Source organism: Amia ocellicauda, chromosome 8 (assembly GCF_036373705.1).
Source record: "Amia ocellicauda isolate fAmiCal2 chromosome 8, fAmiCal2.hap1, whole genome shotgun sequence".
NCBI classification, from domain to species: Eukaryota; Metazoa; Chordata; class Actinopteri; order Amiiformes; family Amiidae; genus Amia; species Amia ocellicauda.
This window is the reverse complement of record NC_089857.1, coordinates 5,063,413-5,135,501: the sequence shown is the minus strand read 5'-3', so window position 1 is coordinate 5,135,501 and position 72,089 is coordinate 5,063,413. Positions and strand designations below refer to the sequence as shown.

The 72,089-nt window shown below is 37.7% G+C and overlaps 2 protein-coding genes across 4 annotated transcripts; one reads left to right on the top strand and one right to left on the bottom strand.

Moving 5' to 3' along the window:
• Positions 1–17,389: 17,389 nt before the first annotated feature.
• LOC136755358 (ras GTPase-activating protein 1) lies at positions 17,390–60,509 on the top strand. Of its 2 annotated transcripts, XM_066711879.1 has the most exons (26): positions 17,390–18,542; positions 40,978–41,130; positions 42,360–42,495; positions 42,891–42,961; positions 44,323–44,440; positions 44,667–44,698; positions 46,568–46,620; positions 46,949–47,099; positions 47,316–47,394; positions 47,663–47,786; positions 47,911–48,067; positions 49,203–49,290; positions 49,536–49,616; positions 49,948–50,105; positions 50,189–50,265; positions 50,368–50,540; positions 50,709–50,868; positions 52,073–52,215; positions 52,681–52,796; positions 53,366–53,452; positions 53,897–53,964; positions 54,108–54,196; positions 54,372–54,449; positions 54,909–55,043; positions 55,363–55,442; positions 59,291–60,509. In XM_066711879.1, the coding sequence occupies exons 1-26, from the start codon at positions 18,016–18,018 to the stop codon at positions 59,337–59,339; spliced, it is 3,183 nt and encodes a 1,060-aa protein (XP_066567976.1). In that variant the 5' UTR covers positions 17,390–18,015; the 3' UTR covers positions 59,340–60,509. The 2 variants fall into 2 exon arrangements, with proteins under 2 accessions (XP_066567976.1, XP_066567978.1); XM_066711881.1 differs by lacking the exon at positions 59,291–60,509 and having other exon boundaries at positions 55,363–56,338.
• On the bottom strand, positions 57,509–65,951 carry ccnh (cyclin H). 2 transcript variants are annotated; one of them, XM_066711882.1, is made up of 10 exons: positions 65,739–65,951; positions 65,021–65,141; positions 64,631–64,753; positions 64,250–64,323; positions 63,803–64,013; positions 63,184–63,347; positions 62,980–63,047; positions 60,737–60,842; positions 57,998–58,058; positions 57,509–57,891 (listed from the first exon to the last, which is right to left on the bottom strand). In XM_066711882.1, exons 2-10 carry the CDS (start codon positions 65,135–65,137, stop codon positions 57,853–57,855), a joined length of 963 nt encoding a protein of 320 aa, XP_066567979.1. In that variant the 5' UTR covers positions 65,138–65,141; positions 65,739–65,951; the 3' UTR covers positions 57,509–57,852. The 2 variants fall into 2 exon arrangements, with proteins under 2 accessions (XP_066567979.1, XP_066567980.1); XM_066711883.1 differs by lacking the exon at positions 60,737–60,842.
• Between the last annotated feature and the right edge of the window lie 6,138 nt (positions 65,952–72,089).

Genomic DNA, 72,089 nt, shown 5'->3' with positions numbered 1-72,089 from the left:
CTTGATTCAAGTCTTTAAAATCATGAAAGGCATCGACCACATTAAACCAGAGGAGCTTTTCCAGATCTGCAGGGACACACGCACCCGGGGACACAAATGAAAATTGGGCTTCAAGGCATTCAAAATGGAAAACAGGAGACAATTCTTCACACAGAGAGGCGTCACAATCTGAACAAACTCCCCAGCGATGTGGCTGAAGAGACAATTTGGGAACATTCAAAAACAGACTGGATAGGATCCTTGGATCACTTATTTATTAATGGACACCAAACGAGCATGATGGATCGAATGGCCTCCTCTCGTTTGTAAACTTTCATATGTTCTTATGTTCTTATGTGTTTGGAGTTGTTTCTAGTATTTCTCCACCATGGAAGCTAGTACTTTAATTTAACTTTCTTATTTATACTAATCGTCATTTAAAGCATTATATTACATCCAGTATAATAAAGCATTTCCAATAACAATAACCATAACAGTTTACATTGCAACTGAGAAAAAATCTAATTGAATCAAATGCCTCAATATAATTTAATTTCTGCAAAATCCCCAACTGTATATTTTACAGGATAACACCAGGAAATGAGCAAAATTACACCTGTCAGACATAGTCTTTAAATGATCAGTAGCAGACACAGGAAGAACATAACCTGGTAGTAACTCATTAATTCAGGTTATCAAGACATTTTTCTTATTGTTGTTGTTATGTATGTGTGTGTGTGTGTGTGTGGGTGGGTGTGTGTTTGTGAAAACTGCAGACAGATGAAAGAAAGCAGAATGCTGTTTCATGAATTTCGTGATTCCTGAAGTCATGCACAGGGTACAGTTTCAGTTCCCAGTATGCGATTATACTACAATAAAAATGCATACATGACATTAAGAAATCTAACCGATCTGTTTATGTTTTTATACTTTATAAATACAAATGCATTTTATTTTCCACATCCACAATGTGATTCAGTTCCAAGGCAGTTCAGAATAAATTAAATGAAATGTTTTTATATCCTTTGAGGGACATAATGGAATTTTGTTTTGACACTTGATTGCTGTGCATGCTATATTTATTTATTATCATAATTGCTAAGAAAGAAATATATATTTTTAATAATCTTTCAAGATAAATATGAAATGTTCTCAAATGATGAGTAACTCTCAGGCTGCCACAGACTACAGGAATAGTCCTCATATTTCAACAGTGGCAAATCCATTTTCACTTGGAGGGTGCAGCTTCCCCTCATCCAAGATAAGACTTAGAGGCCACATTTAGCTTTATCTCTGATATACCTTAAGGCTTTCAATTAAAAAAATGATTACTTTCAATGTTTGGTTTTTGTAAGTTTTTTTTATATATGTATCTACTGCACCTACTTTGGGAGCACAAATCTTTGTGAAGGAAAAATGTGCTCTTCTTTCATCTATTTCAGCTCCTTACAAACCCAGTGTCACAGGGCTGACAGCATAAGGGTAGCCAAAATAGACTTGTAGCATACAAAAGTCCCTACTGTTAGCAAACTAACATGAGCCTTTGTTAGTCTCCCAAGTTAAAAATAATCAAAACAAGGAGTGCGAGCTAAAATAGTAATAAAACAAATTAGTTCAGTTTTGGGCTAGATCAAATCCAAAGTTTGACCCACCCGCAGATTGTGAGGAAATAGTAGAAAGAGGCTTCTAACATTAAATTAAACCATGATAGGGTACAGATTTTTACTTTGTGATTCATCAGTGGGTCAAACTTTGGATTTGGTCTAGCCCTTTGTGTAACTCCAACTGCCTACATGACTAAAGTAATAATTTAACAGGAACAAACTATTTCCAGATTTTCCTGAATCAAATGTTTTTGGTGAGCTGTACGGATTATTTATTGGACCAGCTGTTTTCTGTTTAACAATGCCTATAGAAAGTTTACGCCTTACACACTGGGATTAAAATGCATTAAACTAGTTGTTCTTTTCTCATTTATATAATTTATTTAACTTCCAAGTAAAAACAATCTTCTAGAAATGTGTACAAAATGTATCAAAAATAGAAACTGAAATAGCTTGGTTAGATAAGTGTCCACTTCCCTTGTAAGAGCACACATTACTCCACTGCTCCACTCCCTCCACTGGCTCCCAATCTTGGCTTGCATTCAGTTCAAGACACTGACCCTCACCTACCTTTGTCATGACCAGACTGCACCGATTTACCTTCAGACCCTGACCTCTCCAAACATCCCCTCCAGACCTCTCTGGTCTTCCGGTGCTAGAAGACTAACTCTGCCTCCTCTCCACTCCCCTTCCTTCAGAGCCGCTCCTTCTCATCCCTGGCCCCTAAGTGGTGGAACGACCTTCCGACTGAAGTCAAAACAGCAATTACTCAAGACACATCTTTCCAGACTGCACCTGTAATTTAGTAGTTTATTTCCCTGTGTGGCTCAGCTCTCCTGTAAAATTGCACTTACATAACGTTTTTGTCAAACTTCTTGCTTTTACATTGCTAGTACTTGTGTTGTTTATTTTTATTTCCCCCATGCCCCCTTCCCCTGATCTCTTCACAATGACTTTACACCTTGTCTGCACATATTAGCTATTACAATCTAGGATGTAGGACTTGTATTTACTGTATATTTTCCTATACACTTGTGTAATTTTGAACTTGTAATTGTATTATGTTTTGATCTGTACCATATTATTGCACTTTTGTAATGCTCTTATATTTTGTAAGCCGCCCTGGATAAGGGTATTTGCTAATAAATAAATACATAAATACATAAATAAATAAATAAATAAATAATAATTGAGGCCAATGGCAGTTTTGTAAGAGCTATAGGCTTTTATGGCAAAGACTGGTCAAAATGTGTCCCAAGCACTCCACAAATCTACTAGCCTGTATGGTACTCAAGAAAGACCACCTTCAATCCCAATCAATGGAGCTAAGTACGTAAAAATCCGTGACAAAAACCTGCAGCCCTCTCCAAGAAATCTGAAACTGGGACAGAAGTTCACATTTCAGCATGACAATGACCTGAAGCACATGACAATGACCTTGAGTGTCCCAGTCAGAGCCCTAACCCAAATCCAATCTACAATTCATTACAAAACTTGAAGATTGCTGTCCATCAATGCTCCCCAAGGAAATTCAAAGAGCTTGAACAGTTTTGTAAAGAAGAATGGACAGGGGGCTGGAGACTTATCAAATTATCATATTTCAGTTTTGTATTTTTAATATATCTTTTCACAATAAATTCTTTTTTTGTGAAATATGGTGTGTAGATAAGTGTATGAATTCCTTTCTTAAATACCTGAAGCTCTGAAGCACTGACCCAACAAAATGAATAAAAAGTTCAAGGGGGTGAAGACTTTCTATAGACACTGTATTTGAGTCACAGTACTGAACTGAACAGTACGAGAATAACATAAGAACATATAAGAAAGTTTACAAACGAGAGGGGGCCATTCGACCCATCGTGCTCGTTTGGTGTTTATTAATATCTAAGTGATCCAAGGATCCTATCCAGACTATTTTGAAATGTTCCCAAACTTTCAGCTTCAACCACATCACTGGGTAGTTTATTCCAGATTGTGACTACTCTCTGTGTAAAGAAGTGTCTCCTGTTTTCCGTTTTTAATGCCTTGAAGCCCAATTTCCATTTGTGTCCCCGGGTGCGTGTGTCCCTGCTGATCTGGAAAAGCTCCTCTGGTTTGATGTGGTTCGATGCCTTTCATGATTTTGAAGACTTGGATCAAGTCCCCACGTAGTCTCCTGTTCCAGGGTGAAAAGGTTCAGTTCCCTCAGTCTCTCCGAGTAGGACTTTCCCTTCAGACCTGGAATAAGTCTGGTTGCTCTCCTCTGAACTGCCTCTAAAGCAGCGATATCTTTCTTGAAGTGTGGAGCCCAGAACTGTACACAGTATTCACAGTATAACACCTGAATAACTTCTAGGTTCAGCTGTGCAAAACTGGCCATCAGCACTTTCTGGTAACTCCCTGATAATATCTTCTGCCTCCCACTGAGAGCATCATGATATTCCTTCATGCGAATGATAAAGAAATATAAATCAGCATGTTTGGGCCACACTCCTTGCTGTTGTCATCCTCTCACGCTAGATTTCAAATTATCCGTCTATTAGGCATGATTAAAGCACTGTACATTCATCTCAGTACTGTGACAACTCTCTATTTAGAGGAACAATTCTCTGAACACTATGCTAATGTAGAGGGTCTTATGCAGATCAGTCTGGCACTTGGGATAAATTAGATTATCACAGTAATCTTGTTTATCTCAGTTCTCAATAGGGATTTCCATGTCAGTCTCAGTTTTGCACTCCTAAATGAAGACAGGGCCAATTTGATACAAATGGCAGGGAGGTAAGCCTTGATCATAATGTATCTTAGGCTGTACTGAAGAGTCTTTAGACAAGTTAAACAATACTGCAAAGCAATACTGCAAAATCAACAACAGCAAAATCTCAGATGTCTTCCACGTAGGGATTTTAGCTTCATCTTTCTCTGCAAACTATGGCAGAGTAAATAAATAAGTAAGATTTTACTTGTGAGTAATCTTTCATCTGATGTATTTACTACTCATGATTTCCATAACATGAGAGTAGATGTTAATACTGACTTGAACTGACCTGAAAGATAATTCATATTTACCTTTATAGAAAGCTAATGTGATCCATCTGCATTTGATTACTAAATCTGTGTCTCCATCCTTGTACATTTCCTTCCATATGATGATGTAGATATCCTTCTTCCTGATGGCTGAAGTGTAAAGCTGGCTTTGGTGAACAGCTTATTTTGACTCCCCAGTACATCAGCACACATTGCGTCTAAGATGCTGGCTCCAGGGTTCAACAATTGTGTGGTCTCCCCAACGCATCAGCATGACACCTGCTGGATTGAGCTATGCAGGAAACATCTCTGGGGTCTGCAAGTCCACCACACCTCAAAAAGGTTCAGCTGTGAATCTGACATCCCAGAACCACCCCCTCTGTCCGTCACTCAGCTCAGCCCTACTTACCTGTACATCAGCTTTACTTTCTTTCATATTGTTCTTGACGGCCCCAACAAGATCTGTTTCATTACAACCACAGCCAGTTGCTGCTCCTCTCTGCTGCTTCAGATAAGCTCTCCGCTGTGCAGTGCAAGGGGTACATACCAAATGTCACTTTTGCAAAATACATATTAAGAAAAAGATTAATTTCAGGCATAGTGTTTTTTCAACAAATATCCTCGCAAATAGCAAGAACAGCAGTAACAACATTCTACCTATTATCTGAAATAATTGTCAGAGGTTTTTAAAATTTTCTGGCTTTTTGGTTCCTGAGTTTTGACATTGGTTTTCTGTCCTTTTCAAAGAGTTGAAGTACATTTTGAAAGTTATTTTCGGACTTTTCTGAACAAAGAAAATCTGTGCTCAACGCCTCTTTCCTCACAGCCATTTTCACATTTGAAAGCACAAACTCGATCCTTTCCTTCTTGGTAATCTTCATGCGTACTCCATGTTTTGATGGGTAGATTCAGAAGTGATCAGTCTGTATCTACTACCAGGAAAAATAAGCATTAGTCTACATCAATCAAACGTGTGAGAGTTCTGACTTCTGACTCTATCTAGGTGAATTTCAGCTTTCCATGCCCTGTTCCGAATTATTTCTGTGGTAGGATAGTATAACTTTCCGGCTGTAGTTCAAGATGCTTCCTTAGCGATAGCTTCCTTGTCAGTGGATAGGAACATATCTGAGAATAAATGGATTGGAACCATTTAAGAGGTAAAATACCAGAGATAACGTTTGAAGGCATTTAGATCACTAGCTGCTACAGAAGGTTTTATCTTCTCATAATCCACCAACTGTTCATACAGATCAATGTGATTGAATGTCAATGTCCATTGGTGACGCCGATTTCACCCACCAGGGAATGCAGACCTGTGTAATGAAATTCACAAAAGCCTAAACAAGTATCAATGTCTTTCTGAGATCTTATTCCTCTGTAGCTGACTTTGTCTGTGCACGCTCTGAGCTTGGGAATTCCTTACTTTGCATTTCTGTCAGCCAATCTGATGATTTTGTCCTCTGCCTTTTTATTTGTGATGATTGATATGTTTGCTTTGCCACACTTTCTCCAAATAAATGTTTGCACAGTCCCTCTAACTTAGATATTTTGTCAGTGGATTTTTTTGGATCAAAATAAATGCACCATAGCATTTGCCTGCAAGCAGGTAGTCGAATACCCATAATTTCCGAGTCGTCCTCAGTGATGGTGGGATGAAGGACGTATATACCTTTGCGTTGTTGGGAAGACCTAACACTGTCTGACACTGCCCTCCACCTGCTTTAATTTCAATGCAAATCAACAGATTCTTATTTTTGCCCTATTTGGTCACATTCTAGCCGCAATTCACCCACGTGATCTTGCCAAAAAAATCTTCACCATATATGGTAAACTTTTGATCACACAAAAGAGAAAAGTGCAAGAATATTGCTGAAGAATAAGGTCTGACATAATTCTCCAAATCAAGAAAACAAAAAACAAAAACTTAACAGATCAATCCCATTTTTTGCCTGAATTATATATGTACTAAAAGGAACACAAAAAGCATAGTCTTAAGTTGATCAGAGATCATGAGATGTCTGTGTGCACCCTGCACACTGAATCCGACATCTCTGAGAAACAGAGTTGTAGTGTGTGCAATGAATCCTTGACAGCCCACTTCCACTGGATAAACCCGCTCTTGTTGTTTCACTTCAGCAGTTAGTTGCGCATACCGACGTCTCTTACTCTCGTATGCTTCATCAACAGTATTCTCCCATGGCAATACCAGGTGTGCTGATCCAGTCCACAAGATAATGTCCGGTCAAAGGTTAGTGTTGGCAATTTCAGGAGGCAATATAATCCATTGACCAAAATCCACCTGCATTTTCCAATATCTAGCAACTTCTAGTTGTACTAAAAATGGCTTAGTTTTGTCTTGTTACCGTTCTTTGGAGGTTGCTCCCCTGGATGTAGAAATGTTCTTTGTGTCATGTTTTAGTGAGACCAGTGGCAGTTTATTGATCAATTTACACTTTCCTTCTAATGCTAAGGCCAAATATTGCAGTACTTGGCTTTACATCCTGTCAAAATGTGCCTTAAAGTTGCAGGTGATGAACACAATGGGCTTTCAGTATGAAATGTGTTTGCAAGTTAACTGTACTGGAATAAGAAAATTACTCTCTGTTTTGTCTTTTGTCTGTTTTGTAGCATAACTGTCTAGCCACTGCACCACCTTCTGAAAATCACACACTGTAACATACATTACTGTGCATTAGCATATTCATACAAACCAGAATAGGTGAGGGGGGATGATTAAAGTTATCAAATGTTAGAATCCACTACAACCAAAGAGATTGCTGCACATATTTTGTCACTTTTTGGAATATGGATTGTTTACCCTGCACACTAATCTCCTCTGTTGTTGGAAAGTAAAAAGTAATAACTTCACTGCTTTTCCCACAGCTGTGGACACAGCAATACTTAATGTTGTTTATGGAAACTAGAACTACTATTAAGAAGTAAGGAATTGAAACACTAACACTCAACTGACTTGATAATAATGACTCCAGTTGCTGTGTGGAGACAACAACAAAGTGTTTATGTAGTTTTTCCGCTAGGCAGGAAGTTATGACACAAAACACCCTGAAACCCTGAAGGAGCATACATGCTAACATTTGATATCCACCATTAGTTGATAAGTTTTACATTTTAAAGTTTTAAAAGTTGCTTAAATGATAGAATTGATAAGGAATAGTGCTGTAAACCTTACTTATATACTTTAGCAACACATAAAGATGCATAAAACTATCATTTTATGAGCTGTGCATGTTCTCCTCCAAGTGCGGCTGTTGATCAAGGGTTCAGCTGCAGTTCTGAGCGAAGGAGAATGTCTTGTGTGCTTTCTCTTAATAAATACTGAACCAGATGTACTCTGTTGGACTCATTTCAATTGGGGAAAACAGCAGGGATCCTTTCCTATGCTTCTCTTTTCACTGTGTTACTTAGCAAACCATGTGTGCCAGGGTACCATCATCCATATGTAGCATGAGGGGGCTGCTGCTGTCTACTAAATATACAGGCAAAAACAATGCTGTAAAGAACCCTTTTTTAATTTAGAAATGACAGACTGCATGGCTTCTCATGCTCGGAATTGACCACCTTGCTTTACAAGTAGTAGTATTTAAGGAAAGCTCTTTTAAGACTCTGTTAGATTCATATGGGCTACCCCCCAGGTTTTTCAACAGCATAGACTTGGCACTGACACAAAAAGTATGGATCAGTTAAGGATCCTTTGTCAGTTATCATAGTAAAATAATGACCTAAATAATGACAGGTGAACTCCATGTAAAGGAGTTTAATTAATTATAATTTAAAATGCTGAGGATAAATTCAGTCATACATGTAAAATAACATTCTTTATTGAATGTTGTCCGTTGCTAGTGATAATAACATTGGGGAATAAAATGTATTTATAAGATAAATGAAACTATTTGGATAGTAAGTTAATAGTTTTACTATTTAGTTATCATTATGCAACACTGGGATAAAGCCTACTGTTATTTTGCAATGTTTTCTAACTTATATATTCAGTATCCCTGTGTGACATTTTGTGATAGCCATTCCAGATCATTTGTTTCCTCTTTGCTGGATACTTAATTTGCCTAGTTTTTGACAGAATGCTGAAACCCCACTGGACATGAAGTTGTCCTGGTCATTCAAAGGCATCTGCAATGGAAAGTCAGTCAATCATTTGGATTTCGAAGAACTGCTTCAACTTTCATGACGTTCACTCATTTTCAGGATTGAAAATTCATACATTATCCATTTTTCAGTGGTGGCCGCGTGAATGTGGTGAGTTTTCAGGTTCCACAGGGGACAGTAATGATGTAAAATCAGTTTTTTTCCGAAACCCATGCCAGGCATAATCAGTCAGTCAGTCGAGTTAAATTTTAATGCTAATGCAGTGAATGATTTATCATCTTGAGAAGAACATTATTATTAATTTCAAGACGCATGGGATCTTGGGAAAGAATGGCTGAATATATAGTCCAGTACATGTTTGCCCAGGTCTGAGTCACTGTCACAGGCACAGTTGGTTGGTTATTTACGGCTAATTGGCAGCAGAAAAAAAAATGTTTAAATAAACATTATAAAAGTACTAAATTGAAATCTATCACTACTTCTGCTAAAAAATATTATTAGTAATAGTAGGAGTTGTAGCATTTGCAGCAGCAGTAATAATAATAATAATATAAACAAGGATTTTGTTTTAAGTAGTACTAATAGTACTAAAATAGTACTATCAGTAGTGACAGGAATTGTGGTTTTGCCTCTTTATATCAATGACAGCAGCATGTATTTCATAATTAATGGCATGAAAACACGTTAACGCTTAATTTAAGAAAAATGAAATGTTTCGTAGATTCAAATGAAGGGACTGCACTAAGTAGTCTTGAAACAATAGGACACTGAATATGGATGAGAACACGTCTCCCCTCAGTCAGCCTCGTCTGACTTGCAGGCAACTGTTCCTCCGTGATTGTGACAGAGCAGCGAATTAATAGCTTCTGCACTCAACTGGACCATATCCCCGCTTCCCCCTCTCGTTCTCTCTCTCAATATCTCTGTCGCAGCTGAGAACACAAGTCGTCCTTTAACAGTTTTAGCAGCCAAGAGAAAAGGAAAGAGTTTTTTATATTCCCCCCCGCCCCCCATGGCCTGCCTTCCCGCCAGTTTACCGTCTGGCTTGATTAGCCATATCTTCACTGGCTTCTTGGCTTGAATGTTATTATTTCCAGCTTGGGAGATGAGGTGAGAGATATCAAGAAATGGTAACAAAGATGGTTCTGTCTCACTGATTATATTTTGACACCTAAGCCCCAGTGTACACTAATATCACCAGAGCCATCATTTCATGCACAAAACATGATTTATCGCAACATTAAAGCTTGTAAGATCGGCATTATGTAATTTTTTGTAGTCTTCTTAAGTTGACTGTAGAGATTAGGAGATAAATAAATTGTCGGCTCTGCTGATTTACTCCAAATAGGCTGCGTTAATCAAATGGAAAGGGTAACTGTCTCTTCGTATGTGTCTGAGAAAAATATTAACAGTTATTCAAGCAAATGCACATGTGATGGTTTACAACCAGTTACCAGTATTTTGTCATAAGGTTTAAGGAATACTTTTTTCTCATGTTTGTGTAATGAATCCAGGTGTTGTTTTTTGTAATCAAAAGTCAGACTTTAGAGACATGGGTATTGATACTAAGTACTCTACTACATTTTCAGATATCATCTTTTAACAAGGTTCAGTGTTTTCTGTTATTTTATCACCCTTTCTAAAACAATATTTTAAGTATTAAATTGTGCATTTGTGTTTGGGAAATGGGTAAAAAAAATAACACATAGAATTGTGAAATAATGCATGTATTGCTTGCATTAAACTTACTATTATTGCAATTTTTAAGTTGTATCATTTGCTCTTCACTGATAGGACATCCCTTGCTTGGGATCAATAGATGTCTTTTATTAATTGGCAGCAGAAAATTATTCATAAAGAGACTGACAAAAACAAAAGAATCCAATACATGATTGGATGAATATCTATGGTCATTGACAGCATTATCGAGGCAAATTCCCAAATCACTCACTAAGGGTTTAACAAGCACAAAAAGCTTTGACAATGCTGCCAAAATCATGTCTAAGCTTCCATGACAGTCTCAGTGCAGGCGAAGAATGAGTAGCATGTGTCGGTGATGACAATTTAATAGGCCCGGAACAAATCAGAACTTCAAGCCACCTGCCAGTCGCAAATTAAAAGCACAGCGCTTGGTAGGTTTGCATCAGGTAAGAGAAGAAATCTTCTGCCTGACAAAAGATAGCATCCAGTATGGGAGCTGTAATTTGCAATTTGCGTTGAGGGATTTGATTTGACATTTCATTTGGAACCATGACAGTATAATAAACATCCTTTCAGAATGTCACAACGATGGAAAAAGTGGAAAAAGTTATTTTCCGAAGTAGATAATGCAGGTAGCATTGAATTTTTTAGTTCAATTAATTCTGTTAAGGCAGCGGGAAGCCTAGAACTCCTTTATCTCTATCAATAACTAGACATTACTTCCTAAAGGTAAATATATATATTCATTTTGTGCATAAAAATGATGGCTTGATGTCACATGAAATCAGTGTTGTGTGTGTGAAATCGAGCATGGTCCTTACTGTTTGTCCACTTGACATAGCTCGGTAGTTGTACATACCAGTAAGACTCTGCATTAAAGTTTGCCAATCAATATGTGCACTTTAATTTAGGGTTAGTAGACTTTCTTTATGATAGCTCTGTGCTATAAATGCAACTTTTAATTGTTGCCTTGCCAAGAGAACTGGGACCCATGGCTTTTGGGTGGTGCCTTTGCTTTTAGCAAGTGCATTTGCCTCTAGACAGGATGCACAATTCAGGCTCAGGCTTGAACAATTCATAGTGATAGTAATTTTGCAGTCGAAACGTGGCTGAAGAGGAGGGTCACATTAGATCAGCAAACCAGCACAAGATGCTTCGGGGCGCAAGCTCGACACAGACAAAGATAGCAGACGACAGCAGATGTCAAGAAGCACTCGATTGCCATGCATAGCAACAGATACTCCTTAAGTGATTTGAAATGAATTCCAATAGAACGAGTCAGGGTTGCATCAGATATATACAGGGAAAGTGAGCGGCACCGTATCAGCATGTCAGGTGGTGCGGGAAACAGAGAGGCATTAAACTGGAAGAAATACAGGCTGCGAAGAGGTGTCAACCACAGGATAGCAAGACAAGTAGATGGCCAAGGTGAGATGTTAATGGCAGCAGCCACGAAGAAAGGAGGCGAGGCTGCCTGCCCTGAGAGGGAAAGATCAGTGTTGATTGAGCTGGAGGAAAGCTCTCTGCTGTCAATGCTGTGTGGTTCAGGAGCTGAGTTACTCTGTGTGTGTGCTACTGTTAGAAACCCATTTATCTGTTTGTTTGTTTGACTATACAGACCACATTTATATCACATTTATATCATAAAAGCATGCTTTTCTAGTTTGTTTATATGACAAATATTGCGTTCTTTTAAAATGTCTAATTTCAAAGAAGATATTCTCCAGAAATCCTTTGGCACCTTACATGGGCCTCACTTGGATGTATCAAGGGACAGGTGAAGTAGATTCAAGAAATGTTTGACTTGATGCAGAACGTGTTGTGACAGGAAGAACTCCCATGGCACAGAGCTGACTTTCAGGTGACCCTATCTGGGGAGTCTTGGTTCACTGATTGCCCTACATGGGAACATAGAAAATGTCTGTTTCATGTATGGTTGGCCAATTAACCAATTATCCATCTGGACAGGCACCACACCCTTTTTAAGAAGTGCTGTTGGAAAGCACACTGAGAAATGCTGAGAGCTGGATATGTTGACATTATTGTGGTATATTTCTTTCAGGACCCATGTGCTATTGGTTTTGGTTTAAAAAAGAAAAACAGCTTTGTCTCCTGCCTCCTAAGTTCCAGCTCCCAATGTGTAGCTTACCGAATACACATGTTTATGTTAAAACTGCTGTTTTGAAATTTTGTAAAACTTAAGTTGCAGCAATTGAAACCAACATTTGTGTACATTTGCCTGGGGGAAAACCTACTCCTTCATTCTCTCTCTCAAATTCAAAATTCAAATTGAGCTTTATTGGCATGACCTCTGTCTTTGGCATGTATGATATACATTAAAAAAAAAAAAAAATCAAGAACATATATATTTATAGATAAAAAAATTAAACATTACAATAATAATGTATTTATTAGGTGCGTAGGTAAAGTACACAGTTAATACAAAATACAAGTCCTACATCCTAGATTGTTAAGCTAACAAGTGCAGACAAGTTGTGAAGACATACTTAAGAGCCATGTGGAAGGGGGCATAGGGGAAATCAGGAATAAACAATTAATTAAATAATAAAAAAACAATAATAATCATTCTGTCATTTTTTTTATGTCCGTGTTTTTTCTATTAGGACAGCAGGAAATGCGTCTGTGTTTTGATCTCCCCCTGTTCACAGTGGCCGCACAGCCGCTGCTCTCTGGCAAGGACCGTCTGTGTCAGCCCTTTTCAATTGCCAGGCTGTGGTCACTGACTCTGTACCTTGTCAATATTTGCCTTTCTTTGGGGTTTTGGTTTTTAGGTATTCTACAAATGTAATATTCCTATTTAGGGCCTGATAACATTCAAGTTTATCTATTCATTTTAATGGATTTTATGAATTTTCCAATCCTCTCTCTCTCTAAAAAATTGTGCCTGAAATTAAAATATTTACAGGGGAGAATTTTAAACCAAAATACATTTTTAAATGTTCATGATTTGCAATATGTTGTATCCTTTTCTCCTCCACTCTGGCTATGAGTCCTGATGGCAGGGTTACACACATACACAGACCAGATCTTCTCTATTGTCCTACCCAGTTTTTAAGTTAGGATGAAGGGCACAATCCTTGAACAAATTACATTTAACATGTTAGTGGACTGATGTATAGAAATAGAAAATGTTATGTAACGTGTTGTTTGAAATTACTACTAGTCTTGCTGTATTATAAAGACATTTAATTTCTGTGTCTCTCTTACATATAACCATATTAACCTACTTAAAAGCATTTCTGTTTTTATTTCTGTTTCAACTAAGTTGGCTCATTGATGACAGAGAGGAAAACGCACAATTTTTACAGCACAAGCTGTAAAAATGTATTTTGAAAATATAATAAATTAATTGTTGAAGAGCATCAGGTAAAGGTCACATATAGAATTGCTTTACTTTATTTCAAATCTCCTGACTTCCAGTCTAGACTGGAGAATATGAAATGAAATACCAGCAATAACAGACTTAAAAAAAAACAAAATGTCCACTAACTAACACAAATGTTGACCTCAGTTTCTTTTTAATAAAACTAAGAAAATACACCAAAATATGTACCGTTAACCATGAAGATGTTTTTCAGTTTTGTAGAAGAGAGCTCAAATTTATGAAAATTCTTGTTTTACACTCGTCAAAATCAATGTTAAAGTTAGACATTTAAAAACAATAATTTAGTTATTTTATTAAAAGTAAGTGTGTGAATGATTTAATCTGAACTCTAGTGCAGCAATTGTCAATAAGGATGAATGATGCCAACCACAATAATCCATTCATACTGTTGTGGATGACAGTTTGCATAGCCTTTCAAAACAATACGAAAAACGCCCTGGGAAACAATATTATGAATGTCAAAAAATGACACCAACACAACGATGCTAAACTAATGATTTTGTTTGATAGCTGTCAAACTACTGATGCTGCAGAAAGATCATTTAAAAATTAATTTCCCATTCTATTACATTTCATTTGGATTAAATTAATATATTAGTGTACCATATACATTTGTAATCTAGATCAGTTTTAGCGGATGAACTAAAGTGGAACTTTTTTGCAGTAAAACTAAGATTATGTCTATTAATAGATGTATGTGTTTGCAGTTTTGCAGTTTGCTTGTGGTTGTCTTTAAATGTGCTTGCCTCAGTTTATGTGTCAAAAGCAATACAACTATTAGAACTGTGACATCTTCCATCATCCTCAGTATGGTATTGTTTCAACTAACAATACTTATTTTAGACAACTTGTTAATATGCTGCAAGGAACACTGAAAAAACATTAAGCACAATAATTGAATGCCATGTCATAATATAATATGTTTTAAAATAATTAAGATCAACTTCACTAGGATTGGACATCATTAACATGGAGGAAAAAACACTGCTCTATTAAGTTAACAAGCACAGGTCAGCTACCTAGCAACTCCACAGTAGGTGTGTGGGTGGACTAACAAGCTCAGTTTAAAACAGGAAATGAAGGGCCAACATTTATGTTGTGTCTATTTAGATTAGATAACAATATTTCATTTCAGGAGTGCATGTTCTTTTTCCGAAATGTCCAAATCCGCTTTGGTCAAAGATGAAAGTATAAGAGACTTTTTGGGCTCCAAACCTAAACCTTAAAACAAGTGCCTCATAAACATTACCTGCAAGAGCAGTGGAGAGCTGTCAGCAGATAGGAAGTGGTCAGTACAACAACTGAAACATCACACATTGAATATATACAGTATACTTATAACACCAAGACCCCGAATGCACACATACTTAATGTCCTTTTAATATCTTTAACTTCTGAGTTTTCTGAACATACACCGATCAGCCATAACATTATGACCACCTGTCTAATATTGTGTAGGTTCCCCCTTTTGCCGCCAAAACAGCCCTGACCCGTCGAGGCATGGACTCCACTAGACCTCTGAAGGTGTGCTGTGGTATCTGGCATCAAAACGTTAGCAGCAGATCCTTTAAATCCTGTAAGTTGCGAGGTGGGTCCTCCACGGATCGGACTTGTTTGTCCAGCACATCCCACAGATGCTCGATTGGATTGAGATCTGGGGAATTTGCAGGCCAAGTCAACACCTTGAACTCGTGATTCATCAGACCAGGCCACCTTCTTCCATTGCTCCGTGGTCCAGTTCTGATGCTCACGTGCCCATTGCAGGCGCTTTCGGCAGTGGACAGGGGTCAGCATGGGCACCCTGACTGGTCTGCGGCTACGCAGCTTCATACGCAACAAACTGCGATGCACTGTGTGTTCTGACACCTTTCTATCAGAACCAGCATTCACTTTTTCATCAATTTGAGCTACAGTAGCTCGTCTGTTGGATCGGACCACAAGGGCCAGCCTTCGCTCCCCACGTGCATCAATGAGCCTTGGCCGTCCATGACCCTGTCGCCGGTTCACCACTTTTCCTTCCTTGGACCACTTTTGATAGGTACTGACCACTGCAGACCGGGAACACCCCACAAGAGCTGCAGTTTTGGAGATGCTCTGACCCAGTTGTCTAGCCATCACAATTTGGCCCTTGTCAAAGTCGCTCAGATCCTTACGCTTGCCCATTTTTCCTGCTTCTAACACATCAACTTTGAGGACAAAACGTTCACTTGCTGCCTAATATATCCCACCCACTGACAGGTGCCATGATAACGAGATTATCAGCCATTCCACTTTTATGTTTTATATTAGGTTATTTTAAAGAAATCATATTCAGGATTGTAGGATTCCTGTGTGGGATTTGGAGATATAGACTGTCCTTCTGTCATTGGGCATTCCATTTTGTCATGCGTTTTAGTCTGTCCACTGTATTTTACAAAAACAACTCTTTTCAAAATGTTACAAAGTATCCCAGGATGTTACTCAGTCACTTATGTTCTGTCATAAATGCTCATGCTCTCAAATTGAACCCCTTAAACTGTATTTATTATTATTATAAAGACATTAACAGGTGCTTAAATTTAGGCCAGAAAATACAGTAGCTCTCAAAAGTATTCACCGCCCTTGGACTTTTCCACATTTCATTGAGTTACAACACGACATCAGAATGGATTTAATCAGGAATGTTTGCCACTGATCAACACAGAACATTTCTATAATGTCAAAGTGAAAAATATAATTGGGACTTAGGAGAAGATTCATCTTCCAGCAGGACAATGACCCCAAACATACAGCCAAAACCACACTGGAGTGGCTTAAAAACAAAAAGGTCAATGCCCTGGAGTGGCCCAGTCAAAGCCCGGACCTCAATCCAATTGAGAATATGTGGACAGAGTTGAACATTGCTGCTCACCAAAGGTCCCCATCCAACTTGATGGAGCTTGAGCAGTTTTACAAAGAAGAATGGGCAAAAATTGCTGTGTCCAGATATGCACAGCGGGTAGAGACGTATCCACATAGACTCATGGCTGTAATTGCTGCCAAAGGTGACTCTACCAAATATTGACCGAAGGGGTGATTATGTATGCATTCAATTATTTTCTGTTTTGTATTTTTAATTAATTTAGAACAATCTGCAGAGTATATTTTTCACTTTGACATTATGGCCATTTTCTGTGTTTCTCCTGATTAAATCCAGTCTGTTTTCATGTTGTAACACAACGAAAGTCAAAGGGGGGTGAATACTTTTGAGAGCCACTGTAAGTGGATAGCAGCCTGGGATCAAATACGTTGTTCGGAATGTATGGAAAAGTTGTATGTGTATTATTCATGTTCAAAACACAAGTTATACTTATGCCATAATCAAATAATAAGCGCATGCACACACACACTGTTTCTATGTAGTATTCATTATTGCAAGACTAGGGTGTCACTTGTCCCATTACAAGCCCCCTCTAAGTGAGCTGACAGCCAGGGCTTGGATGACAGATGTCACTGATCACAGGCTCGGCTCGGCACATTTTGGGCAGCGGCAGCTCGGCGCTCGCTTGGCCGGGCCTGCCTCCCGACCGGAGGAGGAGGAGGAGGAGGAGGAGGGGAGAGACACACAGAGAGAGTGAGCGGCGGCAGCAGCAGCCAGCAGCCGTAGTGTAATTGAGAAAGAAAAGATAACTTACGCAAGAGACAAACATTGTTGTTTTCCCAGCCGGCAGGCGAAGCGCAGAGCAGCGGAGATCCGCAGAGACGGAGCGGAGGAGCAACAGACAGCCGCCGCGCTGCTGCAAACCAGCACCCGCACAACACGACCAGGGGCTCGGCGACAATAAACAACACTCCCCGAGCAGTGGACCCTGCGCCGCCGGAGAGGAACTGACAGAAACAGAGAGACGGGGAGCAGAAACACGTTATCTACTTCACATCCGAAGGGCTTTCAAATTCAGGATTTGCAACAGCTCACTTTCTTAAACTTATAAACCCCGCGCTGCAGGATGAAGACTTGAAACTGTTTCACATCAAACTGACTTTCTTCCAGCTTTGCTTTCTGAGGACGGTGGCGGAGTAACGTGTTGAAAGTTTGGCAGCTTTTTTCCCCCCCCTCTTTCTTCCCAAAGAGAGTGGGAGAGCGTCCACGCCAGGAGGGGAAGGGAAGCTTCCCTTCTTCACCCCCCTCTCTTTTCCCTATTGTTCTTTTTATTATAATTATTAACCAAACAAAACACCATGATGGCGGCGGAGGTCGGCAGTGAGGAGACGGGGTCGGTTGCGACGGGGGCTGGGGTGGCTGGCGGAGGAGCGGGAGGCCCAGAGACGGGCCGTTTTGCCTTTTTCCCCCAGCCGATGTTGCGGATGACTGAGTCGGGCCCGGGTGCGGCGCAGCCCCTCCGCCACCATCCCAGCGCCTCCCCCGACTCCCTTTCTGAAGTCATACTGAGCCCCATAGCCGGCGGGGATGTGTCGGGATCCGCTCAGCCCGGCTCTGGGAGTGGCGCTGGGCTCGCGTACGGGACACCTTCAGGGGCGGGGAGCGGAGCACCGTGCTCCCCCACTGCGGAGATACAGGGCAGCCGGATGTCGCCAACATCTGGGGTTCCGGACGGGCCTGCGGGCTTCCCCCCGCTGCCACCCCCGCCGCCGCCGCCCCCTGTGTGCGGGGGTCTGGGCACGGTGGACGAGAGCGACACGCTGGACGGGCCGGAGTACGAAGAGGAGGAGGTGGCGTTCCCCCTCACCGCGCCGCCCACGAACCAGTGAGTCCCGGGCTGCTGCTGTTTTTCACAAACGTGCGGCGGTCCGTCTCCGTTGTGTAACTTGTGCAAAAACCCCGCAGGTTGTCAGAAAGTTCAGCTGCAATGTCGGACACAAGTTGCCCTGCAGTCCGAATTAGGCGTCGAGTCTCAGCAGGGCTTTCACAACTTGTTGACTCCAGCTAATGTCCCGAATTGAAAATGAATGCACCGCTGCACAGAAGTGCACTGTAAACGTATTACAACTGTTTTAGGTTTTGACAGTATACGTGAGAATGAATCTTTGGTGACAATATCCACTTTTATTTTCAAATGACAATGTAGTAAAGTGAAGTCTGCAGCAGCTATAGCTGTAGTGAAATAGCATGGCTTTAAACCTTAAGCTTGCAGATCATGTAACTACAATCTCTTAACATCAGCTGCGTCTGTTAAAGATAGATTGCCTTCAAGATGGACAGACTCAGCTCTACAGAATAAAGGAGCATATCTATTATTATTTGGCTGTGTATTATATAATGTATAATGCAAACGTCTCGACCCTTGTCAGATATTACATGGCAATAATGCACAGAATGATTTCAATGTGACAACTGAAGGAAAACGGAACCGAAATGGAGGTTTTGCTGAGTTGCATGTTTTGGAAAGAAACCCATCATTACCTAGATGAACAATGAACACACACTTATTACTTTTATTACTTGCACAATAAAAAGAGCTTGCTTTCCATGGCAGAAAGCCACCTGTTAAAAGCAACATGGGTGTTTACAGTCCTTTTATGTCTACTTTTATGTAACCTAGCCTGTTGAGATAAGTATAGATTAATTAGTAAAACAATGGCATTTAGCCCATGCCATACATGATAAGTATGAAGGCCTTTTATATTTGAATGTTTGCATTTGCTAATGAAGATAAAAACCCATGAAGTTGAGATGGACATACAAAAGAAAGTACTCTTAAGAGAAAATCATTTAAAACATATACAGTTGGGGGAAGCTATTTTGCACCTTTGTTTGTGTGCTGTATATCGGCTTAAAATAATCAGTCAGTTCTCACACACACACCATATGGGCTCCAGACTGACCAAATAATAGTATTTATTAAGAGATTATTTCTTCTTCAGCCTGGTGGTTTTACACCTTTTCAGCTCCGTTTCAAAGGAAGTAAGTAGCTGTGGCCCTTGAGGTGTTTTTTTTTTTTTTTGGTCCCTCAGCTTTTGCTTCCATTTTAAGTATTGCCATTAGTCTCAAAAGCAATGCATTGAGCTCAACAGTTGCTGTACTAATTTGGTGCACGAGTAATGACAAGTGCATCTAAAATGGAGACCTGTTTCATTGCATTTGTGCAAAGTGGTCAATGTGTATGAATATTATGGAGCTTAAATATATGGGATTATTGATTTAATTTAACCAGATTTAGATATAAAAATATATATATATATATTGCTTTTTGTATTCATCACTATTAAGACATCATGTTTACAACCCCCACATCTTCTAAGTAGTTATTTCTGATCTGTTAAGTAGCAAGATGTTGTAGATTAAATCGTAGGTGGATTAGTCAGAACTTCCATTAATGCAATAACCCGGGTTCAGAGATGTTGTTTCGTTTGTGATGCCTGGGAAGTGTCATGTGTTCCTGAGAGTCAGTGTCTCAGCTTGAATAAGAGATTTCAATTCCTACACAGTTACATTGGCTCAAGACGTGTCAGGCAGGTGTTGATGTCTTTAAAGACTTTAGTTCTGATTTTTCAGTGAATGTCAGAATACACTCTAGTAGTCAAGATTTGGCCAGACCGATCTATATTATTTCAAGCTGAAGTTTATTTTTGCCTTTTCATGCATTAAAATACCCCAAATATATATCTCAAACTGTTGTAAATAATAAATAACCTCATTATTGTGCAGGAAAAAACAACAATTTTAATAGTCTTTATGCAAATTCACGTAGTATGTTGTTATCTATGTATTTAGTAACTTCAGTAGAAAAGATTGTGGATTAAATTTCCACAAGCTTCCATCAGAAGTATCACTGGATGGACCTGCTTTTGGAAACAGTGGCAAACCAGCCTGAGCTACTGGGGATGGCAGCCTTCTATCACAAGTGTGTGCTCTGAGCACTAAGTAGTTTCTGATTTTTGGACTTCGTCTGCCTGGCAAGAGAGCAATGAACTATCCGAACAAACGAGCAAAGCTCTTTTCATGGGCTGTTTCGCCATCCTAAATCACAAACCCATGCACGAGTGTCTAGCACAGTGATGATCTTGATGGTTAGGCCATCCAAAAAAAATCAGATGTCAGTGAATGTGTTAGCAAAGACCTAAATTAAGATGTATTTCCAACAAGTGAAGTGAAGTGAGACTCTGTGAAGGTGGCGTCTGTATTATCCCAAGGGGACCTGGAACTGTGGCAACTTTACACACAACAAAATAAAATGTATAAAAAAGGATCTGACTGTACAGTGCCTATAGAAAGTCTACACCCCTCTCCAAATGTACCTTTTGTTGCCCTGAAATTAAAATGCAGTAAAATGTTTTTTATTTTTTAATTTGTGAAAAATATATTCAAAAATCTGTAGAAAATGTATTTAAAATGAGAACTGAAATTGCAGTAGCAATCCTCAATTAGATCAGGTGTAAGCCTTCAAAGTCGCACACCAAATTAAGTGGCCTCCACCTGCGTTAAATTATAGTGATTCACATGATTTCTGGACGCTGCCCAAGGAACATGACAGAGCTTGAACAGTTTTGTTAAGGAGAATGGACAAATATTGATAAATCTATGTGTGCCAAGTTGGTCGAGTCCTATCTCAACAGACTCACAGATGTAATTGATGCCAAAGGTGCTTCCACCAAGTATTAAGTCAGGTGGAGATTTATCCAATTATGATATCTCAGTTTTGTATTTAATTTCCCCCCCCCCCCCCCCCACAAACCTTTTCCCCTTAACAGTGTGAAGTATGGTGTGTAGATAAGTTGGAAAGAAATCCCAAAAGAAAGTCCATGAAATTCTTAAGGCACTGACCGCAAACTGAAAAATGTTTGAGGGGGTGTAGACGTTCTGTAGACTGTATATCTGTCAGCCTTTCTGTGTACATATGTTGTGTTGAAGTAGTAAGTATTTTAACTGTTGACTTCTTCAACAGTGTTCAAAGTACTTGCATATGCATATCAATGTTCCCTGTTTTATCAGTACCACGTCTGGATAATTGTATGAAGAAGAACTGTTTTATTGATCTATTTACTTATTTAACTGTACAATTTACTAGTTATTTTCTACAGTGGAAACTGTACTTGGGAGAGAAAATAGGGCCACACTTAAAATAAATAAACAGACAAGCCTATCTATATTGATCTGTTTATTGTTTTCTGATGTGTGAAGTTTTATCAAGTTGTAGGCATTCAAATAAGTGCTCATATTTGTACTTTTTGATTTCTAGACCGTTACTGTTAATTTCAATGCATTTCAATACTTCTACTTCTGTGTCCAAATATGGGATTGTCTGCTACTAGATTTCTGAGAGTATGATGTCACAAGAAGTCATTAATGTAAATCTGTATTCGGCCTTACCTTTAAAGTGTACCATCCACAAATAGCAGGAAGTTGTGGTTTGTGCATTAGGTTTATGTTTATTATTTTTATTACAATATTAGCACAGCACAAGCAGATTTGAAATGAGCTTTAAAAAATGTTTTTTAATGGTACACAACGGACACAGGTTTGTAATGAAAGTGTCAAAAGATGCCTACAAACTGGTTTAAGTTTTTCCTGTGTTTAAGCACTTGAGTCCGAGCTGTTAATTGGGCTGCAGCCTCCAGCAGAGCACTGTTTTTCAATTTCAGTTCTCAAGGTGTCATCTGCCCAAGTCTTCTAGATCTCTTCGTATCATCACATGGGTTAGACTAGAGTAATTGTTTCTGTTAAGCAAATAATTAATTCAATTAACTTTGGACCAGAAGTGCTCTGCTTCTCGAAGTCCAGATTGGGGAAAAACACTGCAACATGCCATAGACTTGGCCTGCACCCTATCAGATATTGGATGCACACATGAAAACTTCATAAACCCCCTGAAAGATTGCATCCTAAGCCAGTACTTCTGATCATAAATCATGCACAGCTTTTATTTTATTTTTGCAGATGTGCAAGGAGGCCCACAATTTCCACATTTTGCCCCAATGAAAAGTTGTCTATCAATCTAATTTACTTTAGTGTATCTAAACAAAGTTGCTACTGCAAGTTGGATGTCTGGTTGTTTAATAATATCAGTTTTAATGACCTGAAGGTTTTTGTTAGGAAAGTCTAGCATGCCCAACACATTACTGATTTATGGTTGCAAAAATGCATCTACTGTCATACGAAATTAATCGAATTGTTCATAGAGGCAGATATTATATACTTTGTTATTATGGGTAGCATTAAATGCAGTTATCCATTCTGATTGAGCTGGAAACGACTTATGAATCAAATTAGCTTAACTACAAGCACATTGAAATAACACAAGTTTAACTGCCACTTACTGCTTGATCAAATGATTACAGTCTATAAAAAGATCTGTAAAGTGAAATATAAATTTGAAAATGTTAGGTTCTGTACCCTGGAGTGAAGCTCAGGAAGTAACTGAATTGAGCTACACTTGTGTATGGTTATTTTTAAAGAAGAACAAGAACAAGAACAAGAAAAAAAACACTTTAGAAGCAACTTATTTAAAGTATTGTTAATGATACATTATTTATAATGAAGGAGTATGGGACCAAAACAAAATCTTAAAACAGCTGAAACAATCAACCTCACTTTTTAAATATAAAAATATGACAGTGATTTTATTTCCCTCCTTTCAGTTCACTTTAATAGTGGTACTCAGTTGGCCATCATGCTTCAGGACTGTGATGGTGAAAGCTTTTGACTAATGTAGAGGTGCTTTTAGGTGAACGCTGAACTGGGCTGACATACTGCATATTTCCTTTAAAATGTACAGTGTAATTCTAGCTTTATTGCTTGTCATTGCTCCATCTTGGCAATGCATTGGAAGCCGTTAAACAGTAACACACGCTCAACTGCTAATTTAAGCCGTGCATGTTCTGCCATTAATTCATAGGTGTACTTTTCTGATCTAAAATACCTTTTGATGTCATGCCTTCGTGTTGCATGAAGGGGAAAGTGCTTCTTGCTCAGAGTGATAGGTTATAGCCTAATAATTTCACTTGCGAAGACCATCGAAGCAGGACATGAGTCACAGTGAGCTCAAACTCAGATTCAGAATAATTCCATGTGTAGAGGAGCACTAATCTCTGTTTAAAAGAAAAAAGAAATGCACACCCTTCTGGTTAAAAACAAAATGCAGTCTACAAAAACATAACTATCAGGAATACTGTATAATATCACAGCTGTAACCACATGTTTGTTGTGTAAGTAGTGAAATGATTAATTTCAATAATACAACAAGAAGTTTAAAACACCTTAATGGTATTATTGTATAAATGAAAGGGGTGTTGTAGTGTAAATACCCTTAGAAACACAGCTGCCTTCCATATTTTCAGTTGTACTGTGGGGTCTATGTTTATAGTCTAACTACAGCTTTTAAAGGCCCCTGGAGATGCACATTATTTTATAAAACAGCACTGGAACAGCAGTTTTTGCGAAGATAAACATTGTTGTGAACTTTATAAGCAGAAGATACATTGTAGATTTATTCCTTTGCTTCAGTGATGTTTGTGCTGACTGAAGTACTTACAAGATACATGGGTGTGTGGTGTTTATGCTTTATGCACCAAAAAATGTAAATCTGTCTGACATCAGTTTTATTTGTATCCCCCCCCCCCTCCACCCCCAGAATAATGTATCTGTTTCTGAGTAATAGCCGTATAAATTAAAGTGTTAGTACTTTGTAGGTACTGTAATATATTGTCTATTACTTTATTTCTGAATTTGAATTGCATTAAGACAAACATTATGTTTAAGCTCTAATCAAATACCTTGGCTTAAAACAACAAAAACAACAACAACAACATATGGACATATGTGCCAACAAGTGGAGGTGGAATGAGTGTTTATTTTGTAGTGGTAGTAGTATTAGTAAGAACTATTGAGCACAAAAGCTGTGCAGGTGCGAGTTGATCCTTCTAGGTTATGGATGCTATATGACAGTGAAAGGCAATGTAGGCCTATAGCTGGCATCCATAGGTGAAGCTACATTTTCCTGGATTCAAGTCGAGGACGATCTGCTGAAATTCAGCATGAGAATTCATCATGTTGGATATTGTTGCTAGTCTAATTCATACAGTTTAGACTCCATTTAATGTAATAATACACCTGTGTGCTTGACCTTGTGACATTCTTGCGATTTTTAGTCTTTTGTAGTCGGTCTTACTCATCTATTTTGTGATCTATCATCATGGCTGTAAGCAGTGTGGCGCTGCCATTGACGTAGGTATTCTTTGCCAGGGCATTGTGGCAGTGATATGGGCAGCTGTGGATCTGGAATCTGTCATAAGTAGTCCCTGTTTTTCTACTGAAGTGATTTTAAAAATAATTGACTTATCTTCTGGTTAGCCTCTTGTGACTATTAAAGGTAATGAATTATTTTTTTTTCTACATATAAGCAAAACATGGTTCATCAGACTTTATTATGAGAGTTATAAGCCAACACTGACATGATGAGAAGAGAAGATTACTTTTATTCACCTATTGCTGAAGGGAAACGATGCATGTTAAATCAAGTCTTCCATTCGCAGTAGCATGATGTGTGCCTTACTACTAGGCATTGTATGATCTTTTACATTCCTGAAGAAACTTTGGACCGTACAGGACTGTGGGTTTCAGTCTGTTTGAGGGGATGTGCTTTCAAAACGCTAACCTAATAAATCATGTAAAATGTGCAAGAAAATTGATGAAACCCAATCTGAGAGAAGAGTTTTTAAAACTCTGCGATGGTCTGTGTAGTTTGCAATATCCGAATTTGACGATTTGTAAGATGCTTTGATTGTTATTAAACGAATCATAATTAGCATAGTCTATAAATAGGGATTTCTACATATTATTAACAGAGCTGCATGATTTTCCTTCTGGCATTATTTGAACATGGATATTAGGCCTAATCCCTGAAACTGAATGTAGGAAATTTGAATTGCAGATCATAGTTGGGAGGTTGTTCAAATGTGGGCGTCTACATGTAAGAATCTGGCAATTGCCTGAAAGTACACACGCTGATACATTTGATCTTAACTTTATGGTTTCACTGTTGCATCACAGTACCTGCTATTTAAAGAAAATCTTGATTTCTTTTTAAAATGTATTTTAAATGTTTAATCATGAAGAAGATTTTAACCAACTCCTGTCTTCTGCTGTGATTTATGTAGAAAAGAGTGATTTGCACCTCAGCATCATGCAGTGAGATCTAAGTATGAGGGTAAATTATATTGTCTGGAATGCCCTGCTTTTAGGGCATAGATGTATTATCTTATTACATTTTTTTTTCTTCTTTTTTAATCCCTGTTGGTGTCATGCTTCTAATATATAGTAATCTTTTATTTTTAAAATAAAAAAAAATCTTGTAAATGGAAGAATACATTTTACTCTTCCATTTTGTATCTACTCATTATGAACAGAAGTGCAATTGGGTTAATATTCTTTTCTGATTACTTGAACTTAAACAAAGAAAAAGCTGGGAATTAGTTGTTGATTCTGAGTTTCCACGAAGATTACAGAGAATTAATAGTCCTAAAATGTTGCAGTGGAAAAGTTGGATTTCAGGATCTGAATTACAAATGTGTTTGTGAGATAAGCAGTTGTTAATTAAACGGAGCAAGCTGAATGCTGTATTTCTTTTTTGGAATGTGTACAGCAGGGGTCCCATACTCAACTCCTGGAGGACAGCAGTCGCTCTGGGATTTGTTCTACCCCAGTTATGTTTAAGTTAACATTTAATTTTCCAGACTGTAACATTTTACAGGTAAATACATTTTTTTTGCCATTAATGCAATTGTAAAAGAATGTGAAAACAATATAAAATAACTCGGTCAATGGAGTAATTGAGGGACAGATTTTAAGACCCCTAATGAGGGACAGATAAGTAAAATGAAAACTGGAGTTTCCATAAAAAGAAAGAAAATGAAAATGAATGAAAAATTCTGGTGCATTAGTTTAAACTAAGGAAAGCTGTTATATCGAATATATTATATTCTGACATAGATTTCGCTTCTCCTTCGTAGTCAGTTAAAGTTTCATGGTCTGACCCATTCAGTCTTCATAGGGAGGTCTCAGGAATTCGAAATTGGTAATGTATTTTCACTTGTACTACATTATTAAAACATTTAACTACAAAACAGATATTTTATATAAAACTTCTCATTTGACCATCAAATGAGTCTAGTCCAAGTTGTTCAACAGCATTGACGAACCCTCCCTAATCGTTTAGTTCAGATTTTCACACCATAACACAATTGGAAGGAATAGTGGCTATGAATGAAAATGGAGAAATGTAATCTGATTTTAGTGGATATGAGCTGATCAATAAGAAAGGAGCATTTGTCAGTGGTGTGTGTCGGGGAGTGGTTAGATTTTAAAACCGATGTAGAGAAAAGTACGGTCATTTGTACATTTTTTGAAAGCTGTTACTGAAAAGCATACAATATGTTCAAATTGAATTAATCATGATATAGGCCTAGGATATACTGTATATTGCCTGCAACATCTAGAATACTTCAATACAGTTTTTGAGCTAGATCCCCCACCCCTTCGTCCAGGATGTTCCCTTCCTGACACCCTGGTGCCTGCTGGGATAGACTCCGGCTCACCACGATGCATGGAAGGATACATTTTTGGACTTTGGCTATATAGCTGATACACATACATGCATTCCACTAACAGAACTCGTCAATAACATGGATGCATTTTTGATCAATTTTAACGATGACCACTGAAAAGCTCCCGTTTATAATCATGCATTTTCTGCATGTGATGCAATGTCCTGTTATGCCCCTATAATACCCAAAGTACCATACCATTACATTTTTTTCTTTTTTCTTTTGCATATCCTGTTTTCAAGACTTTTGAGCACTTCACCGTGGCTTCCTCAGGATATACAGCAGAAGCTATTTTGTACTCGGTTATAATGAAAGTAACTTTAATTAGTATTTTCTCAGCTCTTTTGCATTGCTGTGTGAATACTGGTGGGTCAGTGGGTTCACAAAAGTAAATATGTTTTAACATTTCCGAATACATTTATTAGGTTTTAATTCATTTGATTCCTCCTTAGGGGTTCACAAACCATTCATTTTATTGAATACATTTCATAGCTGATATTATTTCTTATATGGTGTTATGGAATAGCTTCAACTTTAAGAACATTAATTACAAACTAATGTAATCATTTATTTTGATTTTCTAGAAAAACACTGGGGTGTGTGATGTTATTTCAACTTAAATATTATTGAAAATACAAGCAAATCAAAAGGTAGGTGTATACCTTAAGTGAAATTGTAAAGATACTCCCTAGACAGGTTATTGTTGTAGGCCTTTAAGTGTTAAAGAGGCAGCTGCTAGTATCATAAAACTCTTACACTGAATCTATAATGTATGGAGTTGGGGGTGGGCAGGGGTCAATTTATTGACGTGTCAATCAGATCAATAATCCTGTGATTGCATGTACGTCACCATAAAACAAGCAGATTAATAGTCTGAATATCTCCATTGTGCGCAGTAAGGTTTCTATTTGAATTCTTTTAGTAGACGCTTGACCATTCTAATCCACCACACCAAAACGACAACACAGTAGATATGGATACGTCTGGATCCAGCTGTCATGTGGAAATTGATGGCCTAAAGTTATCTTTGCCTGTGTGGAGCATGTGTACTATCATCCTTCTTCATTCACAACTCTTAAATGTCCCCAGAGGCCATTCCACCACTGCTCTGTATCCACTCTGTGTGCGTTGAAGATAATAGTGTTGGCAGTAATTACTGTGAAATTGTTCCTGTCCTTCAGAATGGCCTGTTTTTGAGGAACTTCACTTTGGTGGTAGTTCTGTGGGGTTTTAGTCTATATGAAGTGGATGCTGCAGTTGTATGGTGGGGGGTTGCATTTGATGGTTTCGTTTTTATAACCAAGGAGTCAATATGTATATTTTTTGAGAAATTCAAATTGGAAAGCTAATTAGCTAGGGTATTGGGCTCTCTTAAAGTGGGCCTCTGAAGTGGGTAATTTTAAAATGTTAATATAGTTTTAATTGTTAATTACAATACTACTATAGTTAATAATAATGAGAATGAGAATTAGCCTATACAATTTTTCTGATGTCCTTTAACGAGACTAAAAGACAATGACACACGACTGGTATGTTTTTATTTATCCAGTACACTTCATTTTGCGTGTTCAGAGCCAGAAACCAAATTATTATAATTTTTTTCCAAGATCAATCTTTTCTGACAGTGTGCCATTGCAGCTGAGCACTCTTCATTTAGGTATGCAATATAGGGAAACAAAAACAGACTCATAGGTTTGGCGTGTGTCTAAGTTTCACAGTTGAAATTTTAGTAGTCCTTAAAACCGCCTGTAAATTTCTGTATGGGGTCAGTGAGTGATTTAATAAATACAATTGTTTTACAGACATAGGGCTGACAAGCCTGGCAAAATGCTAATCCTGTCACTTAGAATACTGGAGTGTCCTAAATCTTTATGTAGAAATCTCAACTTACAAAAGTGTACATGCTCATGGATATTGGGAATGCAAAAATCTGTCAAATTATGCAGACTGCATAGGAAGTAATTTGTATTTGCAAACTTATGCAAGGGAATGTTTTCACCTCTTCCAAAACCCCTGTATTAAATGGTGGTCTGGATGTTTAGAACCCCTGAAGGTTTGAAATCTCAAAGTCTGCAGTGAGTTCGACACGCCCTTTCCTCTATCCCTGAGTTTGATGACAGGCAGTGAATTAGAAGCTTGTTTTAGCAAGAAGTCATCAATATTTAATGCCATACTTTAAAAGGGATAATCCAATCCGCCGTGGGACTACAATAGACAGCATAGAGCGAGTCCCGCTGCACAACACAAACCTGAAGAAATGACCAAAATCCTAGAAACTAATAAAAAAATAAACATGAATCTAAGGGGAGAATTGGCATTTACATTACATGCTCTACCCTCTAGACAAGGACATTTTAGGACACTGGGGAATTAAGTTTATATCTGACCTTTGTTTTATATTAGTTTATTTTTTTCATGAGCTCCAAGTTGTTAAATATAACCGGTATAGGCTACACCAAGCGACTGGCCTACATTAATCATAATTTTAAAGTTACTTGTTAACTTCTCGCATTGTCAGAGAATTGGTCATTTTCCCTTTAGAGCTAAAATGCAAATACTCCTTTAAAATGTAATTACTAGGCTATTCTTCATGTGCTCAGCAGGGGCAGATGCTGTACTTAGATCTTCTGCCTTTGGCAAAATGAGAAATAAGCCTGATGTAGCCTTAAAAAAAAAAATACCCCTAACCCCTCCAAGAAAAAGAATTTACCCCCTCATCCTTAATGTAATTGTTGTCAGTTACTCTTTAACTTGTATGCAACATTAGTTCCAGTCAATAGTGACACACAAGCATTTGAAATTCACAACAAGTGGTACAAAATAAGTGTTTCATTGCTTTAGTTTTATTTACTGGAAGAAACTAATCTAAACGCACTGGAAGATAGTGATTCATAATCAGAAACATCCTCTTTATTTGGCTGAAGCTTTCTCAAAAACGCCATTCAAAGTGTACAGCGTGTGTAAAACGTGCTAAATGATAACATCTAAATGATGTAGCTGGCAGTAAATTGAAAAACACACGGCATAACGAAACACTTGATTTTCATTTCATCAGTCATAGGTTTCTTAATATATATTTTTTTTTTCTTCAGTCATTACTTCTACATTTTAAATCTATAAACCTCAGACCGCACGCTTCTATTCTGGGGCCGGACCGATGATGGAATAATGGGAGACATGTTAGTCCTGTGAGGCCCAAATGTTATTCCACCTTTTCAGTACTGCTTTAATTTTGTGTTACCCCACTACATCCACATAGCACTATCATCGTAGCTAGAAGAAAACGCTCCGGGGGTGACTTGGTGCTGTCTTGATTTTTGCCAGGTCAGCTCACAACTCGCAGTAGGCGATTTATACAACAAAACATAATGCTACACCGTTGGCATTGTGCCATCCCTTTCTTTACTGTATGTTTGACTTTGATGTACCATGGCATTACTGCACCAATGTCTGTATCTTGTTATTTTGATTAACATTTTTATTATAGTAATTAGTGGTTATTGTAGCAGTTTGTTTTTGAATGGATAATAATGACATAGGTAGATGGATATTATTGCAAATATGTGTTGTAAATATTTTCCTTTTATTGACAGTACACAATAAAAGCAATAGGGACAATTATTTTAACTTGGAAAACCAAATCTGATTCAAATCCTATTGTGTTAAGAAACAAGAAAAAATTGTATTTCTTGAGACAAATGCATGTTATATACATTATGTAAGGGGCTTATATTTTAATTGAAACCAAGCAGGAGGCTTTTTTTCTTTTCTTTTCTTTTTTAATCGATAAATTACACTCCCATGAGCATATGTTAACTTTATTGAGCTGCTTCTGTAAGCACTGCTCACTGACCTAGACTACAATGATGAGTTTATTGAAGCAGCAGGTTTCTCGGAACATGGCAAAGACTAAATTAGAATTATGTCAGTTTTGCCTTGCGAGACGGAGAAATCGTCCTCCAGTAATTCATGAGCTTTGTCAGCGAGGAAGCAGGCTTACCTTATGAGAGAGCTTAGGATACACCGAGAAATGCAGCAAAGGGTGAATTCATTGTAAGTGGGATACTGAACTGTTATTGCCGCTTTAAATGTGCTGTGAGAGTGCTGGGACATTATTTGTCTGTGGTATTTTTTATTTTTTTGAAGCTCCATATCTGAAGTGGATATGGTTGAGAATTATTCATACATTCTTTCAGGTTCTGCAGAAGTTGCTGCACAGTGCGGAGGACTGAAAATGCTTTTTTTGTCACATTACTTTTAAAAAGACGTGGATACAGTATGGTATGGCTTTGGCATTGTCTTTACAGGTGCATGAATAACAGGTAAAGTCATTCATCTATAATGTATTTTGGTTGGAAAGCAGGTCCCTCTGGGGTTTTAAATGTGAATAAACAAGACTGTCGCAAACCCTTCTGCTGATAGAAGGAGAACGGATGAGAAAGTAGCGTTTCCTTTTGTATGTCAGTTTTAGAAGTTGGATTGCATGATCTCGATTTGTGTTTTAAAGTAAGGTGAGCTTTAGGATATAGTTTGTGGTAGACTAGTATTTTTGTCCCAAGAATTGCTATTTTCTATTTGATGTGCTTACAGACGTTTAGCAATTTATTTGATGGATTGTGACATGCCTTGTGGCAGACCATGTTAATTACCGTTATAATGTATGATGTTTTGTATGTCTCACTGGAATTTGTGTGGTATGTAGAAACTGAGTAATAGGAAAGTCTGTGTAATGTAGCCTACTTTAATCTGAACTAAAATAGTCATTTATTTGTTAATGAATGAAATTGAATTTACTGGAATCATTCTCAGAGATTTTTGGGTAGTCTAGAAAATATTTTGAGGAGCTAATTGAAAGCTCTTAATATTGGCTTTTTAAAAAGAGAAATGTAGAAAATGTATGCTTTTATTGGAAGCAGGTATAGTGCAGGTTTTTTTACATTACTAATGCAAATGGTGCATTTTCATTGTTCATTGACACTGATGAATTGTGACTGGTTGTCTTCTGAGATGCTTTAACAGCGCTGCTTCCATCAGCAAGTAGAAATCTATTTGAATTTAACTCGGTTTTCCCTGTCAACTGTGTTGATTACAGAAATGTCTTGCAATTGGACAGGTTTTTGCCTCTGTAGCTTGTAGTAGCACTGTTAAAGGCAAACCACACAAGGTCAGATTCTTGTTTGCCCTGGTATGACATGCATTTAAAATTCTTAAATGTTCAGGGTTGAAAAAAAATATATTTAAAGCTACTGTTACCTACAAAGAGCTTTCATATAAATAATGTAGAGAATTTATCGTTGAAGTAGATATTTAAGACGAAGAATAACATTACAACGATGAACATGTATGTTTTCTTTGATGGATTGTTTGGGAATGACATATATAGACTAAGTGCTGTGATTTTAATTGAGCATTGTACATCAAGGGACTTGATGTGCATTTGTGTTTAAAATATACTTTTTTGTCTTGCCTATCATGGGTACATTTCATACAGATGCTGTCACTTGCATGTAAAGCTGCTTTCTTGGTTATAGGCTAAATGTAATTCATACGACCATTAATAACACTTGTCAGTAATGTTTCTATCCATTTGCTTGTAAAAATTGAGGACCTTTTATTTATTTATTAGCAGTCACTCTGCATAAGACTTTGGGGTGTTCTCTTTTTGTTTTGGAATATGTTATAATGCTACATTATCGTATTTATATATGCAATTCCTCTATAGAGTAGACAGATTGCATCCAGGATGCATTGTCACGAATACTTACAACACTGCTTAGTGTTTCCTGTGTATTTAAATGAGCAAATAACAACATGTACCATTCATTAAAATAGCAAGAAATCAGTACAACAGTATTTTGTTTTGGTTTTCAGCAAGTTTTTATGTTGTGAATAAATGATAGAAGCATGTACCATTAAGATTTACAGTCCCGACACCAACCTCTGACCACACAGCACTGTGTGGGGAAGTTCAGTTTCCTCTATTTTAAATACCGGTACTGTAGGTGTCAGCTGAGCTGTTGCATTGCAAATGCTGCAGATAATTAAAGAGGAGGGCATTGAATACTCATGTCAGTTTTAATAATGATACAGAAAAAAAAAATGTGGAACTTACTGTACTAGGAAAAAGCTGATGATCTGTAGCATCCGTAACTGGACTTAGGAAGATGGGCTAGTGGAGCTTTCTAAATGGAGTAAAACAAAGACCCTTTAAGAACAGTTAACGCTGCTACGTACAAATGAAAAGAAACAAATATGGAAACCGTGAAAACCCATTGCAGAATTAGATGTTTGAGTGTAAGATAGTGGTTCTTCTATGTGTCTTTTTCTCTCTCCATTAATCTACATAATTTTTTCACTGAAAACACACTGATCACAAAAACTTTTGAACACATGAGCATAATAATATAATAAAATGATTCTGGATTTTTGATTTTATGCTGGTAACAGCTGGGTTTAATCGAACAACATGGTTCTTGACTGGCTAGAAGCTGTATGGTGTTGGATATTTTTACCCTGCACTTGGACATGCTTTCCCGGGAATTAATGAGCTTTTAGTTAAAACTAGTCCAATTGATTTTTATTTCAATATGTTTTATCATTATGATGTGAAATTTTGCATTTAAATAACAAGAAAAACATACAGTATTTGGATAAAATATTGTTTTTCATTGTAAGTGTTATAAAATGAAGACCATGAGAAGCAGATTTTGCTCTGGATTTATTTATTTCTGAGCTGGATTTATGAAATATATAGATATGTAATTCATTAAAGTATTAAATATATAGTGCAATATGTTTGGTATATAGCCCTAGTATTTTACGCCTTTACATTTTGTGCCTGTGCCAGTTTGATGCTTGAAACACAATTGCATGGTGGCATGCTGTAACTGAAGTATCAGTGAAGTATACCATACGAAAAGTTTTTATTTAGTCTGGTTTTCTTTTTGACTGTGATAGTGTGTACACAAAAGTAGATCAGTTGTTAATGTCTACAGTTTTTTTTTTTTTTTTTTTTTTTCCATTATGCAAAGTTTACTGTGTGTGCTCACACCCACGCAAAATAGGAAACGGGGTGTTTCCCCAAACTTTTGGTGTGGCTTATGTTCTCCTTTTAGCTACATTTGCTTGTATTTGATGTGCTTGCATGCTATCCACACATGCCCAATGGGTAAAACACATTACAGGTTCTCAGAAAATGTCAGCATATATATATAATGTCAGTCCCTGAGTTTCAAAAAAAAACTTCAGTACTTATTTTTTGTTTGGGTTTAAACATTTATCGTTCTATGCCATTTTCTCACTTCTAGGTGCTTGTCAATTTCAAGGAAATTATTACTAATCCATGCCAGATACTCATATTTACCTGAATGCCACAGTGATAAGTAGCTGTTAAGTTGGAACTATTTGACAATTACTCTATTTAGAAAACTCAAATACAGAAAATCAGTATTGATACTGATGCCTGCAATTAAGGTGTAAAGGAGGTGAAATTGCACTTTGGCAGATTATTATCTAGCCAGTATAACACCCTTCCGTTCAATAGAAAAAAACACACTGTATACTACAGTAATATCAGAACTGATTTAAATGGTGAAACACCAAAGTTAACAAGAAGGAATAAGAAAACCTGTCATGTTTCTAAAGAATGCTTGTATTGTAAGTTTTGTGATCTTGTAAAACGGGGAAAGGAAGGAAAGTATAAGAAGAAAAATAGATATTCCTGACCTTAACTGTTCTTTTCAAAACATACATCACAAGTCATACACAGTATGAAATGGAACGCATTTTACCTAATAAAAGAATATGGTTTGTTTTATTTCAGACTGTTTTGTTGTATTAATATGCCTTTGAGTAAAGACTGATACAGGGCAGTTCTGGGAGCAAACAAACTGCTTAGACAATGTTCACAGGAGTGCGCACACATGTGATCAAACCACGTTATGATGGAGATTTAAATTGAACACCGATAAATCAAGTGTTAGTTGACTTTAATAAAATGACATGTAATATAGGCCTAATACTGAATCTCAAAAGTGAGAATGCAAAATGCTATAGCATATATATTTTTTTATCTGTAAAAATAAGTTCCTTAGAGACCTTTATTTTAAATAATCCTAGGTAGAATATACACTCACCTAAAGGATTATTAGGAACACCTGTTCAATTTCTCATTAATGCAATTATCTAACCAACCAATCACATGGCAGTCGCTTCAATGCATTTAGGGGTGTGGTCCTGGTCAAGACAATCTCCTGAACTCCAAACTGAATGTCTGAATGGGAAAGAAAGGTGATTTAAGCCATTTTGAGCGTGGCATGGTTGTTGGTGCCAAAAGGTGCCGGTCTGAGTATTTCACAATCTGCTCAGTTACTGGGATTTTCACGCACAACCATTTCTAGGGTTTACAAAGAATGGTGTGAAAAGGGAAAAACATCCAGTATGCGGCAGTCCTGTGGGCGAAAATGCCTTGTTGATGCTAGAGGTCAGAGGAGAATGGGGCCGACTGATTCAAGCTGATAGAAGAGCAACTTTGACTGAAATAACCACTCGTTGCAACCGAGGTATGCAGCAAAGCATTTGTGAAGCCACAACACGTACAACCTTGAGGCGGATGGGCTACAACAGCAGAAGACCCCACCGGGTACCACTCATCTTCACTACAAATAGGAAAAAGAGGCTACAATTTGCACAAGCTCACCAAAATTGGACAGTTGAAGACTGAAAAAATGTTGCCTGGTCTAATGAGTCTCGATTTCTGTTGAGACATTCAGATGGTAGAGTCAGAATTTGGTGTAAACAGAATGAGAACATGGATCCATCATGCCTTGTTACCACTGTGCAGGCTGGTGGTGGTGGTGTAATGGTGTGGGGGATGTTTTCTTGGCACACTTTAGGCCCCTTAGTGCCAACTGGGCATCGTTTAAATGCCACGGCCTACCTGAGCATTGTTTCTGACCATGTCCATCCCTTTATGACCACCATGTACCCATCCTCTGATGGCTACTTCCAGCAGGATAATGCACCATGTCACAAAGGTCGAATCATTTCAAATTGGTTTCTTGAACATGACAATGAGTTCACTGTACTAAACTGGCCCCCACAGTCACCAGATCTCAACCCAATAGAGCATCTTTGGGATGTGGTGGAACAGGAGCTTCGTGCCCTGGATGTGCATCCCACAAATCTCCATCAACTGCAAGATGCTATCCTATCAATATGGGCCAACATTTCTAAAGAATGCTTTCAGCACCTTGTTGAATCAATGCCACGTAGAATTAAGGCAGTTCTGAAGGCGAAAGGGGGTCAAACACAGTATTAGTATGGTGTTCCTAATAATCCTTTAGGTGAGTGTAAATGCTAATATGTGAACTTCAAAGCAACAAAGTGTCTCATTATGCACATACAATATTTGCTTTTATGTGAAGTGAAAAAAAAAGATTGCAGATAAGACATTTATACGGTGTTTCCAACGTCATTCTCTTGCCCTTACCTGGGCACTATACTCTGAACTCGCCCTACATTGAGGCTGCCTGTGGGTGGCCTAGGAGGCACAGTACGATGCTGTACCTGGGTGGTTAGAGAGCGGTCAGCTGGACAATGAAACCGCTGTAATGAAAAGCTTGAAACGCACTGTATTGCCAGAACCTAATGTATGCACAAGCAAGAATTGCTTTTGAAAAGGTAAGGTTCATCAAAGCAAACTTTTAGGTTGTTGTTTCCACAGAGTTCATGTGCATAAAATGGGTATTCTATTTTTATAATCTTTGTAATAAACTAAATAATTCTGATCCGGGCCTCATGAACATGATTTTGAATTATTGCCCCCCTTTGTGCAGTTGCTGTCATTTGTCAGTTTGAGTGGGGATTCCTATTAACAGTGGTATTCATTATCAATTCAAATCAGTAAGGTTTCACTGTGAAACATCTTTGTATCGTCATGTGAAATACTTATATTTGAAGCGTATGAAGGCAAGCAATATGTGTTGTATATCAAACCACTAAAAATGGGTTGTCCATTTTTAACTTGAGAATACAGACAGTAGCACATATGTAAATCCCTTTTTAAAAAGTCTGAAATTGCAAAACACACCAATCTAAAAATGAAACGCCAGTCCCAGCTGCTTGCCCCTACACAGTAGATGCAGATGGGATGAAAACTCAAAAAGGTAATATAAACATAATTACATTGGGCTATATTGACACAAAAAGCAAGATGATACAAACCATAAAATTTGATTAAGCAGCAATGCACTCTGTAACTGTGGAATAGGCCTAGTAACCCCTCAAGTATCAGCCATACTTATTAACTATTTACATCCACCCAGAGTCCCCCAGGAGGTTCCTGCTAAAACCCCTGCAGTCACCAGCTCTTAGTGTGACCAGCCATGCTCCAATGCAGACCTGACCTGGGGTTCCATTCGTACACTTACAGTCGTACTGATCGTTGAACTGAGAATAGCAGTGATATTTTCTCCCATTGATAGTTTCTCCCCAGGAGCAGGTATTTGAAATGAGTGTTACCGAAATATCTCCTTGTTAATGATTGGGAATGACCCATCTTCAGTCTATCTTGTTGAGCTGTGATGTATCGGAAAAATATTTAAATGCATCACATGCAATTAATAACTGTAATAATAATGTTTTAAATATACTGATTTTAATGTGTTTGCAGAACATTTTGGTGTTTGTAAAACCATGCAAGTCCTCTTAGTTGTGTGTGTGTGTATTACTGTATTAAACAAATGCATGACTGTAAAAATTCTTCTGACTTTAGAATGAATGAAAAAGGAAACCCATAGAATAAAAATTCTCAAAATACACCAGTAATATTGAAAATTGAAAAGGTTAATGGTATTATTATAAACTATCAGTCATTAAAATACAGAATTGATTAATTTATCAGGAAGCTTATTAATGTAGCCCTGGGCTTTAGATCTGCGCATACACGTTTATAGAATAAAGCTAATTGTGTAACAAACTATGAACGGGGCAATTTGCTAAAGTTGTTGTTAGGTTGTCAGTTTCGTAACATTTGTGTGCTGCACAACTCCACACATGGCAGTATTTCACTTCTCCACGCAAGTTAAACTGGGTTGAGCTGGGAACCTGGCTTTTTAGTCAGCTGCTTTAATGTGATATGTTATGAATGATCTAATGTGTAAAAAAAAAAAATGTTGATTTGGAATATCACCCTCATATAGGCTAAATCTAAAAAAAAATAAAAAAAAATAAGCTGTCTTTTTCTGATCTCTCTCTCTCTCTCTCTCATATATATATATTTTAAAATTAAGTCATATTACATCAAATTGTTGAGTCAAGTTAAAAACCAGGAAGCAAGCAAGTTAGGAAAATTCTGTTCCTAAAACTCTCAATTCAGTTTCTAATACTTGATTTTGTGATCACATAAAATCAGCACCCCTACATATATTATACTCAACTGACAATGGTCAAACATCTGGTCACAGCCCTGTAAATATGAAGGGAGATATCTTCAATTAAGCATTAGGCCACTTTAACCAACAATCAGTTGTGAGAGGAATAATAATAATGGATATATATATATATATATATATATATATATATATATGAGAGAGAGAGAGAGAGAGAGAGAGAGATATAGAGATAGATATAGATATATATCTATATATATAGATATATATGTATATGTGTGTATGTATATGTATGTGTGTGTATATATATATATATATATATATATATATATATATATATATATATATATATATATATATATATATATATATACACACATATATACACACATATATACATTTTTTTGTTTGTTTTTTTTGTTTCGTAACCCAAAGAATCATAATTATGACTGCGTTGCACTTCTAACACTATAAATTAGTTTCTTCAACCAAATTTGCATCTGGTTGGTTCAGTCCCCTTTAGAAGTTTATTTCACGGTGCTTAAATTAATTTAACATTGATTGCCTCAGGGTTTCCACTTAGCAGATATATGTAACATGTGGCTTCCAAAATCTGATTTATATTCTGCAACTAATTCTGCAAACTCCATTCTAAAACAAGATGAAGATTAATAACAGCCTGAAGACTTGTCACCATCTTACCTGAAGTGAAATGGAAGTATCCAGACCTGAACTACTCCTTTAATAGTTATAAAGCCAACAGTTAAAAGTGAGATTAGTTGTATTGGGCGTCAGTGTGTAAAATTATTTTCTCGCTCAAGTGCTGCAGCATATTTTCTGTGTAAATCATTGACGGGAGAAAGGAAAGAACATGCCAAACATCTCTGTGAAATACTTAACAGAAAGTACAGAAATGCTTCTCTTTGAATATGGAAATCTGTAGCTGGTATAATGAAATCACTAAAGGGTCTGTTAAGCAGATTTATATATCAGGCAAGCTTCCTGTAAACCCTCTTGAAATGCTTGAAATGTTTAAGCAGTTTCTGTAAATGATGCATTGCAACTGAAATGCTCATTCTAGGAGTGTTTTTGAAGCGGCTGATATTCCTGTGGTTGGGGAAAAAAGCTTCCAGTGGAAGTGCTCAGAATTGCTAATTTAGGAAATCCCTCGGAGAGTGGCAGGACAGACTGCAGAAAGCTCCGGTGTTGACTGCTACTTCATTTTTAATGAATCACTCTTTTCTGTTTGAATGCATTTCTGAAATTATAGATGTGTCAAATTGCTTTTAGACAGCTGCTCCACTCTGCTTAGTGCTGTAAGTAGCTGAAGACTGGAGGATTGAAAAGCAGAAAAAAAGAAAGAGAAAATGTTGCAGGCATGCAAAGAAATATGTTGATCAAGTTGGTATAAACCTAGAGTTTAAATTGTATTTGACATCCTATATATTTAAATAAAACTTCATTTTTTTATTTTAACTTTTTTAAGGTCATGGGACATTCCTTTTTAACATTTTTTCTTGATTATAGGCCTATGTCTTTTTTTAACACAAATTAATCTCCACAAGTAGTAATAAACTGTCCATGTGACTGATCTAAGATCAGAAAGGGGATGAAAATACATGTCTGCAAATACATAGATATACTAAATATTGGCTCCCATTGTCTCAACTCCATTGATTAACCTGAAATCGTTATTGCTACTCACTTTAAGGATAAACATGTAGTCTATTTTAAACAAATTGGTGAGTTAATGTTTTTCCAACCTTCCACTATACCTATTTGAAATATTGGTTTACAGTTCCATTGTTAAATATGACAGTTTAATATGAACCTTGTGTAGGGTCCTGACATTCAGTCATGGAAAAATTCAAAATGTATTCAAAGTCATTCAAAATTGTGGAGTGTCAGTGCAACTTCCTTAATACTTGTGGTTCATGTTGTTGCTAATTATACAATAAACAAGGATGGTAAGCTGAAGTAAAATAAAACCTTTTTTTTTCTTTGAAGATGGTTTTGTTGTAGGATATAAAAAGCCATGGAGCACCACCCAGATTCAGCAGTGTTAAAGTATGGGTAAATAAGCTAGTTTTTTTAATTACTTGTGTTCCCCATAGTTCCTAAATAAACTCAGTACCTTCAGGTAATTGGCAAAGTAAACCTTGCCTGGATTCATTTTAAAGTGCTGTGAGAAAAAAACACCAATATTAACCCGAATTAATTAATTGTCCTCTGTAACTCAAATGTCTTTCAGGTGGTATCATGGAAAACTTGACCGGACCATTGCAGAGGAGCGCCTGCGACAGGCCAGGACACCAGGCAGTTACCTCATCAGGGAGAGTGACCGCAGGCCGGGCTCCTTTGTGCTGTCCTTCCTGAGCAAAACCAGCGCTGTAAACCACTTCAGGTAACGGCTCTCGGTGCATTTCCCAGCTGTGATGCTCTGTGATTTGGATTTCGTCAGCCTTGGCTGGGTGATCTAGTATGACTGGGGGAAGGGAGGTGGCAAGAAACACTTCGTGCTTCTGATTGGAAAAATCAACAAAAAGCATACAGAAACTATTTGTTTGGACAGCATTATGGGATTAAATGAGTCTAACTTTCTTGCAGTGTCACCAAGTCCCTTTTTCAAAACACATTGCACACAGTGGCTATCGGGTCTTTCTGGGTTGAGTAGGAGGTTTATGTTCATTAACAGAAAATGGTGACATTCCTATCACAAGATCTAACCTCTCAAAGAAAACAAATGTTACAGTAAGACTTTCAGAGGAGCTGATGTTGGCTCTAATACAAAATGAAGATGTGGGAGGAAAGCTTAAGTTTAATCATAATAGCAGCTATTGTTAGAAACTGTATATGTATAAATAGAAACATTACACCATAAGCTGTGTGCAGCCCACCTCTCTTACCACATCGACATGCTGTGGACTTCAGCATCGGCTTAAACAAGTGGGTGGCATTCGTCATGTGTCTGTTAACTTTAATGAACTGTAAGCCAGCAAGTAGGCCTAGTTGTTTATTTCGCAATTAACTTTGAACACAGAAATCATGTGTGCATTATTTTATAATCCCTTCTGCTTTGTTTTTAGACCTAGGGCATTTTATAAGAGCTGTAGTACATTAAAGATGTACTGGGAAATACATTTATTTTAGATCACTTGCTTATTATATGATGATTAAATTTAAAAATATCTCTGGTGGCTAAGTGCACCCTGGTGCACATTTGTGTTCTGCAATGGACTTCTATTGCAGATCTGCTTTTACAAGTTTTATTTTTTGGGGGGGGGAAATACAAATATTTGTAGTCAGGGCAGGTAGAATGGGTTGGTAGCTAATATTGTAAGCCTTAACACCTGACTGTAATGTAAGGTTATGACCCTGCTAATTATCCTAATGCAAAATTCAGTTTAAACCGAGACATTCAAATACAACACCCTTTTAGGTTGTTTAAGGGGGAAAAGCAGATTTTAGACTCTCACAGTAAACTAGATAAATATTTCTGTACATGTTTTATATTCCCTGTTTAGAATTTTTAAAAATATGAAATGTAATCTAAATGTCAATGTTGTGGTGTAAGTGCCTGCAGAAGACAATGTGACATGAGTGCTAATACACAGGTTTATATATTTATTTCAGGATAATCGCAATGTGTGGAGATTATTACATTGGTGGCCGACGGTTTTCCTCTCTGTCAGACCTGATTGGCTATTACAGCTATGTATCCTGTTTACTTAAAGGAGAAAAGCTGCTATCTCCCGTGGCCCCTCCAGAGGTAGGAATCAAATTAATTCGATGTACTGCAATGCATTACACAGACTTGCTTTATCGTACACTACATCATCAGTAATAAAATGTATGCAGTGAGTTATTTGACTGAAGATTAATGGTTGCTGTGAAATGTTTTTCTTCTAAAGCCAAATTAAAGAAATTAGTTATTATTCAGATCTTGAATCAGTGAATATGGTTTGGTACCAAGTTACTCTTGCTGTGCAATAAAATGTGGCACAGCTTAGCATTGGTAAAACCCATAATACCCTATGTAAAAACCAGTAAAGACCAGTATGCAAGGTCTGCTGTAAAACCAAAACATAATTGTAGGGTCAAATACTTCCAGTGTATATTGTTTTAAATTATATTCTCATATATACATAATTCATGTTATTACAGCCTGTGGAAGACAGAAGGAGAGTGCGAGCAATCCTCCCATACACCAAAGTGCCAGATACCGATGAAATCAGGTAAATAAAACCACTTTACAACCAAACAAACATAAAACAAAAGTTTTCAGGCTGCAATGAATCCAGCCTAAAGATACAGAGGACTAAAACATGGGTTGTTTCCAAACTTGGTTGTAAGATTCTCTGTGCAGACTTAAAGGTTGAAGTTTTGTTGTTGTGAATTTTGTCAGCAGCTACATTTGAGGAATCGGCAATCAGATTTTACACATTCGTTTCTTGTATCTAAGAACTACTGACATAGTGCCTGATGGGAAATCTCACAGCTCTGTGTTAATCGTTTTTATGCCACATTCAGTATCAGTTCTAATTATTATTGATTTAAAAAAATAAAATGTCATCAATCTACGGCAGTAATGTCCAGAACGACTTATAGTTTACACAAGACACAAAAAGAAAGGCCACAAATACATAAGAATACAATATAAATGCTACAATACTTGCTTTGTGCCACATTCAGAGAGAGCCATCTCAAAGCAAAAACAACATCCCTGCTGTGGACGCATCACATTTGCTTTAGTCCTCTAGCTACGCCCCTGGGCGGGTCCTGAGGTTAAGTTTGTGAAATCTTTGTTATTCAGGTATTGCTTTAGAAAAGGATTAAATATGTATATATGTTCTTAAAATATTTTATTTTATGTAATTGTCATATTCTAAGTTTATCCAAGCTACTACATAAATTAATAGAACTGCTTTTTAAGTCATGTGTCGCACAATCCAAATGCATTCTTTATTGGTTTGCAGGAGACCCCTTCAGTTAGAAATAGGGTATTACAGCAATGAACCTTTTGTACCAGCATTGCTTTACAAATGCAGGATTAATGGTTACACATGTGCTTTTTGAAATTATTATTGATAGATGCTGTGGAAGTGCTGAGTTTTATGAAAAAAATATAAAAGATAGATAGGCAGCTTGGCAGGGAAATTTGTTTGCAAACTTTTGAAGGAGAATTAATCCTTCTGATTGTTGTATTCAGTACTGCAAGCACATTACAGGTCTCCTTTGTTTTGAAATATATAAATTATCTTGTATAAAATAACACATACTAGAGGACCACATCTCCTTATGTGAATTAGTGCAATTAAATATTGTAGATCTGGATTTGTGTGCCTCACATATTCACACAATATGTATTAATTAATACAAAATGTAGGGCGATATTTCTCTTTCACACTTACGCACTTACTGAGTGACGGTGTCAGTATGTTGTGGCCAGATGTGTCTGTCTGCTGCTAGCCAGTCTGACAGTTCTCTCTCTCAAGGTCACACTGTCCGTTGTGAACTTGCTGAGGAAAGCCCTATTTATTTACTGTTTGATACCTTGTATTAGTGGTAATGCACGTTTGTTTCTTTTTATTGCCAGTTTCCTAAAAGGGGACATGTTTATCGTTCACAATGAACTAGATGATGGGTGGATGTGGGTGACAAACGTACGGACTGAAGAGCAAGGCCTCATTGTAGAGGACCTGGTAGAGGAAGTGGTGAGTGTACTCCTACTAAGGATAGTTATCCTCTGTGTCAAAATGCATACATCATATAATTGGTCCATGAATAAATGTCTTAAATCGGTGTCTATTTAAGTCTCAGAAGACAATCAAATAAATGTGTATAGCATTACTTCTGACAAATCTTGCTAATTTGTTTAAGAACTGGTAACATTGAGGTGTGGTACATTACATTTTTTCTTTTTATTGTACTTCATTGCAGGGGCGAGAAGAAGATCCACATGAGGGCAAAGTGTAAGTAGATAATCTTTCATGAACACTGAAATCAGTTTTAACAATTACTGCATCAGTTTAACCCGAGACTTTGGCTGTCCTGTGTTTTGTAATTGTTATTTATAGAGCTGTATCTTCAGGAAATATGTTCCATTAATTAAAACCACTTTGTGCGCCTTCCTCAGCTTTTCAGAATTTAGGTTTGCCTCGTTGCAAGGATGAGCATACTGTAATCATTTTCTCATGAAATTGATTAATTGAGCTGCTGAGCGAGATAATTAAAACAACCTAGAAAGTAACTGCAAGTGGACAGTGCAGCAGACCTGTATATTGATTAATTTATATAATTGGCTGTTACTGGATGTTACTTGCACATTGCTCTGAATGTCACTTGATTCAGGAAATGTAGATTTAATATCCATGAGAGAGCATCTGTAAGGATTGTTGCAATTTGGATTTGACCCCTTTCAAAATTCAGTACAGATTTTTAAAACCTATTCTCATTTCCCAAAAAAGCAAAATAGCCTAGCAATGTGTGCATAGTGCTCATCCAAGCATTTCAGTTCACTTCTCTTTATTTTAAGAATGTAAGAACATAAGAAAGTTTACAATCGAGAGAAAGCCATTCGCCCCATCGTGCTCGTTTGGTGTCCATTAATAACTAAGTGATCCAAGGATCCTAGTCAGTCTATTTTTAAATGTTCCCAAATTGTTGCTTCAACCACATCACTGGGGAGTTTGTTCAGATTGTGACGCCTCTCTGTGTGAAAAAGTGTCTCCTGTTTTCTGTCTTGAATGCCTTGAATACCCAATTTCCATTTGTGTCCTAGGTCTTTCTCATGCGTTACTTCATCTAGTTCTATTCCTCCCATAGTGTAATTATATTGGATATTTTTGTTACCTGCATGTAATATCTTGCACTTGTCCACATTGAATTTCATCTGCCAGGTGTCGGCCCACAACTGAATATTATCTAAGTCCCTTTGAATAGCCTGTGCTGCCGATATTGTACCTGCTGAGCCACCTATTTTAGTATCATCTGACAAGTTTGCTAACTATCCCAGAGTTTAGATCATTAATATAGATTAGAAAAAGCAAAGGCCCTAGTACTGATCCCTGTGGAACTCCACTAACAACCTCACTCCAGTTAGAAGCAACTCCTCTAATCAACACCTTCCATTTCCTATACATCAACCAGTTCATAATCCATCTACTTACATTACCCTGAATGCCTACAGCTTCCAATTTGAGGATCAGTCTTTGGTGTGGAACCTTATCAAAAGCTTTTTGACAATCTAAGTATATCATATCATATGCTTTCAGATGATCTATAGCTGCAGTTCAAAGAACTCTAATAGATTAGTAAGACATGATCTGCCTCGTCTAAACCCATGTTGACTATCTCCAAGAATATGGATTTCATTAAGATGCTCCTGTATTTTCTGTCTAAGCATTTTTTCCAACATTTTACAAGTGATGCATTTGAGACTGATTGGTCTGTAATTTCCTGGCTCAGTTTTGTCCCCTTTCTTGATGATTGGTATGACATTTGCCGTCTTCCAGTCAGTTGGCACATCCCCTGTTCTAAGTGTCATTTGGAATATTTGAGTATAATTTCCCTCATTTCTTTAAGTACTGTTGAAAATATACAATCTGGCCCATTTTGTATTTCTTGAGTGAGCCATCCATAATCTTTAAGTAATGATTAGGGGGTATCAATGCTATTGGCTGAATCGTGGCAGGAGAGACATGACTAAGCATGCAGACTTGAGTCAGCAGTGACTCATCGCTACGGCTGCTGTCTGATGCCAATAGCACAGAGCAGAAACAGGGATGCAGCTCGGTCCAGTGTTTTTGTTTTATAATGGGCTATTTTCATCCTCTTTCTAGCTGGTATCATGGAAAGATCAACAAACAGGAAGCATACAACCTGCTGATGACAGGTACCTGCTCAGATCACTGCAGTTTTAAAGTGAAGCCTGAATGAATGTCGGGGCTACTTTGGGAGGGGGAGGGGGATGTAAACAAAGCAGACATGGGTGTCAGTGAATATGAAACCATACAAAATACATTTGAATTAAACCCTGATAGTGACGATGTAGAGACGGTTATGAGTCTTCGTAATATTTATGAATACAATGTATGTTAATCCTGCTGTGAGACAGTCTACTTATAGAATGTTTCAGTACATGTATGTTGATGGATACAGTGGCAGAAATAAATCCAATTATTTGGTACAAACCTACAAACATCTTTTTCATTTTTATCTAGTTGGACAAGTATGTGGTTTTCTGGTCAGACCCTCGGACAACACACCTGGGGACTACTCGTTGTTTTTTCGGACCAATGAAAATATTCAGAGGTTTAAAATATGTCCAACTCCAAACAATACGTTTATGATGGGAGGGAGATACTACAACAGGTAAATAGATTGTGTTTGTATGAAGGCTGTGGCCGAATTCTGTTTCAAAACAATGCTGTCTTTCAGTCTGTCTCTGGTTCTGTTGATATTTGTCATGGATATTTAATTTTAAACAATGGAAATGAGCTGTGAAGCTTTTAGGATGTGGATGGAAAGTAATTTGGGAAAACAAGAGTGATTTTGAATAATTGATGGGCTTTTTGTTCTTCCCTGTAGTATTGACGACATCATTGACCATTACAAAAAAGAGCAGATTGTGGAAGGTTACAATCTCAAGGACCCTGTCTCAGTGCAGGTAGGAATTAAAACGTGTGCCAAAAAAAACCATGGAAGGATTTGATTAAAAAAAAAAATATATATATATATATATATATATATATATATATATATTGTATCAATTGAGTGTACTTTCAATGGAATTATAGTTTTAGTTGAACCAATCCTTAAGTATTTTGTAATATTCTAACTTTAGACTCAGTGCATCATTCTAGGATTTCTGACTTCTATGTGACATGTTTCGTTGACATAAAGTATAGACTTTTACCATGTAATAACTTTTTCAGCACCAGGAACAAGTACTTTCAGACCTTGTAGATGGCAAAGAGATATACAACACTATCAGACGGAAGACAAAGGATGCATTCTATAAGAACATTGTCAAGAAAGGCTACCTCCTATTGCATAAAGGTAAATGTTTTTTTTTTTTTTATTATTACTTTGCAGTCATTAAATGACACGCATTTATCATTAAATAAAAATAAATGCATTACAAATGACCATACAGTAATACATGTGTGTTTGTGTTTGCCAGGCAAAGGAAAAAGGTGGAAGAACCTTTACTTCATCCTGGAGGGGAATGATGCTCAGCTAATCTACTTTGAAAGTGAAAAGCGAGCCACCAAACCCAAAGGCTTAATTGATCTGAGTGTGTGTTCTGTATATGGAGTTCACGACAGTCTATTTGGCAGGTGAGACTCGTGCTGTCTGGGGTGCAGGTGCCTAACCAAAATGAAAATCAGAAATCAGATTAGTAAGCAAATTTGAATGTGGTTTGAAGGCACCTTTGTCATAACCTCCCCATCCCCCCTTGACTTTTTCAATGCATGATGCAATATACCGATCAGCCATAACATTATGACCACTGACAGGTGAAGTGAATAACACTGATAATCTCGTTATCATGGCACCTGTCAGTGGGTGGGATATATTAGGCAGCAAGTGAACATTCTGTCCTCAAAGTTGATGTGTTAGAAGCAGGAAAAATGGGCAAGCGTAAGGATCTGAGCGACTTTGACAAGGGCCAAATTGTGACTGCTAGACGACTGGGTCAGAGCATCTCCAAAACTGCAGCTCTTGTGGGGTGTTCCCGGTCTGCAGTGGTCAGTACCTATCAAAGGAAGGAAGTGGTCCAAGGAAGGAAAAGCGGTGAACCGGCGACAGGGTCATGGGCGGCCAAGGTTCATTGATGCACGTGGGGAACGAAGGCTGGCCCGTGTGGTCCGATCCAACAGACGAGCTACTGTAGCTCAAATTGCTGAAAAAGTGAATGCTGGTTCTGATAGAAAGGTGTCAGAACACACAGTGCATCGCAGTTTGTTGCGTATGGGGCTGCGTAGCCTCAGACCAGTCAGGGTGCCCATGCTGACCCCTGTCCACTGCCGAAAGCGCCTACAATGGGCACGTGAGCATCAGAATTGGACCACGGAGCAATGGAAGAAGGTGGCCTGGTCTGATGAATCACGAGTTCAAGGTGTTCCCCAGATCTCAATCCAATTGAGCATCTGTGGGATGTGCTGGACAAACAAGTCCGATCCATGGAGGCCCCACCTCGCAACTTACAGGACTTAAAGGATCTGCTGCTAACGTCTTGGTGCCAGATACCACAGCACACCTTCAGAGGTCTAGTGGAGTCCATGCCTCGACGGGTCAGAGCTGTTTTGGCGGCAAAAGGGGGACCTACACAATATTAGGCAGGTGGTCATAATGTTATGGCTGAACGGTGTATATATATAATTGATATGCTATATGTGTGTAAGTTTTCAAATGCTTTTTTATGTTTTACCTTCTTCCTTATTATAAACTTAAACCTTTCTTGTTTTGCAGGCCAAACTGTTTTCAAATTGTAGTTCAGCACTTCAGCGAAGAGCATTACATCTTCTACTTTGCAGGCGAGACTACGGAACAGGCACAGGTGTGTATACATTATAATTTAACTTTTAAATCTGTTAGGAGATTGACTAGCATTGTATGACATATGACCCTTTAAAGGCAGAGACTGTTTCTCAGTTATACCCCAAACACCCCTTTTGTTCTCTCTCAAGCTTTTAGCTCAAATTCCTGTCTGTGATTTCAATTTTCCCTGTTTAGCAAAAGCAAGAGTGTATATAAACATTCAATAAACATCTCAAACATCTATTCCTGTTTATGTATCTGCAGGACTGGATGAAATGTTTGCAAACATTTTGCATTAATCTAAGGAAACCAACACAGCCATCATCTAATAAACGTCTTCGTCAGGTATGTTTCACACAATTACAGACGTTTTCAGTACCAGTGATGCAACTAATATGATTTTTTTTTTTTTAAACAAAAGTATAATGGCTACCTAAGTGGCTTGGTATTGAGCTGTGCTTTGTACTGATAATATAAATTCTTACTATGAATTTAATAGTTAGTTATTAGTAATTGTGTGCCTGTATTTGGCATAATGGCATGAAATGGATGTACTCTGGAATGGTATGGTTAATAAAGGTAACTGATTTTACATTTATATTTTACTCTTATATTGAATACTAACAAAATAAACATATATATATATATATATATATATATATCTATATCTCCCCAGGTGAGCAGCTTAGTGCTTAATGTGGAAGAGGCGCATAAGCTTCCAGTTAAGCATTTCACAAATCCCTACTGCAATATATATCTGAACAGTGTGCAGGTGGCAAAAACCCACCCCAGAGAAGGACAGAACCCAGTGTGGACAGAAGAGTTCATCTTTGAGTGAGTGCTTCCCAATTGTTAAGTGAAACAAAGCCAGAGTTTTCCTATATCAGTGTAACTTATAATGTGCTTTGTTTTTGTAGTGACTTGTCAAGTGAAATCAACAGGTTTGAAATAACCTTAAGCAACAAGACAAAAAAGAGCAAAGATCTGGATATTTGTAAGTATTTATACTTTGTCATTAGCTTGGATTTGAATGTTCAGCTACTGTTGTTCCCTCTGCTGTACAGGACTTGATTTTATTTCTCTCTACACTTGCTAGTGTTCATGCGCTGCCAGTTAAACAAGTTGCAGAAAGGCCAGACGATAGACGAGTGGTTCCCTCTCAGTTCCCACATTCCTCTGAAGGGCATCGAGCCTGGATCCCTGCGGGTCCGAGCAAGATACTCCATGGAGAAGATCATGCCGGAAGAGGAGTACAGTGATTTCAAGGAGGTAATCCTAAGTCCGTTTGTGTTTTGCGATTTGAACCTCTTGAGAAGGCAGGCTGTTTTTGCACGTGTCATGGTCATCACATATGAATGTGTTAGAGTAGAGCACTTTTATTCGAAAAAATCACGGCATGACCTCTCTTTTTGATTTCTCCCCCCTTTCCAAATGTAGCTGGTGGTGCTGAAGGAATTTCACGTGATCTACGCTCTGGCTCACGTCTGTGGACAGGACCGCACCCTGCTGGCCAGTATTTTACTGCGAATATTTCGTCACGAAAGGATGGAAGCGCCTCTGCTAAGAACACTAAATGACCGGGAGATAAGCATGGAAGGTAAACTTTTATTTTTATTTTTCTTCTCCATTGTCCATTGTAATTATTTCTAGATATAACTAGAGCCACCAGGAACAGTTAATTTGATGGTCCAATTGAAATGAGGTCAGATTCATAGCCATGTCAAATTCAGCATCTGAACTAGTGAAATCATTAGTAATTTGGTATTTGAGTTCCACTGGTCCTGGGGCACTTGCCAAGTGCCAGGACAAAAACCTGGCGCCCTGTGCCAGGAGGCTGAAACTTGGCCGTGAGTGGGTCTTACAGCAACATAATGACCCCCACATCAAAATCCACCAAGAAATGGTTAATTCACCACAAAATCATTGGCCATCTCGGGACTTGCATCCCATTGAAAATCTGCAGTTTGAATTGAAGAGGGCAGTGCAGACCGAAGGATGTCAAGGATCTGGAAAGATTGTGTGGAGGAATGGTCTAAGATCCCTTCCAACGTGTTCTCCAATCTCATAAACAACACAGAAAACAGAAAAAGGCTCAGTGCCGTTAGCCTTGCAAGGGGAGGCTGCTGAAACCAAGGCTGCCAATAACTGTGACACTTAATTTGTGTAATGAAATAATGTATCATTTGAGATGTGTAGTGTTGATTGATTTAATCAAATCATCAGTACAATATATTCCACATGTTGGAGAATTACAATACAGGCCTAGCTCATTACCGGTGTTATTTTATACATCCTTTTTTCTAATCTTTATCAAGGGTGCCAATCATTTTGGAGGTGACTATATATATATGTGTGTGTGTGTGTGTGTGTGTGTGTATATATATATATATATATATATATATATATATATATATATATATATATATATATATATATATATATATAGATAGATAGATAATATATACTTGCACACAGCAAAGTGGAAAAACTTCTGTTTGATAGTGTCTGTGTTCTAGTGTTAAAGGACACTAAATCTAAGACCTGACTGCAGTTGTTTATAGTGCTCTTTCTTGCACTCATGGGCAGGTTTATTTGGTTTGACACTTAACTTTAAATGTTGCCCATAGACTAACTGACCTGGTACCAGTATGTTCCTACTTGTGCCACATTCCTTCTGCTCTGAGACGAGGCAGGGGGTGAACATGCATTGCTTCATGATTTTTGTAATTGTTTGCATACCATGTCAACTCTTAGTGAATGGTATGGAAAAAGTTGATGTGTTATTTTTTTTCCTGGTACAGATGAAGCAACAACACTCTTTCGTGCCACAACCCTGGCAAGCACACTTATGGAGCAGTACATGAAAGCTACAGCCACGCCGTTTGTTCACCATGCTCTGAAGGACACCATCTTGAAAATTATGGAAAGCAAGCAATCGTGTGAGGTACAATCATTTATTATTTTTTTCTCCCCCCCCCAAAAAAAAGAATGTGCCTAACAAGGGCTAAATCATGTTTTAATTGTAGCTGGTAATTATTTTAATTCAATTCAGCAGTATATTTTATACTGCTTTTCAGCTTTAATCATGTTTTTGAAATCCAGTCTTATCTGTCAGTGTTAGCAGTGTTCCTTGTGAAACCATCATACTAATTCATTGTATTTTCTAGTATTTTTCCTTTTTTTTTTTTTTTTGGATGGCTTTTGAAATATGCAAAGTACAATTGTGTTCATAAATAGGTAATTCTGTCAATATTATTTGAATACCCAATTTTGCATATTAACATTTCTTTTCAGCCATTCCATTGCATGCATATTCCTATAAATCAGTTTGACACCATTTGTACAGCCAGGTGAGACGTATCATGTTGTTGGAGAATATGAATGTGCTAAAAGTGTGTACACTCTTCAGCTGAATCCTTCCAAACTGGAGAAGAATGAAGATGTGAACATCAACTTGGCGCATCTCTTGAACATCCTTTCAGAACTTGTGGAGAAAATATTCATGGCTGCAGAGATTCTTCCACCGTAAGTAGAGACCACAACAACGCTCCTATGTTTTTTGTTTGTTTCCATTCTGTATTTTTAACCATTTATAAACATGTTCAAAAATGCAATTCCACAAACACAATTAGTCCAACTGGAAGATTTATGTAATGAATACTGTTCTTACGTTTTTAAATAAATGTTAAGTGAACTTTGTTTTCCTCCTTGTACATGTACCATTAAGATTACTTTTGATATAGCTATGAGTATTATCTGCACATTTCAGATGATTTTAAGTATGCACTCCTTGTTTTCCATCATTGAAATAATCTTTATGTATTTCAAGTTAAAATGTGCCAAAAATTCAGTGTAGAAAACTCCTAGTATTTAAGTTTGATTATACCCGATCGATGGGCTTGAAGGAAGAAAATAAATGGGTACTTTCAATATTAATATCATCTTTTGCAATTTTTCAACTGCTCAGTGCTGTGTGTCTTGATTGGCTTCGATTCTAATTAGCTTTATTACTATGATTAGCTTGTAAAGGAACTGGCAGTTCCACAAACTTCATACTGTGTAAAGTAAAATGTCCTTTTTGTTTAATTTGATAGGACCCTGAGGTTTATTTATGGATGTTTACAGAAATCTGTACAACAGAAATGGCCACAAAACACAACAATGAGGACCAGAGTTGTGAGGTAAGATGTGTGATATGTGTGACTGAAAATTATTTAATAATTGTATTTAAATCAGTATGTCATAAAGCAGATTTATAGTGTACATTTATGTTTTTTTGTGTTTGCAGAAGTGTATATAGTTCTCTGGAATTAGTAAAATGACATTATAGCTAGATTACAGTTCTTGAGTTTCTAAAATGTATTCAATTGTTTGAGCCCTTCAAAAACAATAATACTGTGCAAATCAATGCATGAGGAAGAATAGCAGAAGAATCGATGTACCCTTGTTTCTTACATTTTTGTCTATCAAAGGTTAAATGACACAACCTTTATATCATGCACATCATGTTACTTGTTTGAGTGCCTAATTTGTAAATTGTACTGGCATTAAGTGACTCTTTGTCTTGCTTTTATGTATGTATAGTTGATATTTGTTATGTCTTTTTTGTCTCCCCTCCAACTCAGTGGCTTTGTCTTCCTGCGACTGATATGTCCTGCAATCCTCAACCCAAGAATGTTCAATATCATTGCTGGTAAGTTGACTTAGTTTAAGCCACCCTGGGTAAAGGTGTCTGCTAAGAAACACAAATATAAGGTCTTGCATTATTTTGCATTTCATTTTGTTTGTTTTGTAGCCAATATAAAGTCTTCTGTTTCCCATGACTCTGTTCTGCAGATCCCCCCTCTTCCACAGCGGCTCGGACTCTCACTCTCATAGCCAAGTCTGTGCAGAACCTGGCGAACCTAGTGGAGTTTGGTGCCAAGGTAAAGGGTCCCATTATACATGGGACTGGTTTACTTTAAGTAATATTTCATACATTTGTTTTTAATTAAAGGTAAGATTGGGTGTAAACTCTTCCAACTGAAACTGTGGGTGTGAATGAATTCTGCTGTTCCTTGTTATAAAATGTGTGTTCAATGGAAACCTCCTGTTTTTTAGGAACCTTACATGGAAGGAGTGAATCCCTTCATTATGAACAACCGACATCGAATGATAATGTTCTTGGATGAGTTGGGGGTTAGTATCTAAGCACTTATAAATTAATGTTTTTGTTCCAGTGGATTAATGATTTTCGCACTCATAATATATTTGGTTAATTTTATAACTTCTCAGAATGTGAATCCACTAAAAGGATTGTGATTTTAATTATTTACAGATTTATGGATCTTCTACCTTTCCCAGCATTGATCTATTGCAAGAGTTGTGTTTTATAACCGCAAATACATTCCTTCTGACCTCCAGGCTCTTAAGCTTAGTGACTCATTTTTCCAAACTTTGCCTGGCACCGGTCAACTGAAATCGAGTCACTTTCTTGTTGTTGATTTATTTCATACCAGCTGTAATGAATCACATTGTCATGATCATTCTGAATAAATGAAGTGGTGTCATTTCATCCGCTTAATCAAAAAGTTTATGAATTATCGCATAAAGCTGAGAGTGATTCAGCTAATGCACGCGCGTCGCCTTTATTTGCAGAATGTTCCAGAACTTCCAGACACTACAGAGCACTTTAGAACAGACCTCTCCCGGGACCTCGCTGCCCTGCACGAGATCTGCGTGACGCACTCGGACGAACTGCGCACCCAGAGCAACGAGCGCGGGCCGCAGCAGGTGAGCTTCAGCTTCTGAGAAGATCAGAGACGATCTCTGCCTTCGCAAATGTTTGCAAGCATTTCCCCCAACCCCCTGGTGACCAAAGTCATCCGCTTATCTCTAAATACCAGAAATACAAAATGATTCATATTACCGGAACGTAGAGACTGATGAAACAAACAAAATCACAGATAAGACTTTTCGGGGGGGTTATTTTTCAAAGAGCTAATTTTAATAACCATTCACTGTGATTATTTTGTCGTTATTGCACCAGGTTTCTTATCTTATTGAATATCCTCAATCGAAATATATAATTGTCTTCCTTGATCTCTTCCAGCATGTCTTGAAAAAGCTCTTGGCGATCACAGAACTCCTTCAGCAGAGACAGATTCACTATTCGATATCAAACAGCAACAGGTAGTAGCCTTTCCATGGAGTTAGACATGGGACCCAGCATGCTCCTCCATCACCACCTGGCACCCCAAACCAGCCTCACCTCCACCCTGCTCCTCCTTTAGCACACCTCCGCCACATTCCCTGTGCCATGTGAACTATGCAACAACAGCAACAGCAGAGAAAACAAACACAAAAACCGAACCTAGACCTGGCTGGCTGCACCAGTGACTTTTTTAAGCTGTATGTGCAGGAAGAGTTTCCTTGCATTTTTGAGTTTCCATTTGATTGACAACTCTGTGCTCTGTGAGCCTTGGGTACACACTGCCTCCCTTCACAAAGAGCAAAACAAAGTTGTGTGAACCTAAGAAGACTAACATAAGTTGCCAAAGTATATCCCCTTTGTCTGCTCGACACGAGGGAAGTCAACTGACATGAAGAACAACAGTGACCTTGCTTTTCTTATAACTGGATTATGGGCTATAATGCTTTTTATACAGTAATTTTTGACCGATTTCTTTTATGGATATTACATTATATACAAAAGTGCTGACACCATCTGTTTTCTGTCTGATTGTATTTAGTTATATGTTTTAATCTTTCAGTTTGGAGAGGAAAGATCTCATTCAGAAATGGTTATTTTATATCTGACAATAAATTCTCTTGCTGGAATCATGAGTATATATATAAAAAAAGCTGTTTTTTTTTGTTTTTTTTTTGTTTTTTGTTTTCCCCAATTGTACCACTAACTTTGTTTTTGATTTGTTTGGTTCAGTCTTCCTTGAAACTCCTTAATGCCGGACAAGACACACAATCAAAAAAAGCATAAAGACTTTGTAAGATGTTTACAGCAGTAAGATTTTTGAATAGTACAAATTGTATCAAAAATGCATGCACTTATTAAACCCTTTTGTAAAGTAGACATCGAGTCAGTTTTTCTTAAAAATACTGAAGGTATACAAGTAAATCCTGAATTGTCTCTAACGTTTCAAAGCCACCCATATACATACTGAATGTAAATCTCCCAGCATGCCTTACAGTATTTTTTGTATTGAAGTTCACTGCAGACAGTCTGTGATTGGTTTTACAGAGGTCACATGGTCAGCTCTTGTGTATGTGATTATTCATTTTTTCACGAAAGGCAGGCATGTCATGCACAAATAATTGCAACTAATGTTAGTCCCACATAGCCACACAGAAGGGTGTTAATGTTTGTGTAGCTGTCCAGTTCCCACCCAGCTGAATATCCTGCCTGGTAGCAGTAGATTGGAAAGGAAAACCATCTTCACTGCAAATCCAGCTGTCATTTGGGTGTGTAACCTGATGACACCCTTTTCACATGGGATGCCATGCTGCATCGGAGACTGACCCCCCACTAGACAGCTGCACCCAGCCTAAGCTCATGTTCTGCCCAAAGAAGAGAGCCGTTTTGGGCAGATCAGCAAGTCCCAAACTGGAGAGGTGCGAAAACAACCCCAGATATTGTGACCGATTAAATGAACAGCCACAAAGACCACAGGTGTTCTGTATTAGGGCTCAATAACATAAGGCAACTTACTTATTCACAGGAGTGTCACCATCTCCCTTTTATTTGACATTTTTGTAAACTGTACAAGTATAACGGATTAAATATTAAAAATGGTAAGAACCTGTCCTACTCATACACGTCTGGATTGCAGACGCCGTTTCCTGTGGTTGTCATCCACTTTGATGTTCGACATCCTTCCTGTTTAGCTCACGCACAGGCTATGAATAGATAACACTATTCCGCTTAACTTGTATTGCTTTGAATGAGAATTGAAGAAAAGTATACCTCAAATGGTAGTAATAGTTTTGTCATAAACTTTAAAAGTGAAACTGGGAGGAAGACTCGACTCATTCACAGCAGCATCATGTCTACATGTACCTTTGCTTTATGTGAGATTTCTAGCACTAGCATTATAATTCCAGGGAATACAGACCTCAATCAAAATAATTTCAGCTTTACTTCCTTGCAATTAGTAATGTACAATGCAGAAGTCCTGAAAAAACTATACAAAGTGCTTAAACAGTCTGACGCATATTAATAGTCTGAGAAGGAAAGAAATGTGTAATGTATAAAAAAATATTTTATTTAAAAATTTGAAAACTACAGTTGGAAATAATATATATAATAAAAAAAAAAAACCTAGGCAGCAATATTTCAATTTATGAAGTTTGTTTCTGACAAAATATTGAAGAATGTTTGTAGCAGTACATGAATGGTTGAACTCGTCAAAACAATATACTTTCTGTATATTTGCCCCCTTTGCTTTATAAAAGCATTCATTAAACTCCCACACATGCAGGTCATGCATTACTGTACAGAAACGCAAATGTGAAAAGTTGTGGAGCCCTGTAGTAGTGTACACTTGGCCCTGTCTTCATGTTCATCAGCCGCTGTATGTTCCTTGTTTTAAAGGGAGTCCATAAATTCCTCATCTGTCCATTGCTCCTGGAAAACAAGGGATTTCACAGGTTGTGAAACAGCCTGCACTACCGTTCCTCCTTTCCAATTGTGTTTAAATGGAACATAACTGAAAACAACATTCAATATTTACCTCCTCAACAAGCTTCTCTTTAGCGACATGGTCATCATCCTCGTATCCTTTCCTTCTTTTTCTGAAACCCCAACAAGGAATAGACATTTATTGGGCAGCAGAAGAATTTCTCATGTCCTCAACTAAACCATCTCTGGTGTGCGAAACCATCCATTATTAGTTCTAGATTTCAAAAGCGGACAGTTTCGAATATCACCATCTCTTTCAAATGAGCAGCTAAGAATCCGGCTGACACTTAATTCACTCAATGTCGTGCCACTGAATAAATACAGCAGAATGCATCAAATCTGGAAAAAGTAAAAGCGTGCCAATGTACAGGCCCCGTCACCCTCGTACTTCACTATGGCCCTCCAGCTCCACTCCTCCATCTCCGTTCCCTCCCCGACATTGAGATCATCTGGATAAATGTAGACTAATAAATGGACCTTGTTTTCCCATTTTTCACCTTTTCACTGTTGTCCTATCTGTTTGACATACAGGATTCTTTTACATACATATTATTCTTCATTTCTTCACCACATAGAACAAAATGCTAACATTCCCCACCATGCAGTAACTGTCGTACAATAGATCTTAAAGTGCCTGTCATCACCTGATGCTTTAACATTCCTATAGGTTTATATCCTGCAAGTTTATGTATAGGTTTACATCCTAAAGGTTTACGTAAAATGCCTTTTAGCAAAAGCCGAAATTAATTGAAAATGATTTGATTTCAGTTCATGTGTATGCAAAAGGAATTGAGTAGGAAATGCTTCCCCTCTGTGCACTCTGAATGGTATGTTTTCAGACCACGAGTGCTGATATAGTGGGCCTGTCCAGTCACATACTACCCCACACGGGCAAGTTTAAACACTCTTATCAATCGGACAAGATTTCAAATTTACATTCCTTCAAAGAGGCACTGTCAGGTTGTCTTTTCTTTAAAATGAGAAAAAAAAGCTATATAGTCACTCTGGGCAGTTCTGCTTCAAGTGCTCCCGAGTCTTGTCCAAACACATCTGAGTATAAACAACAGATGGGAGCATATTTTGAATGTTTGGGTTAATTGGTTGTAGGTATTTACTCATGAGAATTAGAGTGGATTACAATACCAAGTGTGTACATCCATTGAGAAACCTGTGGGCTTTTAAGGTTCCCATCATGGTATTATGGAATGAGATTAAACCCTGAAAATCAAGGAGACCTAACATCCCTTCAAGAGGAGAAAAGGGTATGAGGGACCTTGTGTTATTCTGCAACAAGAACAGCAGGCATTTGTGGTCGGTAACGGTGTATATATTTTTCTCATTTCAGAGCGGAGTGCACAATTATGTCTGTCCCCACTACTCTCCAGGTTATGTGAACGACCAAGACAAACCAAGCAGTCAATCTACGGGTGGAGTACATTTCACACGGATCATTGTCTCTTTACTCATCTGCCATTCTCACTTTGTGGATGAATGCGGCGAGAGACCCCGACACGGACACATTGAAAATGGTCGTCCGCAGGGACTCTGAAGAGTTTAGTTGTGATTTGCTCGCATTTGTGTTTGCTACACGTGATTGTGAAGTTCTGTGGCCTAAAGCCCGGCTTACACACAATAATATACTTGCAAGTACCCGACACCCATTTTCTTATTTTCTGCAAGAGTAGCACTACACCTTTAATATTTGTATTTGTGATTCAGAATTTCTTAAATACAGAAGACAGAGAAAATGTACAAATATTTCATAGCTGGGGAAAAGGAAATGTTGTTCTTGTCAATTCATCAGATTTCCAGTCTACAGCCTAATTTCAGTGCACACCATAACCATGTTAACCACTAACAAAATCTACTAGCAATACTTACACTGCTATTCCAAAATGCACATGTGTTTCCCAGCCCTAGACACATTCATCTGGGTGGCTGGATTAGACAAATCGTTTGTTTAAAAATTCGTTTTTACAAAAAGTCAGGGAGATAGTCTTTATATACTAAATAGAACACAAGCCTTAATTCATTTGAACCAAAATGTACCGATTCAATTTTGGCAAACTACTCTCCAGTAAAATGGCTGATAACAGGTTTGATCCGATGCAAATTCATTAGAAGGATTTTAAACTTTTTGAGTTTTTCCTGTCAGTTTTATAATCAAACACATACTTGGCCTATTAATTCTTAAGGATTTTGGATGTAAAGCAGAGTTTTCAGAAGCAGCTTATATCTTCTGCATGTCTGCAATTTTATTTCTAACTTGTTTCACATCAAAACCTTGAATTTTCCATTACAAATAGCCCCTCGAAGGACTTATAACAGCTAAAAGCCTGATGTCTGCATGTGTAAAATACATATTACAATGTGCAACAAGTCAGAAATATCTTAAGATATACACGATATACTCTTTTAAGTCTGCTACTGCCAATGTTTTTTTTTTTGATATCTTAAAAGCAAACAATGCTGCTGGGTTTTTGTTTTATATACACAATTAAGCCTTAAATAGGCTATTAGAAACTCTTACAAATGTAATGGAAATTACTGAAAAATAAAAAAAATATATAAAAAGTATAAGTGTCTGTGTGATTTTTAAATCCACTATGTTTTACATACCTACATCTCTATTGTGAACTGGGTATATACTGGACTTCAGTATGAATGTAAGTTCATATAGGATCCTCAGTGAGTCCAGATCACTTTCCCCAATGGATCAACAATGAACTGACAATGTTGACTGTGTACAGAAACGGGAATTCAAATGACAGCAGCTGTAAAACATACTTACGAGTTTGTCATTGCAAATTCACTGTGGACCTTTTCCAGTTTCTGTTTAAGGATATTGACCTCTTCCATTTTGGGGGCTTCATATTTCTTGATCAGATTTTTAATTCCTGCAATAAGTAAAACTAAATAAGGGTAATAATCATAATAAATCAGATCCTACAATCACAGATGATAATATAGGATGTATGGTATACAGTGAGAGAAAAAAGTATTTGATCCCCTGCTGATTTTGTATGTTTGCCCACTGACAAAGAACTGATCAGTCTATAATTTTCATGGTAGGTGTATTTTAACAGTGAGAGACAGAATAACGACAAAAATATCCAGAAAAACGCATTTCAAAAAAGTTATAAATTGATTTTTATGTTAATGAGGGAAATAAGTATTTGACCCCTAGTACTTGGTGGCAAAACCCTTGTTGGCAATCACAGAGGTCAGACGTTTCTTGTAGTTGGCCACCAGCTTTGCACACATCTCAGGAGGGATTTTGTCCCACTCCTCTTTGCAGATCCTCTCCAAGTCATTAAGGTTTCGAGGCTGACGTTTGGCAACTCGAACCTTCAGCTCCCTCCACAGATTTTCTCATGGGACTAAGGTCTGGAGACTGGCTAGGCCACTCCAGAACCTTAATGTGCTTCTTCTTGAGCCACTCCTTTGTTGCCTTGGTTGTGTGTTTTGGGTCATTGTCATGCTGGATTACCCATCCATGACCCATTTTCAATGCCCTGGCTGAGGGAAGGAGGTTCTCACCCAAGATTTGATGGTACATGGCCACGTCCATCGTCCCTTTGATGCGGTGCAGTTGTCCTGTCCCCTTAGCAGAAAAACACCCTCAAAGCATAATGTTTCCACCTCCATGTTTGACGGTGGGGATGGTGTTCTTGGGGTCATTCCTCCTCCTCCAAACACGGCGAGTTGAGTTGATGCCAAAGAGCTCGATTTTGGTCTCATCTGACCACAACACTTTCACCCAGTTCTCCTCTGAATCATTCAGATGTTCATTGGCAAACTTCAGACTGGCCTGTACATGTGCTTTCTTGAGCAAGGGGACCTTGCGGGCGCTGCAGGATTTCAGTCCTTCACGGCGTAGTGTGTTACCAATTGTTTTCTTGGTGACTATGGTCCCAGCTGCCTTGAGATCATTAACAAGATCCTCCCGTGTAGTTCTGGGCTGATTCCTCACCGTTCTCATGATCATTGAAACTCCACGAGGTGAGATCTTGCATGGAGCCCCAGATCGAGGGAGACTGACAGTTATTTTGTGTTTCTTCCATTTGCGAATAATCGCACCAACTGCTGTCACCATCTCACCAAGCTGCTTGGCGATGGTCCTGTAGCCCATTCCAGCCTTGTGTAGGTCTACAATCTTGTCCCTGAAATCCTTGGACAGCTCTTTGGTCTTGGCCATGGTGGAGAGTTTGGAATCTGATTGATTTATTGCTTCTGTGGACAGGCGTCTTTTATACAGGTAACGAGCTGAAATTAGGAGCACTCCCTTTAAGAGAGTGCTCTTAATCTCAGCTCGTTACCTGTATAAAAGACACCTGGGAGCCAGAAATCTTGCTGATTGATAGAGGATCAAATACTTATTTCACTCATTAACATGCAAATCAATTTATAACTTTTTTTCTGGATTTTTTTGTTGTTATTCTGTCTCTCACTGTTAAAATAGACCTATCATTAAAATTATAGACTGATTATTTCTTTGTCAGTGGGCAAACGTACAAAATAAGCAGGGGATCAAATACTTTTTTCCCCCCCTCACTGTACATACTGAGGATCTCCCCCACAATGCAACAGGGTTACTAATCTGGTGAAATGACACCAAAGAGTCCACGTAACTCGAACTGGTTTTGTAGCACTGTTCATTCTACAAATGAAACCCTTCACTGAAATGAAAGGTTGCCCTCCAGTGGCTAAATTGAAATAGCAGTAACATATTCAACTGGGTGTCCTGTCCTAGAGAATTAATAAAATAATTCCTATAATTAAATAAAATAATATTATCACAGCTCTACAACCCCCAATTCCTTCACTAAATGAAGTCCCCTTCAACAAAGACCCAGAAATCAGAGAGAACTTTGCAGATTCGGCTTATCCTTCTCTTCCAAAGAGCATATTTGCAGAAATAAAAATGTCCAAAAGCCAATTGCCTTCCTTTTTACCTCACAAACCAAATTGACCCAAGCTTAAAATAATCAAAATGCTCATCAGGTGCATTCATTCATCAGCAAGGCTGCTTACTTCTCATTGCATCTATCGTCTGTGAAAGCTTCTCCTTGTCCTTCATTCCCAAGCATTCGGTCAGATAACTGCAATGAAAAGGGTCAAAATATATTCCTTACACAAGAAAATCAATTTGAATATACATATAAGAAACAGTAGGTGTCAAAAATCACATCAAGCAGTTTCCTTGACACAAATTCTGTGTATGAAAGTAACGGAGACCTCTCCATATTGAGGCCTGCCCGGGATGCGCTGTGCAGGATAGCTGTCAGGGCGATCTGGGACGGAGGGAACAGCAGGCCGGTGTCCGTCATGACGGAGCGGTTCAGGAAATCGTCTGCCGCCTTCCTCAGGACCTCCGGGTTCTCCAGATTGGGATGCCTAGTCTGGAAAAGGCGTCAAACACGGTCAACGACTCGGGTTCAGACTTGCTTCAGAGGTAGGAACGGTTGCAGGCAGGCAAAAACACACATTTCGTTGGCGTTAAGTTAAAGTTTACAGGTTCTGTCAGTGCCACTGCTGAAAGACAAGAGAACTCAGAATAAGTTTTGTAGATGCCCGATTGTCCTTTATATATGCGATACGTGATTCAGAGCTGACATGAGCTGCTGCAATTTAATCCTGACTAGATTACAATTTTAAAATGTAAACTCTGTATTAATTGCTACTTTACATTTCAATTGATTCATTTTTGGTTTAATTTACATTCAAACAAACTCTTTAAATGTGTAACCAGCCATAACCGCTTCATAGTCAAGATCGTCCCAGCCCAGTCATTATTTATTTACACGCATGTAATCCCGAGTGGTGTCAGTGGCTGTGATCTGTTCACTCCTGGTACCTTCATGTCAATAAGTAAACCTTCCAGGGGTCTGTAGGGATTATGGATCACCAGATGAAAATTGAGCTGCTGAATGAGAAGCAGCTCATACTCCAGGATCTGCTCCAGCGCCCTCTCCTGGCCGGCGGTTGTTTCTCGAAGGTTCCCCACAAACTGGGAGCTCGACACATTGAACTCATCCACTTTACACGCCAGGTACACGCAGGTCAGCCTGATGAGAACAACCACAGCCATCACTGAGACAACGAAAGCATCTGTTAAACAACTGCATTCATATAAAGATTGTAAACTTAATAATGAAGTATGTGGCGTTGTAATAAGTAACCATAATGAAGTATGAAGTTTGCCTTTCTACAGACCTAACATTTCAGTTTCAATACAGCTTTCCATCCGAGATATCAGACAAAAATGTGACAAAAGCAGAGTGGAAAAATCAAAGAGACTCACATGATAACCCTCGGATGGTACTCCATTAATGAATTATTCAGGTAAAATCTTCTGAAATACATATTTGCTGTACCCTAATAACAAAATACAAAACATACTTTAATGTAACATTTAAAGCTCACACAAAGACAGTTAATGCAGCAGACGATTCCTCAAAGGCTCTATTTTAGAAGGCATAGTTCATATTAATAACCTTCTATCATTGTTTGTTTCACCATTTCCCCTCCTGATCACGTATTGAATACATTTTGGATCACATTAAGAGTCAAATATGCATAAAAAGCCCTCGAAGCACAAATACAGCATCACTGCTTTTGAATTATTGATTTTCTGAAAGCTGTCATATCATTGTCTGGGTGTTTCTCTAGTTGGAAGAATTACCACAACAGATTTTGGCATTGCTGGCTTAAAAACGGTGCAAAAATCCAGAAGTCTCTTCTCATAGTGCTTAAACAGCACGTTCTCCTCCCGGGCATTCAGAAACACAGATTCCATCAGCACAAACTGTCCAGAAAACAGAAGGAAGAGGATAAGAACAGAACATGGAATAAGTAAGACTGTCAACCAAATAAACCATTTCAAGACCATTACAAGTGACGATCCAATGTCCCTTCCTTCCCTCTCCAGTTTGTACATTCACATCATTTGGTAAATGGAACATGTTTTATATTTATCCCTTTGTATAAAATTAAAACTTACTGAAAATACATATCAAACAAAGCCTTTGGATATTATACTGCATAAACTCTATCATGTCTGGCGCTTTTTTACCTTCCCACTCGCTTGGACCTTCGAGTGGAACGAATGGTTTGCTTGAGTTCTCAGCCGCTCCAGAGAATCCTCATTCTGGAACGTCCAGAACTTCCTCTGAGAGCTGTTGTGATACATGTCCCTGCCAATCCCCAGACAAAACGTTACTTTTGTATCCTTGATTTGCATTAGAGTTACAGTGCAGAAGGTGCATTTGGACAACTGACCAGTAATTGCCGGACAGGGCAAATGAGGGAGTGCCACATGGGTAATAATAAGGATTATTATGGGGACGTTTTAGTGCTTGCCATGCACATTACATTCTCAGTCAAAAGGGTGATGATGATAAACTGCGATTAACATTATAGTGGTGTTGATTATAATATGAGTTCCTGAGGTAGAACAGATCATACAATACGAGAATCTAAATCAACACATTAACAGCAATGCTGTGATAGCAACACGTAGGAAGGGCTCGGTATTCGATTATAATTCAATACGTCTAAACCAACAAGAAAAATAAAGCATGGTGTCAGTTTAGCTTTGGTGCATTATCACTCAGGTAAATGTACACAATGCAAAAAAGTAGTTGCCAAGGGAGCATGATTTCAACCGAAACAAACAATACACATGCATAAATATTGAGCTAATATAAGTAAATACTATTTTTGTTTAACATTTTTGTTTCATTCGCAAACAAAGAGGCTGTAATTTCAATTACATTGATTTACTCTCTTACCTTAGTTTTCGCGACGTGACCTTCTATTAAGGCTAAAACTTGCTTTATTATAATTATTTAAATAAAGAAACTAAAACTGGCTAAAGTCTTAAACGTGTTTGTTGTTTCAGTTTTCGCTTGATACAAATAATTATTAACTTAAGATGCGGTATTTTTCAAGCATATTCAGATGTTCATCAGGCACTGCTTATAGACAGCTTTGGGTCCTTCCATTTTTGATGACGACACACTACCGTATAATCCCGAAAAACGCGCATTTTTGTATTGTAATTTTATGTATGTATGTATGTATGTATGTATGTATGTATGTATGTATGTAAACTAGCAGGGATAGGGTATTCATTCATTATTATTCTTTCAATCCTGTAAATTACTATGAGCGAAATGTTTATCGCAGAAAAGGTAAGTACATCGGAGAGGGCGCCACAGATAACTATAATTGTGACTATGCCTATTCCTATCTTTATACACATTACATTATACATACTACTATGTTTAAAGGTTTACAATTAAAATCAAATGAAATCAAATCAAATCAAAAAGATTAAAATACATTGCTACTCCTAGGAGAAATAGTAACACCCAGTGGCCACAGAGACACATGACAGGAGGTTAACATGGTGTCAACTAACCTTGAGAGTATCCTAGCTTGTTCCTTCTCCTGTGCAGGGGACAATTACTACCAAGCTGATCCCTGTGTATTTCTTTCATGAAGCCAGCTCCTTAACTATATAATTTAGTTAATTTTCTATTAATTAGTATATGAACAGTTAGGCTACCCAGCAATGCTTTGACAGCACTGGTATTTGGGTGTTTGTCCCACATTGTTAAATCATGGTAACTGAGTAAATTGTGTTTGAAAATAAGTGGTGTCTAAGCTTTTTACTTAAGGAGCCCATCATGTGATTTATTTCAATATATTAATATTCAATATTCATATATCTTGTACCTCGTGTAAATGTAAAATTGTCCTTTCAAAGCAATGGTTTCATTTTACTCTTAACCCTGCCCCACCTTTTACTTTTAGTTCAATTGAATAGATATTTGTGTTTGAGTGTAGACACATACACACACACGCGCACACACACACACACACACTAATGTTGTACGTTTTGTCCGCCAAATAATTCATACTGTGATTTCTTGAATATTTAAGTATTATCTGATTTTAAGAGTTTTAGTATATCTCCTTTTCTTATGGATTAGTGTATTCGTGGCAGATTTTGGCAAACTTGATCTAATCTGAAGCGGTGATGGGAAAGAGAAGTACAAACTCTGAAGATCATGTTTCTGATGTACTGTAAGCATCTCAGTATGCTGGGCGTCAGCTTTTGTTGTCAGTTTACTCTGCAGAATAAAAGCCACAATGAGCCACTCCAGGAATGAGAAATCCCATTTTAATGATGATGTGGCCCTGCTGTAATTACTGCCTAGCCTGAAAAATATTCCTTCCATATCCAATGGGTCTTTGATTGGGAGTTTGACAGGCAGGTGTAATGAACGCTGTCTCTATCTGTATCTCTGGGCCCGAGCACAAGGAGGTTGACAAATCCGGGAATCTATCCCTTATTGGCTGTGTTAGAAACCGAGAGAGTGAGAGAGAGAGAGAAAGACAGAAAAAAGAATGTGTGTTTGTGTGTGTGTGTGTGTGTGAGAGAGAGAGAGAGAGAGAGAGAGAGAGAGAGAGAGGTCAGGTAAAGTGATGAATACTGGTTCCACTAAAACGGGGGAAAAAACAGTCTTAAGTGCTGTACGTGGACGAATTGCACTCTCAACAAGTTTTTGAACTTTAATCGTGAAACTCAACTGGGACATTTTGCCAGTTCCTCTCTGGAGCATCACAAAAGAAGTAGTTTTGGAAAGATGTGCAAATTAGAAGCCAGACAACTGACTAAGGAGAACAGACTTGTAACCTTTGGCAGAGTCTGGATTTGAAGTTGTTGCTTTTTTCTCAAGCCCCACACAGTTACGTTGTTTCAAATATATACATCAACAGCAACAACAATAGTACTATTAATAATACAAATATCCAGGTATTTGTTAAAGTATTATTGGTAGCTTCTGGGACTGACAAATACTGAACTGTATCATGTACATAATAAGGAAACCATTATGTAAAAAATAAAATAATGAATAACTGAATGCAGTGATTTACTCTTCTATATTGTAGGATAAAAAATGTACATTATTTAAATAAAATTCAATTAGCAATAGGATTCTTTTAAAATCATATTAATTTAAAGCTTAAGTAAATTATCTAACGTAACCAGTGTTACCAGTTTTTGAGTGCCAAAAAATATATTTTTAGAGAAAAAAAAAAGGACTTTTCTGATGTCCTGTTTCACATATTTTGTGAAGTCTGCAGTTTCCGCAGGAGAAGCACGTCATTGACAATTGCTCACAAGGAAAGCAACCATTTTATAACTGGCCTTTTCCCCCTATGGCTTTCTGCCTGAACAACATGGCAGCCTCAGCCTTCTGTGTGTGCCACTCACCTCACACCTTTGTAAAGAACTCCTCTTACCATCACGAGCAGCACATATACAATGCACACTTTCCCCCACACACACTGGCACAGCAGCCCTGCACAATAACACACACACACACACACACACACACACACACACACAATCGCTCTCTCTCTCTCACATACACACACATACACACACACACACACAGACACACTATCTGTCTCCTTTGTCTGGAAGAGGATTACTTTTTTTCATAAAGTATTTGATGCATTTTGTCATGTATTTCTCCTTAGGAATCTGTCTGCTGCCATAGATTGTATCTCACTGGCTTCAGCTGTACCTAGCGCTCACAGCAGCTAATAGACACAGCCACTGTTGATCTTTTATTTGTTGATTTGTTTATTTCCTTCATCCCATTGTGATTAGAAACATGGTTCTGACATTATGATCAAACAAAACAAAGCAGAACAAAAACACGTCACTAATATTCAAAGGATTTTAAGAACAGATTATATAAAAATCAGATGACATAATTAATCATGCAGGTGAGATTTTGCAAAGGAAAAGAAGCAGATAAAAGGAGAGCATCTGAATTAAATGTTTACTGTACCATCAGGAGCGAGACTCAGTCTACTCCCCCTTACCCCAACCCCCTTCTACTTCCTTATATCCCAATTTGCATAAACATGAGTAATTTATGAATAATAAATGGTCCTTGCATTCAGCGAGAGTCATTAATTTGCATATCACCATGGCACTACAGTTTTATTTCCTGTGTGTGGTATCATCAGCTCTTAAACCTGCATAAACCTGAATCAAAGAAAACATTAAAAACTGGTAAGTATTTATTTCTTTTTTCTCTCTCTCCACAATGAATATTTTAGTTGCAATTTTTTTTTCTTTCTGAGATGCAATGCTTTTCGATTGAGAGGTGGCTGTACTGTGCATGAATGGGATTGCCAGTATTAAAAATAAGAAATACCCAATGCATATGTGCCACATTTTTATGCAATTTGCATAAACATGAAGTGTCACTGAATAATTGATGAGCGCTATATGTCTTTATTTATCTATCTATCTATATATATATATATATATATATATATATATATATATATATATATATATATATATATATACATATCACACACACACACACACACACACACACACACATACACATATAGAGGATGTTTGGAATGGGTTACACATTTTGTCATTGCATTCCCCTCATCCCTTTGAATCTGGCTGCTTGGTATTAACCCAGATGTCTCCACAACACTGATTCCTCTCTGGATGGGGACCTGTGCAAGAATCACTACACCCACGGCTAGAATTTAGCATGCAGTGCTTTTGCTGATATACGGTTGTGGACTGATATTGGTGGTAATGCAGAGAAAGAGTGAGGGTCTTTGAAAGATGCTGACATGGTTTTGTGAATCTTAGACAGTGCCTTGATGACAAGAATGTCAAATGCTTACTGATCAGAATGTGTTTATGTTATATTTTATTTGATAATTTGTTCATGTATTTACTTTGCTGGAATAATATTCCTGTGTCACTGCTAATGTGAGTGGAATTGGGCTGTTCTTGCACATTTAAGACATTCCAAAAGCATTATAAAACTACTGGTGGAACATCCAAATCTCAGAATATCACTGAGAACATTGGCTGAGGGCACTATCTACATTGTGAAAATAAAACGGAAAGGATAATTTATTTCACTGTCCTAATCAGAGTCTGATGTACCGCCTACATGTCTAGATGTGGGCTATGGTTTCTTGTAAATTCAGCTTTTGCTTACAATCTGAGACGATTCTCAGAAGATCCTTGCTGTATTGGAGTTGATCTAGACCTACTCATGTGGGTAGATGTTGTTTGGGGGGCGTTTCTTCTCAGCATTCTGGATACCCTGTATTCTGTCTATTTTTTTCTGTTCAAAAGAGACAGGTTGAAAGGACTGCTCAATTGACTTTGATTTTAATCTGTAATAACACATAGTTTCTTCTCCCCTTTTATTTATTGATTTGTGGTTGTTTGTTTTTTGTGTTTGTTGTCTTAATTGATTCAATCACTCTAGCCATTCAATAAGAATACCATTGTATGTGCTATTCAGACGTAGATGTTTGATTCTACGAGGCAGCCTCACACACTTACAGAACTATGGCAAGATAGGTAATACTTTATAGGAATCAATGAGATCAGAACCATTTTAAACACTCTAAATTACCCAAACTACCTTTATTCTCAGGATTACGTTAAACAATGACACTAAAAATAATTAGAGGGAAAAGTGTTCAGCTGAAATTATCTTTTTACTACAGTTGCTAACTACTTGTAGCAGCCTAGCTAGGTAAAAAAAAGAAATGTACATTCTTAATTCTGATTCCCGTAGTCAATACCAATACTATCAAATACCCAATCAACTCATCCTGCTTGGTACATTAGCACCCCCTGATAATCTTAGACAATTCTTCTTCTTTTTATAATTATAATTTTGATCATGCTTTTGCCGAGAACACAAATAAATACAGAGGATGTGTACATTGTTGCAGTTAAGCTTAATTATCGCATATAAGGAATTCATTGAGGAGGTCTCTTGTTTTGGATTGAAACAAAGTGCTTTACGTTTCATGTTAAATGACTTTGTCAGAATAAACAGCTTTGTACAATTAGTTAAACACTAACATTTAACATAGAGATTGGAACTGCTGTGCTGTGTTCATGTCTAAAAAAAAATTAAGTGTCTGGAATGCATTTGAGAACAGTGTTTTATTAGGAATGGGATTCGTTTATGTTGCATTTAGCTGTGCTTTGTGGTATATTTTTCAATATAATTTGTCACTGGCCTTCAAATATAGGAGTGTGCAAACTTGCCCTGATGAAGACTAGGGATGTATAATGGGTGTTTTGTTTGTTTATTGTGCAGTTTGACGTTTCTTTTCCTACCATTTACTATTCCTCTTGGTCATTTTGCCTGTGAATCAGAACATAAGTGGCAGCAAATATTACTCTTCTGATTGTTTGCAAAAAAAGCTTTGCTGATTTTGTGTCTGCAGCAGTGATTAAATACTTATTTTATCTTTACAAAATGGGGTAATTTTTTCATCGACTAAGTCATATTCCGGGGGGTGTGCAGGTGCATATAAAGTAAGCTGCAAAAAACACAAACAATAAATAAATACATAAATAAAAAATGTTAAGTGAGACTGACTGCTAGTCCTGAGCCCAGTTGCTAGCCAAGACAATAAATATTAAATCCAAGAGAGAGCGAGAGAAGGAGCGGTTATGAGCGGCGCATTGAGATCGGGGTGATTAAGAGAGTTGTCAATATATCCTGACAGTGTGCATGGGAGCTGAGATCAAGCATTTGCAGGAGTGATACTATCAGATTGGAGAGATAAGCACAGATCTTATTAGTGGCTCCCTGATCAGGTTACTTTTATTTACTATGTTTTTTGTTTTTCCCCTGCAGTCAATAAAATCACAGTTCCCAATTACAGGACACCCGTGCTGCGAGGGAGACGGCTCGCTGCCGGGCCTCCATGTTTGTCATCTGATGGGTAATAAACTGCTAGGAGAGAAGCTTCAGGTTCTACAGAGAGGACTGACTCCAGAGTATCAAATAGTCTGGCACTATTTTAACAGCAATTTTCCCTTGTCTTTCATCTCCTTCAAACTGTGGCTAATGCTTTTATTAGTTGGTGGTGTGTGTGGGGGGGACAATAATAATGGTCATACCTTTTTATTTTTATTTGTTCTTACAAGTCCTTTGGGGCTTTCATTAGAAACACAGCCAGATGTCAATGCTGCGTAAGAAAAATAATCATTTTGAACTTCGAAACCAACCAAAAAAAGAAATAAGGGATTTTCTCTTCCT

Bases quoted from the DNA above. Each gene is read 5' to 3' on its own strand.
- LOC136755358 (XM_066711879.1), top strand. From the start codon at position 18,016: ATGATGGCGGCGGAGGTCGGCAGTGAGGAGACGGGGTCGGTTGCGACG. The intron at 50,266-50,367 runs GTAAGTATTTAT...TACACTTGCTAG, and splicing joins GAGCAAAGATCTGGATATTT to TGTTCATGCGCTGCCAGTTA. The intron at 53,965-54,107 runs GTAAGTTGACTT...TCTGTTCTGCAG, and splicing joins AATGTTCAATATCATTGCTG to ATCCCCCCTCTTCCACAGCG.
- ccnh (XM_066711882.1), bottom strand. From the start codon at position 65,137: ATGTATCACAACAGCTCTCAGAGGAAGTTCTGGACGTTCCAGAATGAG. The intron at 60,843-62,979 runs GTAAGCAGCCTT...TACTTATTGCAG, and splicing joins GACGATAGATGCAATGAGAA to GAATTAAAAATCTGATCAAG. The intron at 57,892-57,997 runs GTAAATATTGAA...CTTGTTTTCCAG, and splicing joins AAGAGAAGCTTGTTGAGGAG to GAGCAATGGACAGATGAGGA.